General features: G+C 38.3%; 1 protein-coding gene across 1 annotated transcript; it reads left to right on the top strand.

The window, feature by feature from the left end:
* Positions 1 to 2,789: 2,789 nt before the first annotated feature.
* On the top strand, positions 2,790 to 48,911 carry CARNMT1 (carnosine N-methyltransferase 1). Its single transcript, XM_053923706.2, has 8 exons — positions 2,790 to 3,299; positions 10,322 to 10,517; positions 11,302 to 11,465; positions 28,075 to 28,215; positions 29,153 to 29,331; positions 31,215 to 31,328; positions 45,408 to 45,511; positions 46,256 to 48,911. The coding sequence occupies exons 1-8, from the start codon at positions 3,031 to 3,033 to the stop codon at positions 46,355 to 46,357; spliced, it is 1,269 nt and encodes a 422-aa protein (XP_053779681.1). The 5' UTR covers positions 2,790 to 3,030; the 3' UTR covers positions 46,358 to 48,911.
* Positions 48,912 to 60,461: the final 11,550 nt, after the last annotated feature.

Genomic DNA, 60,461 nt, shown 5'->3' on the forward strand with positions numbered 1-60,461 from the left:
GTTCAGGGGACTTGGTTGCTCTCTCTAGAAATTAGCCAGCCCTGGAAGGGTTAGTCTCTCCCTAGTCAGAGAAGCCCCAGATGGTAGAGCATCAAGAATACAGAAAATAAGAAAATGTAGTTAATACACTTCTCTGTTTCCAAACTAGATTCAGAACAAATTGAGCAATTAGACAAAGAGAGACAGATAGTGGCCAAAATATCCCTTTTTACTGATAAAGCCTATCTTAAAGAGTGGACCCTAATGTAGGAGCAGCCTCCTAACTTCATCTGGAATTAGTCAGACTTAATCACATAGCCACAGGCAGGACTGGACCAGGACAACTATTTCAACTGGGAAGGATTTCATGGCATAATGAACAGAGAAGAAGTTGTGCTTACTGCAACAAGTTTACTCCCACGAGGAAAAAAAAAAGGTCAGCAGTAGAGTCAAGCATTTGTAGTTTATTCTTACCAATCAAATGAGACACCCCATCTTCTCCGGGCAGAGTGAGTAGAGAAAGTCAAGGGGTGTTGCTTGACCGGACTCCCTTTCCATGGATGGAAACATCCAGAGTGGGCAAGAAACATTACCAACTGCCAAACCCCTCCCCACCCCCCAAATAAAACTGATTTTTCTAGAGATGTTAGAAAGATAGTGAAATTCTGGCACTTCCTTAGACACGATTCCATCTTCGAGTTTTACATTTTAAATCCACATTTTCAGCGAATAGATACACACGAATTAATAGATTTGAGGAATAGTATGAAGAAATAAAATGGAGTGCCTGCTTTGGCAGCACATACGTGGTGAGGCAAACGTAGCTTTACCGTTGTTAGTATGGAGAAAAATAGAATAATTAATAATAACACAAGATAAAGTCTGTGTTTCATGTACTCACAACAGTAAACCTACTTTTGCCCCACCCTGTACACTAAAATTGGAACAATACATAGAGGATTAGCATGGTGTTCCATATTTTCATTATCCTTTAGATATGAAGGGGAAATAAAAGCTTTCCCAGACAAACAAAAGCTGAGGGAATTTATCACCACAAGACCTGCATTACAAGAAATGAAAGGAGTTCTTTTACATGGAACAAAAAGATAAAAGTATACAAAATTTTGAATAAGATAAACAGACAGAAGCAGGAAGTTGCAACTCTGTTTCAGAATAGGGTATTAAACACTTAATTATAACACAAAGGTTAAAGGCGGGGGAAAGCATTTTTTGAAAAAGTCCTTTGTGCTCTGGAGTCTCCCTGACTGATGGCTCTGGGATTCCAGTGGTGAGTGTTCTCTGTTCCAAACCGCCCTCCTTGTATATAAAAACAGTGTTGCTAACAGTTAATATTACGAGAATTTCACATAACTTCCAAACACCAGTCTCAATGAAAAATGGGCACCGGATAAACAATCTGCAAAAGTAGGCAAGGAATTGGTATCTTGTGTCTGGGGAGGGGATATGGGTAGTTAGAGACAGGAGTAAAGAAACTTCACATTTGTAACCTTTTTCACCCTCTTTTTGAATTTTGAACCATGCATTATTGCATTAGTATTAAAAATACATCAATAATTAGACTTTAAAATACAGGGGTGGGCAAAAGTAGGTAAGAACTCTATGCCAAAGTGTGTCTGAATACAGCGAGTAGACTACCAGAATGTGTAAAGAATGAAGGCCAGCAATTTGAATGCTTATGAGATTGTACTTACCTGCACTGTGCCATTGTGGCATTCTTCTGAGTTAAGAAAGCTATTGTAATAATCATAACCTGCATGTCTTTTCCACATGAACACCTGTAAACCTACTTTTGCCCACCTCAATATTATAAAAATTTGTATAAAAATGTAATATTAACAAAGAAAAACCACAGTACTTGTTTTAGCATTGCCTTTTATTTCAGTTATTAATTTAAATGATGAAAATAAGAATTCACTTCATTTTCAATATAATTACATCATATAATTACATCTTTTAAATGAAATGTGTGGTCCTGGGGCATGTTTAACTCTTCTGCATAAAACAATCTTTTCCTTTCACTATTATTTTGAAAGACTGATTTGCTGGGTGGTAGATTAAATTAAATGGAGTAAGTTATTCCCTAAGAATAACATTAAATGCAGGTAGGGCAGCTGGTTTAGCTATTAGCCCAGAGAGGAATGGGTGGGGGGTGGGGAGAGTGAACGCAGGTAAAGAGAGGTCTGGCATTGTTAAGAGCCGCCATTAGATGCTAGTGCTGCGCCAATGGTGAGGCATTAGGGCCCCCGTGCACTTCGGTGATCTTCCAAAGGCAAGTACCCACACAAGTGTAGGTGCCGTGAAAATCCTCATCAGGCCCTGCCTGACTGGTGATGGCAACAAATGAGGAAAATGCAGGAACCTAACTCTATCCTGTACTTACTTGCTCCCCCGTCCCATTTCTCTCTGGGCTAATTGCTAAAACAGCTGCCCTACCTGCATTTAATGCTATTCTTAGGACATAACTTATTCCATTTAATTTAATCTTAGGAAATGAATCAAAACTTAAATTAGGGTGAATGGAAGACCTTCCTTCTAGACTTTGCGAAGTAAAAACTCCGAATAAATTCATCAAACCTTAACTTTTTTTCCTGCTATTTTCCTCGACCAGTACTTTAGTTGACTGTTCCACAACCCAGCACTTTGCAAGCTCTTGAACCCCACCCACGAGGCCATTCGCAGGTGTACGGACGGAAACCCCAAGGTTCTCCTCTATCGCTCCTCCCACCCGTCCCTTTTCCCCGCCCACTGTACGTGTCCTAGTGATGTCAGCGCGCTGTCGCTGAAGGTCGGCAGCAAATGAGCTCGGGCGGCCTGGCGCTCCGTCGTCCCCTCGTACCCTCGCAGGGACATGCGCGCTAGGTCTGGGTGCTGAGAAGACCCTGCGGAGCCCCGCGCGGAGGGAGGCCTGAGGGCGGCGGAGGCGGAGCGCGCCGCGAGCTGGGGGCGTGTCTAGAGGAAGGCCGAACAGCCGCCACCACGCTTTCCTTCGCGGCCAGACGCAGGCGAGCCAGGCTGAGGGCCGTGGCAGCTATGCAGCGACGGCGGCGCCTTTCGCCGCCTGCTTCTCAGCTGCCAGAGGACTGCGGGGGAGGTGGCGGCGGCCGCAGGGGCCGCGCCGGCCGCGGCGGGAGCGAGGAGGTGGAAGTGCAGTTCTCCGCCGGGCGTTTGGGCTCGGTCGCCGTGGATTCGGTGGCAGCGGCGGCGACGGCGGCGGTAGCCGCGCGCAGCACGGAGGAGGAGGAAGAGAGGCTCGAGCGCGAGCACTTCTGGAAGATCATTAATGCCTTCCGCTACTACGGGTAAGGAGCCCGTGGCAGAGCCCCGCTCAGCCCGTCAGGGCGTCCGCGGCGTGCGGCGTGCGGGCCGGCGGCGCTGGGGCGCCCCCTGCTCTCGCTCGCTGGCCGCCACGCCTCCGGGACTCCCGGACCGGCCGCCCGAGCTGACCTCGGGATCCCCGAGTCACCTCGCCCCTCCACAGCCCCTCCTGGCCCTGCACACCCGGCGGTCTGCCTCGCCGTCCGCTGCTCACCCCCTCGTCTTCTGACCTCACCATTCAGGTTAGGTCTCCTGCTTCCCAGCCCTCGTTAACGATTGGGCTCTGAGGTCGGTCTTGGGTGACCGGAAAAATGCTGTGACAGTTTTTAGATTTTTACACAGAAGGTGATTCAGTCCTGAGCTTGATTTGTTTGCGTTGTCAGTGGTCTCCAAACTGAACGCGCGGAGAGCCCAAGTTCACCTCCACGTGGGATGCGGCGGGACGTATTTTCCCAAACCGGTGCCAATTCTTGGGAGAATAGCCTAAGGTTTCCAACCCACCCCCAAGGGCGCGGGGGAAGTACGGGCACGTTGGCGGTGAGCTAGTGAATGCTGCGGCTCATTGTCTTTATCTCGTGGCTAAAATTGAGCTGGGAGCTGGTCCGGATGTTTTAACATTTGCTAATGAAGGAGGGACCTGGGCGTAGGCGTAGGGAGGGCCACCTTTGTGATCTTTTATTTTGCAAATGTAAATCCCAATTCTCCCGGTGAGCCGGGCGCAGTGGCAGGACTTTTAAACTTTCTAAATTCTACTTCTAGATAGATGTTAAAATAGTTTAGCCACAAAATTTTAATTCCAAGATCTGGAAGGGACTTAACTCAATAGATTTTCAGGTAAAGGTAGTATTTTATTCGTGTTAAGAGATGAGTCCGCCGAGGGACATGTTCTGAGTCTGCACTGATAATCAGGTACGACATTCCACCAAGAAAATTGTTCCCCTAGATGGACTTCTGCTGTACTTTATGCAGACTTTTTTTTAGATTGCTTGGCTGTGACCTCCTCAAGGGCAGGGACTGAGCCTCATTTATTTTTATGTCACCAGTGTTTGCCGTAGGTTATTGAAGCTCTATTTTAAACAAATAAGACAGGTAGTAGCAAAGAAATACATTTGTCATTCCCAAATAATCTGTCAATTTGTGACCAGTTGGTAAGCTAGTTTGTTACTATTCTGAATTTAGAAACTTGCTTAATAAAAGTTTAAAGTTGTATAGAATCTGATTACATTTGTGACATGAATTTTTGAAGTTCAGAGACCTTGATGAAATAAATTACTAATTAAACACAGGGATAGGAACCATGGACTGCATTAATTATGGAGCTCGAAAGAAAATTAATAGTACGGGGCCTTTATTTAGTATCAACAGAGGAAGGCAGGCAGACAGCCAGAGAATTGAATTTGATCTAAGTATTGTACCTGAAAGAGCCGTACAGGCAGGGGAAGCAGCTGGCATTCGGTAGGTAAGAGTGGAAGATGCAAAAAAGTCTGGTGCGTTTTACTATTCAAAAATCTAGAAAATATTGGGAAATGTCTTGGGAATATCATGGACATAATTAATTAAAATGTGTGTAGACCCAGTTGTGAAGTATTAGGACTAATTTAGAATTGATATTTATGATTAGGTATCAGATGGACCTCTTCAGTGTGAAAGCAGAGGGACTTACTTGGACCTCGATCAAGGACCCACGTGTGGCGTGTAAAAAAGGGCGATTGTGTGCATGTTCTAGTGGTTGCAATACAGTTTCCTATATTCTCACCCCTTTTCTTTACCAGTTTAATGTGGCGGTGAGGAAAATTTCATGTTTTAAAAAACAATCCTCTTTTTTTTTTTTTTTTTTTTAATGTACTCTCTGATGAAGCACTTTAAATCTCTAGACTGAAAATAGTGTATGATTAAAAATACACTTTTTTAAATTAGGGACTAGGGTTACAGAAAGCATTATGTAGCAGAAAACACTGGATTGTTACATTCCAACGTTTTATGATCTTCTAGACCTGCACCGTCCAATACTGTGGCCGCTAATCACAACTGGCTAAATTAAAACTTAATAAAATTAAAAATTCACTTCCTCAGTCTCAGAAGCTACAGAATTTGGTTTTACTGCTAAATGTCTCTTAGTCAATATATAGGAGATTTAGATTAAAGTCACAGGGCAAGAAATGCTCTTTGATTAATGTTTTTTCTTTCCAGTGCTTCCAATTTTGCGCTTTCTGTAGATTTGGCTTAGATGACATATTCTAAGGTAAAAATGATGACAGCATTGTAATGAATAGCAAAACATGTCATTAGCCTTAAAATGCCACTCTTGTTATGTATGAATGAAGATACCTAGTCAGGTAGAAAATACTACAGTTGAAAAATCAAAGATCTTGTCAGAATTGTTTGACTTGTAGAAATAGCGGTTAGGCGAGATTTTTAAAACTGAGGCGTAGAACTCATTTGTACCAGGGGAGGGGTAGTCATGTAAAGAGCTGAGTAACTTGCCCAGGCCTACACAACCACATTGTGCTAGCGTCCGGCCTGAAATCCAAAATCATTTACTAAAATCGTATCTTGCATTAGTAAGCAGTAATACTGGTATGACAGTTTTAACCTTGGCTGTTTAATAACTATTTCAAATGGACAAAGGCAGGCTTTCCTTCTGAAAAAGTATGCTTTCCTGTTTGGAATTCTAGAGTAGTTTAACAGGTGCAGAGGGATGATGGGGTCAGTGACCTTGGCCTTTGGTTCATATCTAGCACCAGACCAGCCTTATGGAGAGAGCACTGCAGGTAGAAATACCCTTTTAAGGAAAGATAGCTGCCTGACTACTTTCTCTCCTAAGCTTCCAGAAGATGAAGTTTCATTATTAGAACCAAGATAGTTTGAACCACTGAGTTCAGAACCAAGGAGAGTTTGAAGGTTGTAAGACATTCCTTTAAAGCTGGGTAGGCAAACTTTTTTAAAAAGAGCCAGGCAATGAATATTTTAAGCTCAGGGCTAGGTGGTCTCTGCCCTTGTCGTGGAGGTAAAGGCTGTGGGCAGTATGTGAACAAGTGGGCATGGCTATGTTCTAGTAAAACCCTTTTTACAAAAACAGACCAAGTAGCCAGGCGTCGGGGTGGGGGTCGTAGTTTGCCACCCCTGTCTTAAAGCACACCGTTATCAAACAGTCAAAAAGAGCTTAGAAGCTTTGGCTAGAAATAAATGATACTTATTCAAGGGTCTTAGGGTTTGCAAACTGGAAAAATAACTAGGTAAAAACTCAGGTGTGTTTCAAAGAAGGAGAAAGTTAGGAGTTCTTAACAGTAAAATGTTCATTCTTGAGAATAATCAGTCCTGTATTCTTAGCACTAGGATTGGTCTAGGATGGTTATCAGTCAGATGTTAGGCTGTCTGGATGATGGATGCTGGGTGGTCTGGATATGTGAGTCCTTTAGAGGGGATAAGAGGGTTATTTGGAGGTCTCATCTATATCCAGGCATTACCACAGAACTGGGAAGTTAAAAAATTTAAGTTCCCAGGCTAGTTAAAACAAGAATAAAGTCATTTCCTCATACCTTGGCCTAGTTTAGTAATTTAGCAACTTGACTCTAGTGACTTCATTTTATTTCTTTACTCTGTTCCTCATAATGTAAGCATTTCCAGAATAATGAAGGCATTGCCAATTACAATGGTGATTAAGGATGGGACTCTTTTCTCAACTTTGGTAAGATCTCACTTACTTAAAGAGTCACTGTGTCTGTATGTTATGGATAGCTTGGCATACCATTAAGTAACCAAGGGCTAAGGGATATCTACATCTCATGCTGCTCTGTGTAGTTGTATTACTTCTGTAGCAGGAATTGACAGCAGTCCAGAACTTAACTCCCCTGCTATCATGGAAATAAGAAATCTTCATGGGGAACATTTATTGATTGCTTTTTACATATGCTGAAATATGGAGGTTAAACAGTGACAAAAATGAGACTTGTATTTTAGAGGAATTTATCTGATGGAGAGGTTAGGTTGAGGACAGGATTCCTAGGTAGCAGACCTGTCGATAATCTTCGGGACACATGAGGTAGAATCAAAGGACCTCGGGCTTACTGATCATGTGAGCTGTGAGAAGAGGCATTTTAGGATGATTTGTTAATTTCTGACTAGAGTGGATGTATGGTGTACCATTTATTGATACCTGCCATGTAGAAAGAAATGCAGGTTTTTATGGTGGGGCATCATGTGCTAAATTCAGTCTGGATGTGTTGAGTTCTGAGGCATCGTGAGAGGTCCTTTGTGAGGCATCCAGTGCCCAGGAATACTAGGAATGGAGTATTAAAGACTGTTTAACCTGTTGACACTAAATTGTAAATGCTGCAACTCTGCTGTTCACCTAACAAACACACTGTGGCCACTTTAAATAGTTCCTTTAGCGTCATACTCTACTGCTAGGAATGTAAGTTGCTACATTGTTTCTGAAAATCAGTTTGTATCAAGAACTTAAAAATACTGTCCTTTCTGACATGGTAATTCTTTGGGGAGTTTGTGTTATTTTTCCTCCCAAAATATAGACACATATGAACACCAAAAATTCATCATCTATACAACTGACAGTATCTAGATGCTTAGTGTTTGGAAAATAGGTAAGATGAGCTGATGGACAGTCATTGTAGTCATTTCCCGTATAGTCACTTGAGAACTTTTTTTCTGACCTGGGAAGATTCCTCTAATAAGGAAAAATTACCGATGCTTCTAAAACGTGAATGTGCTTATGGATCATTTGGAGATCTTGTTAAAAGGTGGATTACATTTCAGTAGGTCTTGGGTAGGGCCTGAGATTCTCTATTGCTAACCACTTCCAAGTGATATGCTGTTCTTAGTACTACTGCATTTTAAACACCAAGGAGGGCAAGAGAAAAACTAAAACAACTGTAATAGAATAATAATAATAAATTATTTAAAAAAAGATTTTATTATTTATTGTTAGAGGGAAAGGGAGGGGAGAGAAGGAGAGAAACATCGATGTGTGAGAGAAACAAATGGGTCGCCCCTTCACGTACCCTGACCAGGGACCACCCCACAACCCAGGCATATACCCTGACTGGGATCCAGCCAACCTTTGCAAGACGATGCCCAGACAACTGAGCCACACTGGTCAGGGCTTTACCACATTTTTACTAGAAAGGTGCCAAATGGGATTTCATGTCTTAATACATGATAGCTTCTTAAATCATCATCATCATTGTTTTTGTGTTTTTGTATACAAGACAGTTGAGGCACAGATTATGGAAGTAACTTGCCAAGGGTCACATAGCAAATACGTGACATAAGCCAGGATTTCAGTCCAGATCTGTTTGATTCCAGAGCCCACTGTTACACTGTCTCAAGGGGTTGGGGGTGGGGGGCAAAGGAGCAAACATCAATGTAGCCAGTCAGTGCCAACTTAATTGTTTTACATTGCCTCTGACCCCCCCCACCTACCAAATAGCACCAACCCAGGCTTCTAAAAACATGTCCAGGTTTTTGCTTAAGTTTTGTCCAGAGCTTATATCAGAACTTCTTTAAATGTTGCTATTCAGAAATTAGTTATTTGGCATAAGGTAAAAATGAGAGAGTTATTTAGATGAATGGAGAGATTGAGACAATCAAATGAAAAAAGAAAATTTTTTATTTTCATTTACTACTGAATAAATGCCAAAAAACTTTTAAAAGAAACATACATTTATTTGTTTGTGTATGTAAAAGGTAAAGAATGACACACTGAACACCCTTGAACCTACCACTCAGTTTTTAAAAAGAACAGTATCGTATCCCTTTCCCCTTAAAAAACATCACTTTCCTGAATTTTTGTTTCCTTGTTTTCCTTGTAGTTTTTTCTACATTTGTGCAGTTCCTACAATATAGCGTTGATTTTTCATATAAAATAGAATTATACATTATATATTTTTCTACAACTCGACATTTCAACAAATATTTGTTCCCAAATTTTATCCATATTATTTTGTGTAGCTATAATCTATTAATTCAACTGCAGTTCATTGTGTAACTATACTGTACTTTCTTTGTTCTTTCTACTAGTGATAGATAGACCTTGGGGTTGTTTCCAGACTTTTTGTTTATTTCTAACACTGCTGTGATGACGATTGTTCATGTTTCGCGGTGATAATTTGCAGGAGTTTCTTGAGTATGTGTCTAGGATTATAATTGCTAGGTCCTGGGGAATATGCATATGAAGCTTTACTAGACAATGCTAAGTTATTTTCCAAAGTAGTTGTACTAATTTATGCACTTACCATCAATCAGTATAAAAATATTCTAATTATTCCACTTTTTTTACCAGCATTTCAAATATACAGGCTTTTAAATTTTGCCCATATGGGTGAAGTAAAATGGAATTTCATTGTTAGTGTAATATTTAGCTTTTAAAAATATATTGTTTCCAAACTTTATAGATAGTCCCCAAAGTGACCTTTAGAGTTATTTGGAAACTTTTGGAATGCCAAGTGTGAATATTGTCATGTAAAAAGGCTATAGAATTTCAATTTTTAATTCATTTACTATTTTTATAGTATATAAAATCTTTTATGCTATTTTGAAAAATTCAACTTGTTTGGCTCTTAGTTAATTTCAAAACACATTTTGTATCAAGTCTAAGGTAATTTGAGAGCAACATTGTCTTACTTGATGGAGAAATCTAAAGCATTCAACTAGTTTTGCTGAAAATTTTAAGTTTGGAAATTGAAGTCATGAAAATAAACTTATTGAACACTAATCCTCTTTAATTTTTCCCCTCCTAGTTGGTGCAGATGTTTGCTTTTACTAGTTATAAACAATTTGTCTTTTGTTTGGTTGCTTAGAGAATTTCTGCTAAGGTGAAAACATAAAACTTTCTAAGTGGATATCCTTTAAGAAAGCAAAAGATTGTAAGTGATAGGACAGCATCCATCATTATAAAAGGGAATAATTGTACAAAAAGACAATCTTAAAATAAGATTGGTCTCTGCAGAGAATTCTTTTGCCATTTTAAAAAACACCTTTTATGTTTTAGCACCAGTATGCATGAGCGAGTGAACCGAACAGAAAGACAATTTCGATCACTTCCAGCTAATCAACAGAAACTACTTCCTCAATTTCTTCTTCACTTGGACAAGATCCGGAAATGCATTGATCATAATCAAGAAATACTACTGACCATTGTGAATGATTGCATACATATGTTTGAAAATAAAGAATATGGAGAAAATGTATGTGAAATTTGTTCCACTTGTTACCAAGTTTACTGTCAATATATTGTGGTCTTATCTTTCTGGATTTCATTTTTACAACCTTGCACAGGTCATTTGATCTGAGAATGTTCTCGCTTCTATATTCAGTCATTTGATTAGGCTTAATAGAACCGTGTAACAGAAACTGAATTTGTTCACTGATTTTTTTCTGTAAATACTGAGTTAATTGTTGGCATTTTGATACACTTTCACACGGTGTTCTGGCATATAGAGTTAGTGACGTAAATTTTTATAAATGTCCCTTGCTATACTCATTGTTTCCAGTATGTTGTATCTATTGATAGTCATCTTTTAAGAAGTTATTTTCACTTATAAATCTCAAGGGACTGGCAGTAATAGAAACTGAAGTCATCTTTTTGTATCCACAGGATAGATACATTTGGGCCACTCCACTGTAAGCCTCTCCATGCTGCCCCATCAATGACCTGGAGGGACTTTCCTTCTCTCTCTCTTAGAGAATGTTCAGTTTCCATAGCAGCTCAGTGCTGGTCCTCTCCTGAGTAAAGACTGCTTAATTATATGGTGGTTTCATGATTAATGGACCATAATCTATTGAGGGTAAAAGTGAGACCACCAAACTTTTCATTTAGGATCTGAAGCTGCACTTGAAACCTGTTGAGGTGAGAGGCCAGTGATTTATCCACTAATCCCTCTATATAGTCCCTTCGTAGCATGTCTGTTTAACCGTATTCAGGACTGATTACTTTTCTCAGAAACTAATTGATTTCTTGTTTTTAAACAGGGGAATGGAAAGATTATGCCAGCATCTACATTTGACATGGATAAGTTAAAATCCACAATGAAACAGTTTGTACGAGACTGGTGTGAAACTGGGAAAGCAGAAAGGGATGCCTGTTACCAGCCAATCATTAAAGAAATTTTAAAAAATTTTCCAAAAGAGAGATGGTAAATAGTATCTTGTTTTTAACCAATTTCTTTACGATATGTACGTAAGCACTGAGTTTCTCTATGAGGCATTTCAGTCTTGATTAATTTTTATAGTTACTGTGTGCCTATATATTTTTTCATGTGTGGGTGTATGATGGTGTATGTGTTCTTGGATGCTTTGTGTGAGGCTGCAGTTAATGTGGATAGTTACTGCTCTAGCACATCTGGGAAATTAGAAATTAAATAATGAGAGGGTTAGATTGAATGTTCATTACCAATGATGTCTTTATAGTTTGCTTTGTGACAGAATAAAAAGCTGCAAACTGTTTTAATTTTCCTCATTATGACATACTTGTAAGCAAATGAGGGATCAATAGCTTAGAGCAGAGTTTCTTCACTGTTTTTTGTCACGACAACCTTGAACAGCCTGGAGCCCATAAGAATAACATTTGTAAATGTTTAAGATAGCCCTGGCCTGTGTGGCTCGCTTGGGTAGAGGTCACTGGTTTGAATCGGGTCAGGGCACATACCAGGGTTGCCTGTTTGGTCCCTGGTTGGGGAGTGTGTGAGAGGCAGCCAATCTATGTTGCTCTCTCACATCGGTGTTCCCCCACCTTCTCTCACTCAATTCAATAAGCATGAACTCAGATGAGGATAAAAATATTTATAGCCCTGGCTGGTTTGACTCAATGGATTTGAGTGCTGGCCTGTGAACCAAAGGATTGCTGGTTTGATTCCCAGTCAGGGCACATGCCTGGGTTGCAGGCCAGGTCCCCAGTTGGGGACGCATGAGAGGCAACCAACCACACATTGATGTTTCTCTCCCTCCCCCTCTCTAAAAATAAATAAAATCTAAAAGAAAAAGTCATTAAAAAATTATAAATGTGTAAGATAAAAATACATAGGATTATCAAGAAACCAGTTATTTTGAAATACAGTTATCAAAAACTTAAAAAAAGCTGATTTGTGATATGACCTTTTTAAAAAATCATTTATCTCATTAAAATCTCGCAGCAAGAGTTAACTTTTAAAATACTGAACAGTACATAGTTATTTTGAGAATTTTAATAACTAATATGAAGTGAAAACATACGTGATTTCTATTGTTGATTAAGTCACAAACTACTACTGTTTGTTGCCTGCATTTATAATTGGGGGGTGGGGAGTATCAGGTAAAGGTTAATGAAGCAAAAATGTAGTTTTTTTCCTATCCCCTTCATAGATCTAATGAATTGTCTCCATACATACCCCTTGGGGTGCATGGATGTCAGGTTAGGAACCCTTGAGTTAGACACTGTATGTTTAAGGGGAATCACTGGATGACATTCAGTCTGTCATTTAAATGTCTTTGTAGATAGGTTCCTTTCCTTATCTTCTTCCCCTCCTCAATGATTGACCTCTTTAGGTTAGATATATTTTTCCAGAAATTTCAATACATGTGTGTGTCTTCTTTCTTTTTAAAAAAAAAAACTTTTTATTTTGAAATAACTTTAAAATTTCAGATGAGATGAACTGTACAATGTGCTCCCATACACTCTTTATCTGAATTGATCAATTCTTAACCTTTCACGTTTGCTTTATTATTTCTTTTTTCTACTTCCCTCCTTCCTACCTTCCCCAACTTTATGTGTATGTTTTTAAGAACGGTGATATTTATTCTCTTATGTAAACACAGTAGAGTTACCATGGTAAAAGAAATTTAACCTTGAATACTATTTTCTAATTCATAGTCTATATTCAAGTGTCATAAATTATCCTGATAATGTCCTTTGTAACCCTTACTTTTCTGCCCAGTCTAGAGTCTAATCCAGGATATTGTAGTACATTTGATTGTAATGTCGTAGTCTTTTTCTTTGTTATTTTTTGTGGTTTAAAACAACATATTTTATTCTCTTAGCGTTCTAGAGATCAGAAGTCTGAAGTCAGTTTTCCCGGGCTAAAATCAAAGTATCAGCAGGGCTGAGCTCTTTCCAGAAACCTTGGGTTAGAATATGTTTCCTTGCTTTTCCCAGCTTGGAGTTGCATTCCTGTATTCCCTTGACTGAGGGCCGCTTCCCACAACTTCAAAACCAGCAGCAGCATAGAGAGCGTCTTGCTTCAGTGTCACATTGCCTTCTTACCTAATGTCTTGGTCTTTAATCTGGAACAGTTCCTTGGCCCCCCCCCCCTTTTTTTTTTGACTTCATGTCATTGGCATTTTTGAAGAATACAAGGAAGTTATTTTGTAGAATATTCCTCATTTTGACATTGACTAATGTTTCTTCATGATTACATCTAGAGTATATGTCCTTTTTCAAAATAATACATAATTAATGTATCCTTTTCAGGATTCCACATTCAGAGAATATAGTGTTTATCAGCTTATCATTGATGATTTTAATTTTGATCACCCAATCAAGATGTTATTTGGTTTCACCACTGTTTAATTGCTGCTTTTCTTCTTGCAACTTACAAGCAGTTTCTGGGGAGACACTTTGAGATAATGCAGTTAATATCCTGCTACTTCTCAGACTTTCTTCCCCTTAGAATTATCATCCGTTTATGATTCTTTCGTGAACTAACCTGTGCTATGATGGTTGTGGAATGGTGACTTTCTACCACTGCAGTTATCAGTCAGCATTCTACTATATCTGTGTATCTTAACGATTATCAGGAAGGACTCATGGTTCTTATTTTACTCAGTTATATTAGATGGTTATAATCTATTACTGTTGGTTTTTAAATTTCAGATTGCCTCAGATTTGGCCAGGAGGAGTCCCTTCAGTTGGCTGCTATGTCCTTTTTTGGCATGGTATGCCCTAATCTTTTTCTTTTTTATTTCCTTCCTTCTTTCCTTTTTCTTTTCTTTCTTTTTTTTTTTTTTTAGTACTTTCTTACTTTTCTGGCACAGTAAGATACTTCAGTCCCATCTTGTGTCTTCTCTAGTTCAATCCTGGAATTGGGTACTTTTTTTAAGGACCTGGTTCCTTTTAATGTGGAGTGGTCTATAGAAACCAAGATCTGGCACTTGGCATGTTCATTGTTAATGAGGTGTCATTGCTCCTGAGCCTTTCAGTAGACAGAACACACACACACACACACACACACGAAATCATGAGTTCATACTGATAACTCCCAAGATGGAACGTACACACACACATACATACGTTTTAAATCATGCAGTCATAGCAATACCTCCAATTCCAGTCCAGCCCCTTTGGGTTACTTCTTGGCTTCTCTTCTCTATCTGCTTTTTTCCCTAGTGAGGTCTCTGACTTCTGACAACATCAATACATTTTACTCAGTCCTGTAATACAAACAATCGTTTCAGAATTGCTACCTCCATACAACTATGGAAAACGAAACTACCAAAAAGGAGTTCAGGATTTGCTAGCCATTGTTTTTCTTCCTAAACCAAGAGTACTTAAAAAAATATTTTTCACTATTTATATTAGCTTCCCTTCAGCCCCCTCATCCTCAAAGTGTGGTTATGTTTTTCTTTTTTTTTTTTAATTTGAAATTGAGTAAATTTAGTTGATTTGTTTCTGTTTACTTTCAGTTCTAGGGTTGTCTGTCCTCATCTCCTACCTCATTCTTGTTGATTTATTTCATTTTTCAATTTGTGGACTATCAACTAGATAAAACTAGAAAAAAAAGATACTCAGAAAAACTCATTTCCTCCTCTAGTCTTTTCCTATACTTCATTTCACCTCCTACCCCCAGTCCACACCCTATGTAGGGAATCAGTATCACTGATTTCTTGTTTATCCTTCTTGTTTTTTATGAAAGTAAGCAGATATGTTTAAGTACCCTTTTCATACACAAAATGTAGCATAGTATACATTTTATTTTATACTTTGCTTTTTTTCCACTTAGTGATGTACCCTAGAAATAGCTATACATCATCAGTTCATGGAGATCTTCCTCAGGTCCTCAGTCATTTTTTTAAAAACAGCTTTAGAGTACTTCAACCAGTCTGTCATATTTGGTTATTTAAGTAGTTGGCAGTATCTTACAATTATAAATAATGTTACAATTAACAACCTATGTATATGTATTTTTGCATTGCTGGAGGTTGTCTGCAACCTCCAGCAATTAAGTTCTTAGGTGTGGGATTGCTACTTCTGAGAGGTAAAGGTATGTAACTTGATTCCTGTGTTAGTTATCCACTGCTGTGTAAGAGGTTACCACAATCTTAAACCAACACACATTTATTATTTTAGTTTCTGTGGGTCAGAAGTCTGGGCAGGGCCTGACTGAGTTCTCTGTGTAAGGTCTTACATGGCTGTAGTCAAGTTGTCTGCTGGGCTGTGTTCTCATCTGGAGGCTTGTCTGTGGAAGTGTACTTCCACACCCACACATGGTGGCAGAATTCATTCCATTGTGGTTGTAGGTCCTGGCTTCTTGTTGACTGGGCTAAAAACTTGCTTCCTCTCTTAGAGGCCTCACAGTTCTGTATATGTGGATTTTTCTAAATGGCCAATTTATCAAGCCAGTGTGGAAAGTCTGGAGCTAGCAGTCTCCAAATGGAGTATTACGTAATGTAACATAATCACAGGAGTGACATATGTTGGTTAGAAGCAGCTCATAGGCCCTGCACACATTCAAAAGGAGGGAATTATAAAAAGGCGTGAACACCAGGAAGTGGGCGCTACTTTAGTGTCTTTTTGCCACAATTATAGCCACATACTTTTATATGGGTTTTGTCTTTCTCACAGTGTATGAAAGTGCCTATTTTCTCACAGCCTTCCCAAACATACTATATTACTAAGCATTTGAACTTTTCGCCAGTCTAATTAATGGGTGGGAAATTGTATATTGGCATAATTTTATTTTGTACTTGTCTTATGAGATAAGTTGAGCATTTTCATATGTTTAAGGGACATTTTGTATCTTTATTTTGAGAAATATACATTTATATATTTTTCTTCTTATTTTAAAATATTGAGGTGAGATGCACATAACAGAAGTAACTGTTTTAGACTTCACAGTTCAGTGGCAGGCACATGTTGTGTACGCATCCATCACCTCTCTTAACATTCTCAAACATTTCCATCAGCCCCAAATAAACCCTGTACCTATCAAGCAGTTACTTCCCATTCCTTTCACCCCGCCTCCACCTTTGTCAGCCGTTTGAATATGCATTTTTTTGTGTGTTTATCCTGCTTGGGGTTTGCTTTGCTTTTGAGAGTTTGAGTGGATATGTATCACTAAATTATTTTTTGCTCTTATCTCCACATATTTTTCCTACTCTTTCCTCTATTTCTTTCTCTTCTGGGAATCTGGTTACATATATGTATATTAAACTGACATTGTCGCTCAGGTTTTGTATGGCTTTTCCATACTGCCCCTGCCCCCTAACTTTCTCTGTTTTAGTTTGGATAATTTCTACTAACCTTGCATGAACTTTGCTGGTTCTTTATTTTGTTGGTCTGTCAATAAGCCCATTGAAAGAGTTCTTTATTTTTGATACCACGTTAAAAAAACAATTGTAGCACTTCAGTATATAGGTATATTTTCTTGTGTGTGTATTCTGTCTGCGCTGAAATTTCTTATTTGTACATGCTTTCTACCTTTTCCACTTGATTCTTTGACATTTTTAAATGGTTATTTTAAAATCCCTGTTGGATACTTCTAACATGCTATTTGTGGGTCAGCAATGTTGAAGGCTTTCTGTTACAACAACAGGTAACCTTTTTTTGCCTCTTTGAACGTCTCATAATTTTTTTAATTTATGAGATGTTCATAAATAAAGATTTTTTAAATTTATTTTTAGAGAGAGGGGAAGGAGGGAAAAGGGAGGAGAGACACATCAATGAGAGAGAGAAACATCAATCGGCTGCCTCTCACACATGCCCTGGCTGAGAATCGAACCGGTGATCTTTTTGCCTTGCGGGATGATGCTCTACCAACTAAGCTAAAGAAATAGTAGAAACAGAAGTAAATAATATCGACAATCAGAAAAAAACATATTATTAGCTGCTTAAATTACTTAAGAAAATTTTGTCCATAAACCTTGCATGTAGATATATGACAGTGTAAGCAATATTGTTGCTTTCTAGAAAAGGAGATAGGCTCTAAGTTTTCATCTGCATCGGTACCGTTTACTTCATGCACATTGATTATAGCATCTTTCCTGCAGTAGGTTAATAGGAAATCTTTGCCATATTAAGAAATACTGAGCCCTGGCTGGTGTGGCTCAGTGGATTGAGCACCAGCCTGTGAAACAAACGGTCTTCGGTTCGATTCCTAGTCAGGGCACATGCCCAGTTGGTAGAGTGCAGGAGGCAACTGGTCAGTGTGTCTCACACATTGATGTTTCTCTCCCTCTCTTTATCGTTCCCTTCTCATTTCCCTGAAAAGAAAGAAAGAAAATCTTTTTTAAAAGCAAGTACTGCGACTCTCAAGGAACAAATACATAGTTACTTCTTCAGCAGTAAATGTACTACATACTGTGTTTACAGGAAACCATTGGTATGTTGGTATTGTAATTTGCAAAGGATGGGATTGAGATTCTGTTGTTTTATAGCCAGCCTTTAACACGTAACGGCTGCTAATCCACCTTGTTTGAATACCTGTATGTCTGTATGCCAGGTAGATTCTCTTTAGCCTAATAAGTACCATAAAAATCACCCACTGTATTTCTGCTTATTGCTAGTAATTTTTTGATATTCTATGCTATAATTACCTTCTAAGCACATAGTTGAAAGGGTAATAGATTTATTTCATACTTTTGATTCCTGTATCACTTAAACCTTTCATTACTTTTATTCCCTTGTTGATGACAGTTACAGCACTTTACTGATTTTCAATTCTGTAAATATTTCTTTATCAGATGTTGAGTGTTCTGGGTATAAGACCCAGAAATAACTTAGTAAGTGAGTAATGTTGGAAGCACAGTTCAATTTATTATTATTATAGTCATGTTCAGATGTAAAAACAACAACAAAAAGACTACTGCTTATTTCTGTGTGTCCAAATGTCTAATGTACAAAATTCAGAAGTAATATAAGGAATAATTTATTGCCCTTTTTTTGCTGTGCTCTGCAGATACAATTTAGGAAGATGTTCAGTGACGTGTTTTACTAGAAAGAATTATATTCATAGGTTTCAAAGCTACATAGATTTCAAATACTTCAGCTACTAGAACTGCTTGACATACATAGTACTCATTTGACAGCTTTTAATTTATATTTTCAGTGACTGCGGACTTGTTAATGCATTTACACTCAAGTTTTATTAGTGAGGACACAGTATGTTGGGGTTTCTGATGTTTGTATAACACTGTCTCTGCTTCAACCTTTGTGTATTATGTCTGGATTTAAGATGATTTACCATGAGATTGTGTGATCTTTGCATGTATTAATTCCTTGCAGACATATGGTGTGTAAATATTTTCTCCCATGCTATAGGTTGTTTTTTCATTTTTTTTTGATAGTGTACTTTAATTACAATGTTTTACAATTTTGGTGAAGTCTGGCTTATTTTTTTGTTATGCCTTTCATGTCACATCTATGAATTCATTGCCAAATTAATGTCTTGAAGATTTTTCCCAAAATTTTCTTCTAAGAGTTTTATAGTTTTAGGTCTTAAGTTTAGGTCTTTGATTCATTTTGAGCTAATTTTTGTGTATGGTATAAGATAAGAGTCTTAACTTCATTTTTTTTTAAAGATTTTATTTATATTTAGAAAAGGGGAGGGAGAAAGAGAGGGAGAGAAACATCAGTGTGTGATTGCCCCTCAAGTGCCCCCTACTGGGGACCTGGCCTGCAACCCAGGCATGTGTCCTAGACTGGGAACCAACCAGTGACCTTTCGGTATGCAGTCCGGCACTCAGTTCATTGAGCCACACCAGCCAGGGCCTAACTTCATTCTTTTAAAAGTGGCTATCCAGTTTTCCCAGCACCATTGGTTAAAAAGACTATCCATTCCTCATTTAATTGTCTTGACACTGTTGAAAATCAATTGAGTATATAGGCAAGGGTTTATTTCCGAGCTCTCTATTCTATTCCATTGGTCTTTCTGCCCTTATGCCGGTACCACACTACTTCCATTTCTGTTGTTTGATAAGTTTGAAGTCAGGAAGTGTGAGTCCTACAACTTCGCGTATGAATTTCAGAATCAACTTTTTCCATTTCTGTGAAAAAGGCTGCTGGAATTTTGTTTGGGGTTATGTTGACTGTGTAGATTATTTGAGGTAGTAGTGACATCTTAACAATGTTAAATCTTTTTATCCACCAGTATAGGATGTCTTTCCATTTATTTAGATCTTCAGTATCTTTCAGCAGTGTTTATGTTTTCAGTAAACAAGTCTTTCACCTCCTTGGTTAAATTTATTCCTAAGTATTTAGCTCTTTTAAATGCTATTACAAATGATTGCTCATAGATAATGTATAGAAACACAACTAATTTTTGTGTTGATCTTGGACCCTGCAGTTTTAGTTAATTTGTTTGTTGGCTGTACTAGCTTTCTTGTGGATTCTTTGGGATTTTCTACATATAGACTCTATCATCTGTAAATAGAGATAGTTTTTAACCTCTTCCTTTCCTATTAGAGGAATGGCTCTGGCTAGAACTTCCAGTACAGTGTTGAATAGCAGTGGTAAATGGGGTTCCTTATGTTGTTCTTGATCTTAGAGGGAAAGCTTTCCATCTTTCACCATGGAGTGGGAGGTTAACTCTGGGTTTTCATAATGTCCTTTATCATACTGAAGAGTTTTTCCTTGTTTCCTACATCCTGAGAGTTTTTATCTGAAAGGTGTTGCATTTTGTCAAATGCTTCTATGTCAAATGAAATTCTAAATATTTTCTTTGTTCTATTAATGGGCTGTATATTACGTTAATTTTCTTATATGGAAACACCCTTGCATTACTGAGATAAATCCCACTTTGTCCTGGTGAATAATTCTTTTAATATATTGTTGAGTTTAATTTGCTAATATTTTTGTGGAGTATTTTTACATCTATATGTATAGGTGATACTGATCTTTTTTTCTTTTCCAAGTTTTTTTTCTCATGATGTCTTTATCTGACTTTGGTATCGGAATAATTCTGGCCTCATGGAATGAATTAGGAAGTAAGTGTTCCCCCTTCAATTTTTTTGGAAGAATTCACCAGTGAAACCATCTGGTCCAGAACTTTTCTTTGTTGGGAGGGGTCTTTGCCTCTTTACCCATGGAACATTGAGGTGGCAGCAATGAGGTCTGCTTTTAATCCTTTAAAAAATTATTTAGAAATTTTTATAGTTGACACTATTACAGATCTTGTCTCCCTAAATCTTCTTTATAAAATATGAAATCTTCGTAATTCTTCTTTATAATATGTGAAATCTTCCTCAATATGTCTTGATTCAAAGACTCTTGGCTTAGGTTGGAATAAATAGCTCAATATTACATAGCTTCTAAGGGCTACCTTTGTTTACTTTAATAAAAGTACAGGTTATTTTGTTAATGTTTAATTCAATGGTCCTACATTATATATTTTACAGCTATTACAATTATGATCTAATATCTTTAATTTCCTTATTTTCCTGTTTTTTTTTTGTTTTAAGTTATACAAACTTTTATAAACATTGCTGCTTCAGAAGGGTATTATATTCTTAAAGTTACCAGTTGGTGCTCTCAATGTATATATTCAGTACTCTGCTCTATAAAATAATAGAGAAGAGTTTAAATAGGTTCTGTAAACACAAAGTCTAGGTATTTCTCAAAATTCAGAATATCTTTGTTTCTGAAAAGTAGGTTTTGAGGTGTAAGAAAATTAATTAAACATTTGAATAGTTAAAACATTTCACAGGGTTCAAAATTTTAACGGTTTCAAAGGATATAGTCTCTTTCCTATAACTGTTCCCTAGCCACCCTTCCCTGGAAGTAATTGATGTTATACAAGTGGACAGGAATTTCTAAACGTAAATGAAGTGTGCCAAAATACCTATCAAACTTTTTTTCCATTCTTGAAACTAATGGAAAAAGTATACATTTCTTCCTATGTATTTGTTTTACATGTTTAATTTAGATTGGTTGCTTATAGTAGATAAGATGAGGTATCTGAAAAACTTTAAAAAGCCTCGACCGGTGTGTGTCTCAGCTGGTTGGACGTCGTCCTGCATAGTGAAAGGTAGCTGGTTCAGTTCCTGGTCAGGGCACATGCCTAGGTTGCAGGTTCAGGCCCTGGTTGAGTTATGTGCAAAAGGCAGCCCATGAATGTTTCTCACATCCATGTTTCTTCTCTCTTTCTCCCTTCCCTTTCTCTAAAAGGGGGTATAGGGTGAAGAAATGCTTAAAAAAAAAGCTAATAAAACAGTAAAGCCCATATCCATATTAAGTCATAACTTTTCCATGAAAAGTAAACCCCAGATCCTGGAGAAGGGACATAATTATAGCCCTTCAGAACCCAGGTTGATTCTAGGTAAATCCTGGTCAAGTTTGGTCTTGGATAAATTTCTGGGATCCTGTATGTGCTACAGCAAGCATTTGATGTCTTTACGCTCAGGCTGGATTGACTCAAATTTCTGTCAGCTAGCCCTTTCGACTGTGTCCTCGTCCTCTTGAAATTTCAATAAAGGCTTTTCTAACTGAGCTGTCTGTAAAAGATAATTTACTTAAATATGTATAGAATTAACTATACTTGTATCATTAAAATATTTTTCCTACAAAAACACATTTGTCTTATCAGTTTGTCCAATTTGTTCCTGTTTAGATTTTTTAATTGCCCAGGTCTGCAAGTCCAAGCAGCTTTGAAGTCACAAATTGATGTTTCTACTGGGGGGCGGGGGGGGGGGGGGTCCTGTTTGTTATATAAGTAAATGCTATTTTAACTGTGCTGAATGCCAGACACTTCACTAGTTATTCACTTAAGAATTTAGTGCTATAAAGTTTATGGTTGCTGAGAAAAGATTCTTAAATTGAGTCCTATCTGAAATGACAAATCACAGCCGTGTTAACTCATGTTCTCTTACGAATCATAAAAAGCTGCTGGATGAACATCCTGAAAGCTGAAAATCTTAATTTCATTAACTCATCCTATTGTAGAAGGATCTGAAGCGACGTTTTGTTTGGGGGGGCAGAAATTGGTTATGTTTTTGCCTTTCAGTACATGTCTAACACTCTGAGAAGATACTGGTATGCTATTGTCTCTATTGAATTTATTATTTTTATATAGTTGGGCATTAGGAAAAATATGCTGAGCTTTATAAAAGCATTTTCCACTTAGATTAAAATAAGAAATATAAGCTATTTGTGAAAGTATTATTTTAGTTTAAAGAAAGCATTTTAAAAGAGAAAATGGAGAAAGTATCGAATGCCAATATAATATGAGTAGCATAGAGACTGAAAATAGATATCTCCATCCTGACTGTCCTTGTAGACCAAGGACAGATATATATTTCAGATTTCTCTCAAATCTAGATCTGTAGCTCTTACAGTTGAAGAATTCAAGTGCTTACAAATCTAGGGTAAACAATTCAAGGCTAGTATCTTAGTAGGAAAGTGGTGTAAGTAGACAGCGGGAAAAGTACAAGATGCTCAGTTGCATAAGAAAATGAAAATGTAAAAATTACACGAAGTTGCCATTTTTCACATATTACATTACAGAGATTTAGAAGTTGCGTAACTACTAATGAAAGTACGAGGAAACACATGTTGCTGATGGAATAAATTAGTAAAATTTTGTGGAAGCAACTTTGTAATATTTAAGGAAAATCAGATGCATATCTTTTGACTCCTGAAATTCAATTTTGGAGAAGCTTTCTACAGATATACTCCTGCATGTGGGAATTATTTATGTCAAGGATTTAATGTTATAGTAATAAATAACTGGAAACAAAGTGCCAGCTGGTAAATATTGTAGGCTTTGCAGGCAGTGTGATGTTGGGGGCTACTCAGCTCTGTTGTGGGAATGTAGCCATTTACAATACATAAGTGAATGGATGTGGCTGTGTTCCAGTCAAACCTTATTTACAAAAACAGATGACTAGCCTGTGGGTCACAGTTGCTAACCCCTGTATTAAAAGAAGCAAAGTGAAGAACTTGAAATACGAACTATAATAGAGGTATGAACGAAGTACTGAAAGTGTTATGAAACACATTCAAGCTTTTCCTGGGATATTTGGAAAAGACTTCATAGATAAGGTGATAATTTAAACTGAGTTTCTGTCGGTGTGTAGGAGCTCTAAAGATTAAGGTGAAAAAGTGTTTTATGGCATTGGTGAGAAGTTGTTTGGCTGATAGGTGGAGTATTGTTGGGAGTAAGAGGTAAGTTGGGACCATGTTTTTGAAGGGGCTAGATACTAATCCTGATTCTAACTCGTTTTCTACTTTGAATAAAAAACATTTCGACACCTAGCTCTGTTAAACTTGATATTTTGTTATATTTACTTCAGAACTTTTTATATTTTTTAAAAGAAACATTGCCGATACAGTTCAAATTGTCGAACCATGTATAGAGCACATTCTCTCTAGAGATAACAGTATGAAATTGTTACTCTAATCTCATGTCCTTACATTAACTATATCACCCCTAAATCAGCAGTTTTCAACCTTGTTCATCTCATGGCACATATAAATTACCCAAATTCTGTAGTGTACCAAAATGTTTTTTGCCTAGCTGACAAAAAAAAAAAAAAGGTATAATTTTGATTCATTCATACCAGACAGATATTACTGTGTTGGCTGTTGTCGTTGTTTTATTTGACAGTCTAAGGGAAAAGAGGTTGGTGCCCCTGACTAAATAGTAAGGTATTGGATGTTTTAAACATTTTGGGGGTCCTGGCTGGTGTGGCTCAATGGGTTGAGGGCGGGCCCCAAAGGGTCACTGGTTCGATCCCCAGTCAGGGCACATGCCTGGGTTGCAGGTCCCCAGTAGGGGGGCATGAGAGGCTACCACACTTTGGTGTTTCATTCCCTCTCTTTCTCCTTCCCTTCCCCTCTCTCTAAAAATAAGTTTTTATGGCACACTACTTTAGAATTCCTGCCCTAAACAGTACAAACATTGTATTTCTCTGGGTGTTTATGATATCCTTTCACAATTGTTTTTTGCTCAGAATTGTGTTTTTGTGGTTTCTTAGTATGGATCAACTCTGGTCAGTAGAATTATAATGCAAGCCATGGAAGTTCTTTTAAATTTTCTAGTAGCGACATAAAAATTTAAATAGAAATAGGTGAATTAATAATATAATTTAATAACCTAGGATATCAAAAATACTTCAGTTTATAATGAGTATACAGGATTATTAATGAGATAGCTTATATTCCTTTTTTTAAACTAAGTCTTTGAAATCTGGCATTATTTTACACTTTGAGCACATCTCAGTTGGAACTAGCCACATTTTAAGTGTTGAGTAGCCAGCCGCAAGTGGTTAGTGGCTTTTACTCTATTGGATCATGATTAAATTGCTCTGAACAGAGCTGAACCCCTTTGATGCTTGAAGGTAGTACATACTCCTACCACTAGGTGTCAGATAAGTGTCACATTCACAAAACAAGAGGAAATATTTTGGTGTTGGAATTTGCTTACCTGCAACCCCATTGCAAAAATTATTATGTGGCCAGTAAAGGAAAACTTTTGAAAGAACATATACTGCTGGTAAAATGTTTGGAGCACAAAGGGTGTTGCAAACATGATCCATGGGCCTTACACACAGCGTGCTCTGTTCTGTCCTTACAAATGGACCAGTCTCAATTCTTGCTTGTGTTGAATAAACTTAAACTTTTCCCACTATTATGCAGGGGTGTTACATTTGTACTAAACATACTTCACCATATTTGGATCTTAATGAGGTAAATTTGTTTGCTTGCCTGTTGTTCCTAAGAATCTCCAGCAGGCAACATTTGATGATTGAGTCACATATTATATGCCTCTTCCTGTTTTTTTTTTAAGTCAGCTTATCATGAAGGTCTGTACTTAGGTTTATATTTCTCTTACTCTCCACAGAAATGCATTCATAGAAATGTCCTAGATTTTATAAGGATCCATAGCAGAAACTGCTTTTCTAGAGTGCCCTAGTTTCCTATAATTGTAATTAGAGAGACGTTTAATATACTGTTACAAAGACTCAATGAAAAACAATGTAGCTAAGAACAAGGAATTAGGGAAAATGTTTTCCCATTTCCCATTCATTGCTTGATTGATGATCATTTTTCAATTCTAGAGAATTTGTTTTAATGTGTATCCTTTTATATGCCCACTGAAATTTTTTTTTTTCCCATAATACAATTGATGAATCTGTAATCTCTGCTAGGGCTTAAGATGGGGTGTGTATGTATACGTGTGTATATATGTGTATATGTACATGTGTATACATATGTATATATGTACATTATATATATTGCATTCCATGGCTTGATGGCAGTCTGTTAATATCAGTTTTATACAGAAACCTTCTGCCACAAGGTGGAGGTAGAGAGTTCTGTGGCCCTGATTGGTTAGGGTGAATTTCATAATAGCCATAAGTTAACTTTTCCTTCATTTAACAAAATAATTCTTGGTACTCTTATTAACAGAAATTTCACTTCTGGTTAACATGGTTTATAATTTCTGCATTTTCTATTTTAATACACAGTAAAATATACTTTTCTTGGTGTATAAGTCTGTGAAATTTAGCCTGTGTAGATTTGTGTAATCGCCACTACCAACAGGATACAGAACCGTTTCATTACCCCACAAAAATCCCTTATGTTTCCCTTTGTAGAGACACACTTTCCCCACCCATGACCTGTGGTAAATGCTTATCAGCCACTACAGTTTTGTCTTCTTGAGAATGTCCTATACATGAAATCATACAGTATATTTTGTCACCTTTGAAATTGTCTTTTTCACCCATAGTAATACTGTTGAGACTCCCATATGTTCTGCATGGTAACTTTTTATGCAGATCATTAGCTATTCAGAAATTGATTATTAGTGATTATTTTTATAAAGATTTAAGTACTCAATTTCCTTTCAAATCTCTTTACTTTCTGTTGCATTACTTTGATTTTTTAAAAGTTCTAAGCTGAAAACAACCACTTGGAAAAAGATGCATATTTTGATTGGGCAACTAGGAACTGAAAAGAGGTGATTCTGGAAAGTAAGGGTTTGGGTGGGTCTGGTAGGGTGTGAAAAATGGGGGGTGTGGCCGGCAGGGGTCTGGGTGGGGTGCCAGAGTGGCAGGTCCTTTATACAAGGGGTAGTGCAGAGTTCTACAGCTAGGAGTTTTTCACATTCTAATATTAAAATTTTGTATATTTTTGTTTGGTAACTGGTACAGGTAGGACTGAAGATATGCCCTTAAAGTGTTCACACACACACACACATTGTGTATAATCTGGAATGAGAAGAAAGCATTCTATTTTATTATAGCAAGAACTTATATGGCACCTTGGAATTAGTTTGTCCATAACAAGGACTAAAGGATATCAAGGATTATTGCTAAACACAATAGGCGTATTTGTCAAAAATCATTTTTAACAAATTTTGTTTTATGCCATATTGTATATGTAAAATTCAACAGGGAAACAAACTAAATAAACTTTCTTAAGGTTTTTATACAAATAGATGTTTCATATGTAAAAATTTAAGACTGAATGACCCTGGGCAAATTTCCATGTTACTGTATTTGTAGACTGAATTTTCGAAAACCCCACAGTTTTGTTTTTTATTTCAAAGCAGGAGATTCAAAGATTATCCTATGGGGCTGCTAGTAAACAGCCTACTGCTGTTTGGACCACACCAAACGTAAACACCATGTAGTTTAAAGATAAAAAGAAACTATACATGGGACTAGATTTGGAAATTTGGTTTGATTTATGAACTAAACTTGGGGACTACAGACAATAGAGAAATTCCTTTTTAATTGACATGACAGCTGATTATACACATTTTTCTTTGGTTTTCTGTAAAAATACCTTTTCAGTTTCCCTAGGGTTAAAGCTATTTGCCAGAAGTCCTGAGAAAGGCCTTTGCTTTGTTAAGGCTAATTTTTAGTGGCTTAGAGTGGAGTGGTGAATTTTATAGCAAAGGAAATTGGTGGTAGAGTGATGCAAATAAGTGGGGAATAGTTTGGTTGTGTTTTTCTGGTTTGGTGTGGTGCCTTTGCCATTGTATATGCAGATTTACTCAGAGGCTTTTCCTCATGAGAATATCCCCCCTCCAAAATCTTTTGCCGATTGAAATATAAGATTATAAAGATATACATGACACATTAAAATTTATATGTATTTAATCTATTTAGTTACATAAACCATTGTATCAGATATAGAATATAGATAAAAATTGTTACCGTCTTATATGATAAAATAATTTTGTTCAATGTCTTTGTATGTATTGGGATCCCTTTGGGATAATTTGTCTTCCTAAGACAGTTGTTCAGGTGACAGCTGCTAGGAATATGAGTGTTTTCGTAAGTCTCCAGATAAAAGGTGACTACATTTTTCTCTGAAAAGTAGTATTTGGGGGATTAAACCCTCATCTGATATCCAAACATATGATAGATAATTCCTTATGCCTTTATTTTTCATTGATATTTAGAAGTATTCTCAATTTTAAGTAGTCAGAGTCCTGAGTGACCTTATTATTAAATATCAAAGTTTTTAGTCGTTAATGTGGATTTTGTCCTTTTTCTTTTTTTTTTTTTCTTTAAGGGGTTGGACATAATTGCCTTATTTCATTTCAGGGATCCTTCTAAAGTAAATATTCTGGTACCTGGTGCTGGACTAGGAAGACTGGCCTGGGAAATAGCTATGCTAGGTTATGCTTGTCAAGGAAATGAATGGAGTTTTTTTATGCTCTTTTCTTCCAACTTTGTACTCAACAGGTATTTAATTTACTTTTTGCTAGAAATAGTAATTTCTCAGAATCAGATTGACTTACCTATTTTTGAACAGTTCTGAATTTGAAGATGAGCACATAGTATTATGATACATACCATAAATATTTCTTACATTAAATTGCTTATTACAATTATCACTTCAATCAGTTGCCGAGTTAACAGAAATTTGATCAGGATGGGTTAGTGACTTTAGAAAGTGACTTGGTATCCCATGGAACGGAAATGTTTTCTGTGTGAATTTCAGGACTAAGTATGATCCGGGAAGGAGTATTTTCTCATTGTTCCTTAAACTACTTCACCCCTTTATTTCTTTGTGGAGTAAGAGTACAGTGTAGCAATCACATCTTTTTTCCCCTAATCAAATTCTTATTAAATGGCCAAGTAAGCTCACATCACGCAGTTGGAAAGATCTCTCAGAACTTCTGTGGCCTCTTTTAGTAAGTAGTGAAGAAGAGTTGTTATTTTTAAAGTCAGGATAGGTGTGTTAGAGAAAGAATAAATAGCTGCCTGTTTAAATAATACTTTGTCTTGGTGGCCGTGTGAGTTAGGGGATGATAAGAAGGTAAAAGAGGAGAGAGTTGTACAAAATAATTAAAATAGGTATTGAACAAAACCCATACCATTTTTTTGAAAAACATTTGAACTGGCTTTTACTTAATTTTGAAGTTTGGAAATACCTTTTTAATATTTGAACAACACATTTATATATCAGAATTCAATTTTTTCTGTCTTTTAGTTCATGATTGGTTACTCATCTGCATACATGTGTACATTTTCAGGTAATTAGGGTGCAATAGTAACACTTTTTAAGTATTGATTGTATATAAGTAAATCTTTAATGAAAAATATATTTTAGTGTTTAAAGTAGATTTTCTCAGTAAAATATTTAGTTAACACTGAATTTTATGCTCATATTTTGCAGATGTTCTGAAATTAATAAATATAAGCTTTATCCCTGGATCCATCAGTTTAGCAATAACCGGAGGTCAGCTGATCAGATTCGACCCATCTTTTTCCCTGATGTTGACCCCCACAGTCTTCCTCCCGGTTCTAACTTTTCTATGACAGCAGGAGATTTTCAGGAGATATACTCAGAATGCAGTAAGTCTAAAGCAAGCATTTTAAACATCTTATCTTTTATTCCAAGTTTAATGAGCTAATTTTATACTAAACCAAAGATTTGGTCATTTATTTTGATGGCAGAATGTAAGGTATACTTCAGTGACAATTTAGACTCTTTTAAAGGTCATGTATACGGCAGTGATGGAAAACACAAAGAAGTACAAGATCCCACAATTAAGAAATTTAGAATCTGTTGGGTCTGTTAATACAAGACATATGTAAACAAAGTTCAAATGAGTAATGAATGCAATAAAAATGGAAAGTGGGAGAAGAGAGGTCGCTCTCTGTGGAGAGTCTGTGACTTGAAGGATAAGGAGGAGTGGCATTCCAGGTAGGTGGAGGTAGATAGCAATGAATGAGGTAACTGGGGATGATAGAACAGCCTGACTGGAAGGGGAATGGAGGTGTGTTTGGAAATTTAATGGGAAATATAGCTAGAGAAGTAGGTTAGCTCCCAATCGTGGAGGACCCTTGTATCAGTCTATGAAGTTTGGACTTCAGCCTGGCAAACTAGTGAAGAAATAATGTGCTAGGCATTAAAGGGATGTGCGTGGTAAGAGGGAGAGTGGGGAGGGGTGTTGGCAGTGAAAGGAAGAATAAAAAGCTGAGGGGTCAGCAAATCATTCATTTAACAGATATTTGCTGAATACTTGCTGAGTAGCAGACATGTTCTAGTCATTGGAAAGAACACAGTGAGCAAAACATTCCCTGTACACAGGAAACTTACATATTCTTGTAGGGGGAGAGAGGCAATGACAAATTAGTACTGTGAGGAAGAAAAGTAAAGCAGGGCAAAGGGGGTGACGAGGGTCTGGGAGGGGCTGCTGTTTTATATGGGGGGACCCTCCAAAAAAACCCAAATTCATTTATAAAAAGTTGGGTATTCTTACATGTTTAAACTTCAGTCACCCTCAAAGTACTCTCCGTTCAATGCAGTACCGCTGTTGACACGTTTTTTTCCACTGATTGAAACAGTTTCGACCTTGTTGATTTTGATGTCTTTTAATCCTGCTTCTACTGTTTTTTGTTTCACCTCATCCACATCTGCAAAATGTTTAACTTTGAGGACTTATTTCATCCTGGGAAACAAAAGTTGCTTGTGGCTAGATTGGTGAATAGGGAGGATGGGGCATGGGGGTCATGCCAGTTTTGGGCAAAAACTGCCAAAGAGTGAGGTATGAGCAGGTGTGCTCCTAAATCACCCGCCGTGACATTGGCAAACGTGTTGCTTCAAAAAACATTCACTGAAGCTGAATGCAGCCTGTCACAGTAACACCACCTGGCACACTGATATAGATGGGTTCCTAGGACCCTCACCTAGCAGGGGAAACTTGTTACTATAAGAGTCCTGCCCTCCAGAGGATAATTCTGGTTTTTGGGGGGTCCTCCCTCGTATAGTTCCCAGGGAAGATCTTTCTAAGAATAGAACTTACAAAGAAAGTATAGGCATGCAGTCATTCTGAAACATTTTTAAATTGGTAGTTAACATTGGTTGAAATCACAATTTAAAATTCAAATGACTTATTTCATCTTTACTGATTTTAAATGAAGGCAGTTGAATAAATTATAAACAAGACAGTAGTAATCATTTGGTAAAGATAATATATTGTGATACAGATAATGAAAAATGATTTCCAAATTGATTACCAAATTATTAATAAAAACTTTCATGAATTGCCAAGGATCTCATAAAAGATTATTTTGTTACCTTGATTATAGTAGTTGATTGGAGGAGTTTAGCTTTTATATCCCTGCAGTAAATGTAATAATAATATTCTGTGAAAGGTAGCTGGTGTGTTTATGGGATTAATTAAAAGTCAGGATAACATTACAAACGTGGTAATTTGATTTTCCTTGAATAGATACCTGGGACTGTATTGCTACCTGTTTCTTCATAGACACAGCTCACAATGTAATTGATTATATTGACACAATATGGAAAATACTCAAGCCAGGTGGAATTTGGATAAATCTAGGTAAGTTCCTCAGAGTTTATTAAGATTTTACACATTAACTAGTAGTTATAAGTATCCTGCATTTGGTAACTTCATAGTTACCAGATCTTCACAAGTTGTAATTATGTTGAATGTGTTTTAAAGCCTCTTCATTTTCCTTTAAACTGCATCCTGCTTACCGGTGCAGTTCCTCCAGTTCTGGCTAGTTCCTCCATAAGTAGTGGAAGCCCCCAAGTTGTACGTTTACACGAGGTCAGTCTCACAGCATTCACAATTTCCAAAAGTACTCATTATTAATCTTGATCATAATCATTACCTCATCTGCCCCACCCCACACTTTATGGAGACAGCAGTCCTGTTAACAAGAGTGTTCTTCTTTCCACAATGAAACGTTTGAAGGAAAGCGCTTGTCTCTTGCATGGAAACCTCCTCCCAGTACATGTATTGTACATAGTAGGAAAAGAGTAGGTATGATAACTTGTGACTACCTTTATATATATAGAAAAATTACTGCGTTCTGCTGCCAAGTGTTGGAAATAAAATGATGAGTGTGACGTGGTCCCTCCCATGCAGATTTTAAGGGAAACTGTCAATTTTATCCTTTTTAAAGAAAATAAAGGGAGGCCCTGGCCAGGTGGCTCAGTTGGTTGGAGCATCGTCCCGTGAACATAAGATCGTAGGTTCGATTCCCTGTCAGGGCACATACCTAGGTTACAAGTTCAATATCCAGTCAGGGCATGTGTGAGAAGCAACCCATTAATGTTTTTGTCTTTCACATGGATGTTTCTCCCTCCCTCCTTCTCTCTCCTTCTCCCTGTCCCTGCCTCCTCCTTTCTCACTAAAAAAACAATTTAAAAAATCCTGAGGATTAAACAAAATTTTTTAAATAAAATAAAGGGAGAGAAATGATACTATGAAAGTGAATATAATTGTCTTTTTTAGTGAAATAATCCATGTTAAATAAATCCATGTTAACATGGTAAATCCATGTTAAGAGAGACATGTGAGTTCATATACTATGTAAAAATCAGATACACATTGTTTGAGTCCTCAGCCTTCGGGATTGGTTTGGTTTTGTTGGTGGATTCTGTCAGCTGCTCTTTTTAAATGATTTGACTTTACCAGAGATTCTGCCGGTAGGACTAAGCCTACAGGTAGTAATAGGCCTTTTTCAAACTTCTCTTTAGAGGTCCGTAGGACAGATGAGAACAGCCAACTGTACAAAGTAATCATAATATGAAACAGGTATCACAAACCTTTGGTCTTCAAAAGCAAAGTATTTTCACAACAAATGACTGAAAGATAACATTTCGTACTGGGTATCTGTTCACTGTGGTTAGGCATTGTTAGCCACTTGCCTAAACAAGGTATTTACCTTGTTTAATCTCAGAATAATCCTACCTTGAAATGGCACTGGTGCTATTTTATAGTTGAAGAAACTGAGTCTTGGGTTAAGTAGCTAGAAAAAAGGTCTTGGAGAGTTGGGCTTACAGCCTAGATCCAACTCCTTGAGTGCCTAACTAGCTATTTCTGCAGGCTTGCACTGGGTCAGTTTATATTTAGCATTAATCTATGTATTTATGTGGTTAAAATTTTTGATCCCAGTTACTGAGATATGGTAAGGTTTTGTGTATTTCCAAAGCATTTGACTTATAGAAACAGCTTTCTTTTTGAACATTTATTTTATTGGTTCATTAATATTTTTTATAATAACAATAATTATAACTGCTGGAATAACTACAGTTGGCCCTTGGTAAGCATACTGCTCGATAAGAGTAGGGGCAAAACCTGTGATTTGTTGTGAGCATCAGAGATAATAGGGCATGTTGGGTAACGGGAGGTCGATTAGCAGAGCTTCCACTATTCTTTCTACAGTTTCTAAAACAATTTTGAGAATTGGAGTAACAGAGAATCATGGTCCTTAAATACAGTTATATGGAAGGTTAATACTTTCCAAATAAAATTCTTTCCATGTGTAAGTTAAAGAACTTAAAAGAATAATATTGGAGTCAGTTTTTCCTTAAGTCTCAGGGTGCTCTGTGTTTCTATTCAGTGTTTTTCATGCCACGTACTCATTCCTTACTTTGTATTACTCCTACCTAATCCCGTGGTTTCTCTTACTGTTTGAATTCCCAGTCTGAATCTTTGGTCCAAATAGCTCTCTTGTTGCTCTAAGCCACTGTGTCCAAATTGGATGTGCCACAAATACTTTGAAATCTGTGTGTGTCAAGAAAATGGTGCCCATGCTTTCTTTCTCCATGACTTTTCTCCCAACATCTCAGATTCCCATAATCAGAAAATGAGAACTCCTTTACCCCTTTTCATACTTAATATCTGTACCCATTTACGGGGTAGGGAGCATTGTTCTCAACAATGTAGGATGGTTAGCAGCATCTCTGGCTTCTAACTACTAGATTCCAGCAGTACTTTCCCAGTTTTGAAATCTGGACATACCATTTGAGAACCATTGCTCTAACCTCATGCTGGTACCTTAGTCCAGGCCCTCATCATTGCTTGCTCAGATTATTGCAGTAGCTTCCTTCAGGATTTTCCTGCCTGCAACTTATTGCCAACCCTGTACGCCTCTTTCACTTCTCCATGTTACCAGGAGACTGATCTTTACAACATGTAAATCTGTTCCTGTCAGACTCCCTCTGTGAAAGCCTGGCTTTCTCTGTAACCCAGACTCTTCAGGGTATGTACAGTGCCCTTTGTGATCTCTCTTCTGTCTTGTGTCTTGGCTTCATTTTTTTTTTAATTGAGGTATAATTGGCACAACATTATATTAATTTCAGGTATACAATTCAATGTTGGTGTATATTTTGAAATGATCACCGCAATAAATCTTGTTAACATCCATCACCACATACAGGTATAATTTTTTTCTTGTGATGAGGACTTTTAAGATTTATTCTCTTAGCAACTTTCAAATGTGCATATTAACTATGGTCACCCTGCTGTACATTATATCCCCATGACTTAACTTTATAACTGGAAGTTTTTACCTTTTGACTTCCTATATCCATTTTGCTTACCCTCTCCTCTGGCAACCACCAATCTGTTCTCTGTGTGTGTGAGCTTGTTTTGGTGGTGGTGGTGGTGGTTTTTGTTTCTAAGATTCCACAGATAAGCAAGATCCCGTGATATTTGTCTTTCTCTGATTTACTTCAGTTAGCACAGGGGTGTCAAACTCATTTTCACCAGGAGCCACATCAGCCTGCAGTTGCCTTCAAAGGGCCGAATGTAATTTTAGGACTGTATAAATGTAACCACTCCTTAACTAGGGGCAAGGGGCAAGGAGCTCCGGGCTGCTGCTGGATAAAACAAGGTGGAGGGCCGGATTCAGCCCACAGGTCTTATGTTTGCCACATGTGAACAATACTCACAAAGTCCATCCATATTGTCACACGTGGCAAGATTTCATTGGCTGAGGAATATTCTGTTGTATATACAGCATATACCATAACTTTTATCCATTCATCCGGGCAGTGAACACTTAGATTGTTTTCATATCTGAGCTTTTGTAAATAATGCTGTAATGAACATGAGGATGTATATATCTTTTCAAGTTAGTATTTTTATTTTTTTCAGATAAATACCCAGAAGTGGAATTGCTGGATATGGTAGTTGTATTTTTAATTTGGGGGGGAAACTTCATACTGTTTTCCATAGTGTCTGCACCAATTTACATTCCCACCAACAGTGCACAAGGGTTTTCTTTTCTCCACGTCCTTGACAACACGTATTTCTTGTATTTGGTAATAGCCATTCTTCACAGGCATATCTCATTGTGGTTTCGACTTGTATTTCCCTGATGATTAGTGATATGCAGCATTTTTTCATGTGTCAGCTTCCTTTTTTTTCTTACACCCATGTCCTAATCTCAAGTGCCACTCCTGACCCAGAAAGCCCTCTTTCCCCTCTATTTTCATTTAGTATATGTGCTCTTTAGTATATGTGCTCTCGAACTCTCGGCTCAAGTGATCCTTCAGGTTGAGTGAAATATTCTGCATTCCTCTTTCACATTCTCAGTAGCATTTAACCCATTATGGTGGTGTCACCCATGTATTTTGATTTCCCCTACTATTTTCTGAGCTTGGTAAGGGTAGGAATCTAGTGCTTCCTCCTCATCTGGTAGAGAGCCGAACTAATAGATATTTAGTGATTTAATGTGTGTAAATGAATGTATTGTTTTGAAATTTGAAAGAGGGAACAAAATAATATTAAGATGTCACAGAAGATTGACTTTGAAGAAATGTGATCAGGTGGCATTTATATTGGTAAATTCAGAACATTCCTGCGGTTTTGGCTTTGGTCATGTAGACCTGGAACACTAACTCTCTCTGTGGACCAGAGATCATTAGACTCATTCATAATGAGAAATGTAACTGCTGTTAAGTTATAATGAAAATATTGCTTAGATTGTATGGAAGTGTAGTTGGAAATATTAACATAAAGTACTTTGAGGGAAATTTGAGGTACTCTTTAATTCTCCCAGGTTCAAGAAAACCAGTGAGCTTTTTAAGGGGACTGTTATGCGTATGTCCTTTTGGCAAAGGTTATAATTTGGCAAAATGCAAAAGAATGCCTGTGCATCTTGGTTTTCAGTTTTTCATGATGACCGATACCTCTTAAAAGAATTTATAAGTAATTTATCTTTAAAAAGGAGGTTTTCGCAGGGGGATTGTGTGTGCACGTGCTGATACATTTATAGTTGGGCAGTGGAGAGTAGGCAGTTAGCAAAGTGAATCTAACTTCATCTGAAAGAATAAACAGGTTAAAGTACTAAAGGAGGTTTTTGTAAAGTATGAGAAATGGGTTTTGTCAGATTTTAAAGAATTATAAAGCTCAGTGTTTTTTAAAATATGAGAAATTTCCTATAAAAGGTGGATGGTGGAACACATGTTATCTCTTAAGATTTTGTTCTATTGGTAGTAAAAATATTAAAAAGTATAAAACACATGGACAAAGAATGGCAGGGATGTCATCAGAGGACAAAAGAATGAGGTAGGAAAATAAGTTTTGCAAAGAAACTGTCATGAGTGGAGCCAGTAGACCTGGAATCACCCTGGAAAATTAGGCACTGAATGGAAAAGCATGTTGAAAATCCACGTGTAGGGCAGAGCTTACCCCCATGTAACCAAGTAATCGAGACACCTACCTTATGCCCATTGTCAGTCCGTGATCAGGCAGAAGACCAGAAGTTTAATTCACAGGAAAAGAGCAGAATTTATGAAAGCATGGCCTCACAGAGAGTGACAGGAAATGTGGGACAGAAAAGGGGATTAATTGAAAGTCTGCTTTGGAAAATGACTAGACAGTGACCCCCAGCCCTATCACCTCCCTGCCCTGCCTGTAAAACGTCGCTGGGGCTTGAGTGCAGCTCTGTTTTGCACAGATCCAAGTCGTGTTTCTTCAAGTGGACATGTCAGTACAGCTACATGAGTTTTCTTTTAGTTAATTGTATAATGTACTTTTTCTCTCTGTTAAATCCTTACTGTCTGTGTGTTGTAGATGTGTCTCCTGTGTATAGAATATGGTTAAAATGTGTTTTATGACTATTATCCAGTCTAATAATCTCTTCCTTAACTGGAACTTTTAGAACTTTAAATCCACTTGTCCTATATTTGGTAGAAGGGACCCCCTTTGAGCTGTCCCGAGTGTCCTTTTTACTTATCCCTGTGTGAGCACCTCCTTTCTGGCACAGCCACATGTTCCAAGCTCATTTTGTCCTTTGTCTGCCCAGCCCTGAGATCAACCTTCTTTCCCAACAATTCCTGGTTGCTTTTTGTGGGGAATGATATATGGAAAAGAAGATCTAGATTCCACTACTATGATAGTATTGCTTCTAGGTTTTCTCAGCAGATAGGGGTAGGAAATATATGTATGAGTTCATGTATGTCTGTAAAGATCATGAGTTCTTACTGATTTAGTCCCAAAGCAGCAGCAGGTGTACAGTGCAAGATTGACAGGTAGCTTCAATACATGAAAGAGATCATTACGGTGTCTTAGTTTCTGTTTTGCTGTTGAAAATTCAGCTATCTTAACTGTAGCTTCTTTAAAGGTAATCCTTTTTTACAAAACTTTTTCTTATAACCACTGAGGTTTTTTTGTTTTGATTATTGTATATCTTATTTCTATTTGTGTGGGTTTTTTTTTTTAAGATTTTATTTATCTATTTCTAGAGAGAGAAGAAGGGAGGGAGAGAAACGCGTTGTGTGGTTGCCTCTCACACGCCCCCGACTTGGGTCCTGGCCCTGCAACCCAGGCGTGTGCGCTGACTGGGAATCGAACCAGGACCCTTTGGTTTGTAGGCTGGCACTCAACCCACTGAGCCACACCAGCCAGGGCTATTTGTGTTTTGTTTTGGTTTTTTTTAGTCAGAAATGGCATTTAAAACATTTCTATTTTCTGTATTTTCAAAATAAGCCTTTTGTTTCTTTGAAAATGCTGAATATATTGTTTCTGATAATTCTGATATCTCAGGTCTATGCAGGTCAGTTTCTGTTTTCTCCTTGTTTTGTTTCTCTGGACTATTGACCTTAACTGTCTGTTACTCATTGCATTGCCCTTGAGAAATCACTTTTGAGGATTTCCTGAGGCTTAGGTTGAAGATGTTTTTCTCCAGGGGAATTGCATTCGCTTCTGCTAGAAGATTGGAACATTGTCAGAACAAAGGAATATTGAATTCTAAACTAAATTTAATTTAAATTAAATATTAAATTAAAATCAGGACTGGAGGCTTTTTTGCCTACCCATGTTATGTCTGTAAAATTTATCCTAGGGTTAAAGCATGATTTACAGCCTTTCTGAAATGGTTCTCTTTATCTTTTTTCTCCTTATTGAAAAAGCAATGGGTCAGGTTTTCCTGCAATCTCCTTGGGTTAGAAGTAAACGGACCTATTTCTTATTCTGACCTTAAAGATAGCCCTCAAGATTCCATCCATTGTGTCAGGAGGTCTGTCAGACTCCCTGTCCTGGGCAGTCTCAGGGCTGTGTCTTTTGTCCCCTTCATCCAGAGAGTTTGCCAAACTCCAGGTCAGTCTCATCTGGATGGTCAGATGCTGTCAGGGTAAAAATGGCATCTAGGTTTACCTCTAGTTAATTCTCCGGGTTCCTGGTAATTTCTAACTTTTCAGGTGTTCTATATTTTTAAGATTTTAGAGTAAATTTCATACACCAATTTTAGTTGTTTTCAACAGGAGCATTGGTGTGAATAAAACTTAACCTACCTTTAGAGGAAGCAAAAATTCCTTTATATGTTTGTTTGTTTGTTTATTTTACAATGAGCTCTATTTTTTTATTTTTAAAAAAATTGGAAAGGGGCCCTTGCTAATGTGGCTCAGCTGGTTGGAGCATTGTCCAGTGGACCTAAAGGTCGCAGGTTCTATTCCAGGCAGCACACATACCCAGGTTGCAGGTTTGATCCCCTGTTGGGGCATGTACGCGAAGGCAACCAGTCGATGTTTCTCTCTCACATTGATGTCTGTCTGCCTGCCTGTCTCTCTCTCTCTCTCTGTGTCTCTAAAAAGCAATGAAAAAATGACCTGGGTGAGGATTAAAACAAAATTAGGGAAGAAAAGCAAAAGTCTTTAAGAGAACACTACCCAGAGGTGGCTCAGGTGGTTGGAACGTTGCCCCACAACTGAAAGGTTGCAGGTTTGATTCCCTGTTAGGGCAGGTGCCTAGGTTGCAGGTTGGATCCCCAGTCTGTTGAATACGAGTCCTAGTCCAGCACGTACAGGAGACAACCAGTTGATGCTTCTCTCTCACATCGATGTTTCTCTCTCTCCCACTCTCCCTTCCTCTCTCTACAAAAAGCAGTTTAAAAATGTCCTTGGGTGAGGATGAAACTTTTTTTTAAATATAAATGAGATGCCATTTTTCACCTATTGGGTAGGTTTTTAAATTTTTTTACTTAAAGTTTAGATAAGGTGCAGTGAGATAGGAAATACCCAGCGACTATGTATATTGCTGGTAGGAATATAGTCACAAAGCTTTCTTCAGGAAAAACAATTTGATAATACATGGGAAAATCTTAACGATCCATACATTTGGACAGAGTTAGGATTTGGCAAACCAGAGTCCCCAGGCCAAGTCTGGCCTTCAGCTTCTTTTGTGTATGGCACACCAACTAAGAATATTTTTCACATTTTAAAGGGTTGGGAATATATAAGATAAAAATCAGAATATGTAGTGGAGACTGTATGTGGTTCACAAGCCTAAAATATTTGCCATCCAGCCTATTGCATAATTGTGTTCACTATTACATACCTTTGTTAGATTAATTATACTTGTGGAAGTCTGTTAGAGGAAATTAAGATACGGGCAAAGACTAAAAACTGATGAATGGACGCACATACTTGGCAAAAACTTAGACTGAGCCTATATTTCTAACAGTAATCAATGAGTAAATAGTCATAGGACAGCCATATAATAAACTCATATGAGATAGGACATGTTCCTAATGAAGCATAAGATGAAAAACAAAATATATTAATATTTCATATTAATGTATCAAGGAAAGACTACAAGGATATACAGTAAGTTTTCAAGTGATTGTCAGTGTTAGGATTAGAGACAGGTTTTTTATGCTTTTTTCATGTTAGTTTTTATCATGAGCTTGCTTTATACTTATGGTCAAGGAAAAAAAGTGTCATTTTCTTGTGTTAAGTCTACTAAAAGAATGTGAAGAGACACGACAGTTGAGAAAATTTCTTAAAACTCCTTAGGGATATGTCCGTGATTTATTCTTCGTTATATAGCCACTGCCAGGCATTTGCTAGGTGCTTGGTAAACGTTCATTTAAAGAATGAGTGAGTAGCGCTGACCAGTGCAGCTCAGTTGGTGGGGCGTCGTTCTGTGAAGTGAAGGTTGCCCGTGGATTCCTGGTCAGGGCACATGCCTGGGTTGCGGTTTCAATTGCCCGTTGGGGACTAAGGAAAGGCAACCAATCGATGTTTCTCACCCTCTCTTTCTTCCTCCCTTCCACTTTCTCTAAAAACAAATAAATAAAATCTTTTTTTTTAGAAAAGAAAAAAGAATGAGTGACTCACCCTGGCTGGGTGCTCAGTTAGTTGAAGCATCATCCTGTGTACCAAAGGTTGTGGGTTAGATTCCCGTAGGGGACATACCTAGGTTGTTGGTTCACATAGTCTGGATGTGTCTGGGAGGCAAGCCATCAATGTGTGTGTGTGTGTCTCTCTCTCTCTCTCTCTCTCTCTCTCTCTCTCTCTCTCTCTCTCGTGCACACATGCTCTCTCCCTCTCCCCCCACCCCTTCCCTTCCTCTCCCTCTAGAATCAAAGGAAATATTCTCAGATGAGGATTAAATAAATAAGTAAATAAATAAATAGGAATAAAGAATGAGTGACTAGGTAGTAAGTATGAAAAACTGCTCAGTCTCAAGGAAACACAGATAAAACTGTGTGTGGCCGATCATTTTCCCCTTGCCAAATTAGCAAATACTTTGTTTAATAAAAATGCTTACTGTCTTTTTTAAAGTCAGATATTTTGGAAGGGATAATGGACATGAAATTCACCCCCTTTTTAAATGTACAGTTTGCTGTAATTTAGAAGCTGGATTATGTGACCATTACATCTGTCAAGACAGTGAACATTTCAACCACTTCAAAAAGTTCCCCTGTGCTCCTCTGTAATCAGTTCTCTCTTCTCACCCCGTGCATGGCAGTCACTAGTCAGTTGTTGTTTCTGTAGTTTTTCCTTTTCCAGAATATCATGTAAGTCTGACTCCCTTCACTTAGCATAGTTTTTGAAATTCATCCATTTTTGTTGCATGTAACAGCATTTTGTTTCTCTCTATTGCTGAGAAATACTACATTATATACTTTATTTTGTTTATTCATTCACTGTTTTATGAACATTTGGGTTGTCCCCAAATTATTATAATTAAGTACTTAGTGGTGGAATTGCTGGGTCATGTGTGATGTGTGTATGTAAAGTTTTACAGCTGCCAGCCTGTTATCCAAAGTGACTGTACTGTTGCCTTCCCAGCACTTGCCAAGTGTTGAAACAAGTACTGAACATTGCAATTGTGAGTGAAAACTGTTACATCTCTTTTGGAAAGCATAGTGGCAGTTTGAATCAAATCAGTAAAAATCTTTATTCTCTTTGACTTAGACATTCCACTTCAAGGAATGTCTTTGTAAAGAAACGCTGAAGTGTGCACAGATATTAAAGGACCATTTGTAGTAGAAGAGTGGACGCCTAACTATACATTCAGTGTTATGCCGGGCATTACCGTGGACTCAAAAGAAACTCGACATGTTCTTTTTACTCACGTAGCTTGTGGTTTTAAAAAGTGCCTCTTGTATGAAAAGTAATCAGTGAGCATTGCAACGTTGCATTAAATAAGTTTTAAAGCACCTTATATTAAGGGAATAAGCAGTAGAGCTGGAAACTGGGGTGGATTATATTAAAACTCGATTTCAGTAAAGTTTTGGATCATGGCTAAAGATTGAGTTGGAGCTTTCTAGGTGGAACACAGCATGAATAGAGGTTAAATGTGGTCTGAGTATGTAAGAATCGTTGGAATGTTTTCATGTTGATACTATAAAACAGTATTGTTGGAGGCTTTTAAAATAATAGAGCAGCAACAGCATGTGCTTTAGAGCTGGAAAGACTGCCGCGAGGGTCTGCATCCTTACAAAAAGGCTTTCCGGTGGCGTAGGGTTCGGTTCAGCAGCTGCTTAGTGGCCACTACTGTCATTTTTACTAGTACTAATAAAACTAACAGGAATTTAAGCTTGATGGAGTAGTTTGATAGGGAACATTGTTGTATTTTGAAAAGAGCACTAATATATAAATTATATTTAGTCATATTTGTCAAGTGGTTTATTTAGGATAAAAAAATGAGAAGAATAAAAACTTTTAAACCCTAAATATGTTCCACATAGCTGTAAGCCTTTGGGGAGCAGAAACTTTGTCCTGTTTGTTACATTTATCTTCTGTGATTAGTATATTTTATGAGGAATGAGAATGGGGTGGGGTTTTTAAGTTGGTCACGGATTTATAATTACCCCATTTTTGCCACATATAATGCACTCCTGTGTATGGTGCGCACCCAAGTTTTTGGCTCAAACTTTCAGGGAAAAAATCTTTCATTTTAATTTTTAATTCAATTTTTTTTTAAATACATTTATTGATTATGCTATTACAGTTGTCCCATTTCCCCCCCCACTCCACTCCATCCTGCCCACCCCCCTCCCTCCCACAATCCCCCCCTATAGTTCATGTCCATAGGTCATACTTATAAGTTCTTTGGCTTCTACATTTCCTACACTATTTTTACCCTCCCCCTGTCTATTTTCCACCTATCATCTATGCTACTTATTCTCTGTACCTTTCCCCCCCTCCCCCTCCCACTCCCTTAATGACAACCCTCATGTTCTAGTTGTTTGCCTAGTTTGCTCTCGTTTTTGTTTTATGTGTGGCCGTTAATAACTGTGAGTTTGCTGTCATTTTTACTGTTCCAATTTTTGATCTTCTTTTTCTTAGGTAACTCCCTTTAACATTTCATATAATAAGGGCTTGGTGATGATGAACTTCTTTAACTTGACCTTATCTGAGAAGCACTTTATCTTCCCTTCCATTCTAAGTGATAGCTTTGCTGGATACAGTAATCTTGGATGTAGGTCCTTGCATTTAATCTTGGGTAATGTAATTATGATGTGCCTTGGCGTGTTCCTCCTTGGGTCCAGCTTCTTTGGGACTCTCTGAGCTTCCTGGACTTCCCGGAAGTCTATTTCCTTTGCCAGATGAGGGAAGTTCTCCTTCATTATTTGTTCAAATAAGTTTTCAATTTTTTGTTCTTCCTCTTCTCCTTCTGGCACCCCTATAATTCGGATGTTGGAACATTTCAAGGCGTCTGGGAGGTTCCTAAGCCTCTCCTCATTTTTCCAAGTTCTTGTTTCTTCATTCTTTTCTGGATGGATGTTTGTTTCTTCCTTCTGGTCCACACCATTGATTTGAGTCCCAGTTTCCTTCTCATCACTATTGGTTCCCTGTACATTTTCCTTTGTTTCTCTTAGCATAGGCTTCATTTTTTCATCTGTTTTTCGAATAGATTCAACCAAGTCTGTGAGTATATTGATAACCAGTGCTTTGAACTGTGCATCCGATAGGTTGGCTATCTCTTCATCGCTTAGTTGTATTTTTTCTGGAGCTTTGAAGTGTTCTGTCATTTGGGCCTTTTTTTTTTTTTTTTTTTTTGTCTTGGCGCGTCTGTTACTTTAAGGGGCGGAGCCTTAGGTGTTCACCAGGGCGGGGTAATGCTGGCGGCAGCGCTGTGACGCTGTACGTGGGGGAGGGGCCGAGCGGGAGCAATGGCGCCCGCCTCACTCTCCTCCGGATTTCAATCTTTCACTCCGATACCCACAATCAAACTGGGCCACTCTGGTGCTGGTTCCCGAGTAAATGGGCCTGTGCACACTCTAGGCCCCTGTGGGTCTCTCCAACGACCTCTCCTGTGAGGCTGGGAGTCTCTCCCGCTGCCGCCCCAACCCCCACGGGCGTTTTCAATCAGAGGTTTGAGGCTTTATTTCCCTGAGCTGGAGCCCTGGGTTACGTGGTCTGCTTCGCTGCCCGCCGGTCATCCGGTTTATCTGTGGGCGAATGTGGGGCTGCGGTGTGCTACCCGCTGCTCTGCCTGCCCGGCTCTCCACCACTCTGAGTCCGGCCCTCTGGGTTTATCTGTGCAAATGTGGGGCCGCAGGGTCTGCCAGTGCTCGGAGTGCCTGCGCCATTTGTCCCACACTCCGCCAGTCTCAGTCCAGCCACAGCCACGCGAGTCCTCTCCACCCCGGTGCCCGTCTCCGCCCCTCCTACCAGTCTGGATGAATGGTTATTTTCTATTTTCTTGGTGTTGGTCCCCCTTGCTGTTCGATTCTCTGTCAGTTCTGGTTGTGCGAGGAGGCGCAGTGTGTCTACCTACGCCGCCATCTTGGTTCCTAATTCAATTTTTTATATTTAGAAACAAAACTGATTACTATATGCTAGGGTATTAAATTGCATATGGATATCGTTAATGCTTTCTAAAGTTTTCTAAAGTAACATTTTTAATGTATAAGCATAAATAAAAGAATTAAAAACATTTATATAGATGTAGAATTAGTACTACCCATGTATAATCTGCATCTTTATTTTCCAAAAAAAATTTGGGCAAAAAAGTACTCATTATATATGACAAAATATGGTAACTCATTGAAAGGTAAGGAGAAGAGTGTCTCCATTAGTGCTGAAGTATAACTGTGGGGTGATAATGTTGTCTGGATAAGTCAGATGCATTGGGGGAAGTGTGACAGATTAAAAGACTGGAAAATCTGTTTTCAGTCAAATGATAGTTTCTTTTTCACTTACAGTTTCTTGGATATGTACAATGAGAGAATAGAAAAGGGGGCTGCCATTTAAAAATATTTGTAAAAGCTATCATTTTAGTGCCTTCTGTATGCTTGATGTGTTACAATTATCTCACATTATATATCTCACACTAATGTCATGTTACAGATGGGGCAGAATTAGTGACTTGCCAATGGGAACATAATTAGTAGGTGGGAGAGCTAGGATATGAGCTGTGCATTTGAGAAACCGGCTCAGTGTCATCTCTTCATTCCAGGCAGCCTTGTCTTTAACTCTCCCCACCACCTCCTACCTCCAGTCACCTGCTAGCTTGAGTACTCCTGTTTTCACGTGATAGCCAGTTTGTAGCTACAGTTTTGCATTTACTTATGGAATTATCGTTACAGTATACCTTTGGGGTTTGGGGACTTAGCATTCTCTGATTCAGCTAATCTTTCAGTAATTTAAGAATTACCTGTGTAAGTTCCATGATATGGAGAATCACAATACAAGCTGGTATACCAAAGGTATTCACTCCTGTGACTATAGGTCCAGCGCTCGAATATCAGTTACTGGGCCAAAATTTCAGAGATCTGGATAAATGTCTTTGGCAAATGTAAATGTTCTTTACTTTTCCTTTTTTATCTACTACCCAACTTACTATTCACCTTGGAGTTATGTCTAACACAGCTATTAGTACATGCTTATATTCAGGTAATTCATCCATCGTATTTTTTAACCATAGGTCCTTTGCTGTACCACTTTGAAAATTTGGCCAATGAACTTTCCATAGAATTGAGCTATGAGGATCTAAAAAATGTTGTTCTGCAGTATGGATTCCAGCTAGAGGTAAGGAGGGAATAAAGTATTGCCAAAATTTAACTTCCAACGCACTTAGCTAGGAATGGTGATGTGGCATTTACTGGCTTTACCTCTTAACCTCTCTGTTTTCTCATCCATAAATGAATAGTTTTTAGAATTATAAGGATTTGTGATAATGTGTATGCAAATGGAAAACTATATCCTTGGTATAATCACCTTTCAAAAGTGGTAGCTGACCATTATCATAATACTGGCCTTTGTAGACTGATAGTTACCAACCATGTAGATGGAGCTCTGGGGAAGCAAGCTGGGGTGGGCGGGCAGGTGTAAGAGGGATATTGTTTACTATATGAATTTCTGTACTGTTCAGCCTTTTTTATTGTGTTACTATAAGATTGTATGATACTTTGACTCGTATTTTAGCTGTATGTTAATTTAGCTGTATGTAGGCATTCCATTCATTTTAAAAGTAAACAACAAGTTAGTTCTGAAAGATAAAGAGAAGCAGATATATTATAGTAGCTTAGAGTTCAAGCTCTGGAGTTAGACTGCTTGAGTATGAACCCCAGATCTACCACTAATTAGCAGTGTGACCTTGAATAACCTGTTCTTTGTGAGGTAGTACCAATCTTTTGGTAGTACTGGTAGGTAAGAAGTGAATTAGTATCTAGAATATGTGTAAAATAGCACCTGCCACTTACGAGTGCTCAGTGTTTGTTAACATTGTCATCATGGCGGTCATGGTCATTGTTATGATTGTTTGCATTGCAGGTGGAAAAGGAATCTGTCTTGTCAACATATACTGTGAATGACCTCTCCATGATGAAATACTACTATGAATGTGTCTTGTTTGTGGTTCGTAAGCCACAATAATAGTCTCAAGTGATATCACCAGGAAAAAAGTTTAATAAGAGCAAATCCTGAAATAAACAACTCAGAAACAACTATCAAATGACAGGACACAACCTCAAATCAGTGGTGCCTTCTTATTCCTAACAAAGTTTAGAAATAGTGTCTATTTTCTTATGTCTATCGCTTTTTCAGAAATATACTATGCCATGCATATTTGTATTACACAAGTAAAAACTGAGGAAATATCTTCAAGTTTACCTTTTGCTTGAAACCCAGAATTGTCTTTCAGTAGAAAAAACGTGAGTGTCTTCATGAAGCTGTCCGTTCCAGGTCTGCCGTACTACCAACTAATAGTATTGAAATCCGTAATAATCTCCTTCTTTGTTTGTTTTGTATGTATTGCACATGTTACTTTTAGAAGAGTCTAAGGATCCTCTCATATTCAACATCTGGAATTGAGACTTTCATTCACTTAGACCTAAGCAATCTCTACATAAAATGTGTTTATTCTTTTCTTATTCAAATAATTTTATTTTTTTCTAACTCAGCTGAACTTACAAAAGTATCAAACTTTCATTTTTATGAAATATTAAATTTAATAGTATCACAGGCCAGTAAAAATACATTCAAGTAACCAAGAAATTAGTAAGTCTTTTGGTCACTAAACTGAATACTTTTTGAAAGTATACTCATCATGGATCACTCTGAAATGTATGAAAATTTCAACAATCTTAAGTGAGGCACAAAAGCCTTTATTTAAAGGTACTGTTAGGAAACTGGGGAAATAAGAATAAAATCTGCCCATCTGAAATGTATGATTTCAAACTATAAATGAATACAGTCTATCAGTGAGATGTTTACAGTAATGTCTTTTCTTTAGATTACCTGGATACAAAAGCAAGCACTTTTTTTTTCATTAAAACAACTATATACCAGTAAAAACTGTCATGATAGTATTAATGTGGGGAAATTTTGAGTATGAAATTCAGGGATAAATTACTGCCCATGATCTGTGTCTTCAATATTGTAAGCAGCAGCCATTGATATAATTTCAGATCAACACCAATTTTGTTCCCTGATAGCTGGGGCTAAAACAGTATATGCTGTTTTAAATTTCTACCTCTAGCAGGTCTTCATTGAAGGGAGTTTATCTTTGTATTTTTTATGTTAATTATTCTATTTCCTGTAGCTTGGAAAGTAGGGATAACAAATATGTTTTAACCTTTTCTTGGAGAAAAGGAAGTACTCTGGAATATTTTCACAGGTTATTGTGATGGGATTAAGTGACCTCTCTATGGCCATTTGGATTAGATAAACTTAATTTCAATAATGTGCTGATAGCATAAATGTCATGTTTCAACAGGAAATTTTACTCATAAGTCTTTAAACTTTTATGGCCAGTTGGGTTTGGGGAGTCAGTACACAATTTGGCATCTCACTAATAGGGGCCTTTCTGCCTGTAGTAGAGGGGGGCTCTTTGCCCTTTAAGCCCATTATGCAGTAAAAGAATCTGTGAAGCTAATTTGACGTGTCGGTTTATGCAAGCCTATAACCTGCTGAGGGTATTTTTCTTTTTTTAATGATTTCTCTTTTTCTGTGTGTCCCTTAGTACTTGGCAGATGTTCTTTTAGTGGAAATTCTCATTTTTTACATGAATAAACTTGAAAAACTTGCTCCCCAAAATTATGTATTATTATTATTTTTAAGAAAGAAAAGAGACTTAAAAGGAACCTAGGTATTTTTTTAAAATCTACTGAAAGAAATCCATACTGTTTTGAGTAATTTAGAAGAGGTTTTTAATTCACTGACTAGTATTCACTTTTTTAGAATGCGTATCAAAACAGATAATCTTGTTCTTTGAGAGGCAAAAGCAGGTTGAAACTGGTGGGTTGGCTTTATTATGTAAACTTTCTGCTATCAGGTTTTATTCTTTAATAATGTTACTTACATTTACAAATTATAGCTTACATTTTAGTTAATTCTGAAATCAGTTTTGTTTTTAATTTCTCCCTTATATAATGAACACTTAAATGTTTTACACAAATTTGCATTGCTTTTTTTCCTCTTGGAGCTTTCACAGTTAATATATTCTAAACTTGAAAACAGTGGTATTAATCAACAGAAGAAGTGTCATTGGAAGATTTAATTTTCTATTTCTTATATGTAATACTACTAAAATGTGTGAGCCTTAACAGTTTTTTACTTTTTTCTTAAGTTCACTTTATACACAAATGTTTTCATTCATTTTCATAAAACAGGAGGAGGTAGGTCATTGTGCTTGCTGTTTATTCCGCCCCCCCCCCCCCAATGAAGTGGCACAGGTTAGGGTATGTTAATCAAGTGAGCAAGGTAGGATATGTAAAATGTAAAGAGAAGCTGTATAAATCACAGTATAAAATTATGAAGTTTTGGAATTGTAAAATGTACTGTATTTATATGTAATTCTCATTCTAAAAGTTGCCACAAAGGCTGAATTGGAAGCTTCATGTCTGCATGAAATTTCCTGTATTTTTAATGTGTATGATGGGCTTGATTTTTCTTGAATATTAAAGTCTGCCAATTGCTATGAACAATATTTGCTTGGTTGTTTCCATCTAATTCTGTGATAACCATATGGGAATTTAAATTAATTGAGTGCATATAGTTTTTAACCCTTGGATTAGCTGCTGTATGCTTCTAGAAAGTCAATAATATGAGTACTTGGTCTTTGAGTATGCTAGGCCTTATCCTAATTGTCCTGACCTTTCCTTTTGTTAAATAATAGAAAAAAAAAAAAACTCTAAAGGAAGCCAGTAGAAGGTTCCACGACCAGTCATTACTAGGATGAGCACTGGACTTGGCCCTTAGATGCTCTGGGCTCATCTTCCTAAACTGCTGTTTGTGATCTTGGGCAAGGTGCTCTGAGTTTGTTTCCTCATGTGTAAGGAGGATTGATACCATCTATTTCAAAGGGTTTTTAATGAAGTCATGTGAGTTATATATAAAACATTATATGTGAATATGTGAAAGCACAAGGTAGAAATTAAATGTAAATTCAGTCTGCGTTGACTGCTCTATACAAAAAGATGATTGGTGACAGGACATTAGTTTTAATAATATTACTGTGACCTTTTGAAAAAAGTTTCAGTGGGATCCTGGGCAGATGGGGGGAGTCAAGGTTGACATGCACAGTTGATAGATTCCAAAAGTTTGGTGGCAATTATAAAGAAATATAATAGTAGGTAATGGGAGGGTACAGTTTAATAAAGGGCTGCTCTCACTTTATAAACACGTGAGTACGTGCCTCTTAGCTGTTTCTCTTCAGCAGTTATTTAGACGTGGAGTCATCAGTCGATGTGCATACGCATTTTCAGTCAAGTTGCTTTTCAAAAAGAGTACCCATTTACAGGCCATCAGCAGTGCTTGAGAATAAGTTTGCATCCGTTCCCTGGCTAATACTGGACATTGCTAATCTTTTCGATTTTTGTCATTATGAAAGGAAAAAGTGGTATCTGTTTCTTTAACCATCAGGGAAGTTGATCACTTACGTAAGATTAATGCCCAAAGAGAGGTACCGTTAATCTGCCAGTCTGTTGTTTTCCACATGGCTGACCACACAAGCCATTGGCGACAACGAAAAGTTAGAGAACATGTAGTGAGGTTCACCAAGGGGAGGGTTAACCATGACTACTTTGAGTTCTCTGCACTGAGAGGAGTGCCCACATCTGCTTTTGGTTTTACATAGCTGGTACCGAGGCTGAACAGTGCTAGCAGCCCATTAGTCCCCATTAGGTTTCAACTTGGCCAATCAGTGATGTAGGCCCAGGAGTTTAGGGGAGTGTCTGTGAGTCAACAGCCCTATTGAGCCAGCAGATTTGCTTTAGGTGGCAGAGAGGGACATCAAGTTTACCCTCAAAGGAATAGTTGCTACTTATTGGTAGCACCAAAAAGCTGCTAGGGTTAGGTCAACAACACTCTTAAATAATGCTATTTCTGTTTGTCTTGCAAGACTTGTTCACTCTTTTTCACCTTGTTCAGCACTAATTCCAAGTTGGCCCACTCCCATATGGGATGTCAAACTAGAGTCACAAGGCCTCCATGAGTCATGTCTCAACAAAAGGTTAATAGCTGCCTTCTTCTGTACAAAGGTGTATTTGGTGAGTGTCAGGCGGTTGGTGCTATTGTAGTATCTGGCCATGGCCCCTCTCTGTATTTCTGCAGCTGTTAAGTCTTTGAACCTGTGGTTTCCCTTTTCCCTTTTGGGATTTTATATTATTTCTACTGGGCCACCCAGGAGGGAACAGTTTGTGCAGTAGTTCTTGAATGTGACACTCACAGGAAGGAGAAGTGTAGGCCTATATCAATTCCATTATTCATGCATAATTTATAATTTCTGGTGCGTGGTGCTTTAAAGTGTCCACAAATTCTTTGATACGCACCCCTATGGGATAGTCAATTTCATTTCCTCTTGAAGTGCAGGTGGTAGTGACTCCCTTGTAATGAACAGATTCTGGTAGAAATGTGTGATTTCTAATGCTGGTCATGAAGACAGTGCAGCTTCTGTTTTTCTCTCAGATCACTGCACTAGAAGCCAGATGAGAACATTCAGAAACCCCTATGGAGAACCCACATGGTGAGCAACTGAGGCCTCCTCCAAGTAGTCACAGAAACTAAATGAGCTTGGAAGTGGGTCCTCCAGCCCCAGACGAGCCTTCAGGTGACTGCAGCCACGTGGGCAACTCTGAACCACCCAGCTACACTGATGAGTTCCTGATCCACAGACTCCGAGAAATGTTTTAAGCCACTGACTTTTGGGGGTTGTTACACAACACTTTTTTTATGTGCATCCAAGTTTCCATCTGTTTTCATACTTGCACCTGAAGAACTTTCTTTAATAGTTCTTGTATTATGGGTCTTCCAGCAATGGATTCTCCCAGCTTGGGTTTATCTGAAAAAAAAAAAAAAATCTTTATTTTGAAAGACTTAGCACAGAATGCTGGGTTGACTTTTTTATTTCTTTAAAGATGTCACTCTATTGTTTTGGTTGAGTACTCTGCTGTCTTATTTTTGTCCTTAATGTTTTTTTCTCTGGCTGCTCTCAAAATTTTAAATGTGACTTTCAGTAGTTTGATCTTGATGTATCTGGGTATGTGTGGTTGGTTTGGGGAATTTATCCTGTTGGATCTATGGCTTGAAATTTTGTTATTTCTAGAAAGTTCTTTGCCATTACCTCTTCAAATATTTCTTCTGCCCTGTTCTCTCCTGCGTCTCCTTTTGGGACTTTCATCACAGACACATTAGATTACCTATTATAGTCCTACTACTACAATGCTCTGTTCCGGTGGTTTCTGGTTGCTCGGTTTTGATTTTCATTCATTCCCGCCCCCAGCCGCGCCCCCTTTGTGTTTCTGACCGAATGGTTCCGTTGTACCTATCTTCAGGTTCCTTGAAACTTTCCTCATCTGTGTCCGTTCTGATGAACCTGTTGAAAACATTGTCATTTTTGATATCATGCTTTTTATTCCTAGTATTCCCATTTATCTTTTATAGTTTTAATCTGTCCACTGAAATTCTCTGTCAATGCATACTGCTCACTTTTTCTGTTATGTCCTTTAATATAGGGATTTTAGTCTCCAACAAAATCCCAATATCTGGGTCACCTCAGAGTCTAGTTCTGTTTTTCACTTTATCTCTTGACAGGTCCACCCTCTGCCCCCCACATCTTGTTCTTTTTCCCTGAGTCATTGAATTCCCTTTACTGTGTAGAAAAAAAAAAAAAAATCCAAGGAAAATAACATTTATGCCTGGGAATGAATGTGTGCCTCCTAGGCCAGTATGGGAGGCTGAATCAGTCTTGCAAGAACTTGAGTCAGGTTTGTGTTTTGTTTGCAGAGCACCAGTCTTCAAATTTCACTGGCAGTGAGCTGTGGTTAACTTGTGCTTATAGGGGAGAACAGGATGGCAGTGGGGTTTTCCCTCCATGGTGTTCCTGCTTCATCTCCAGCATTCATATGTGTCTGCATGGCTTGGCCACCGAGGAATTCCTGCTCTGTGGCCCTGCCTTCCCTGCGGGGAAAACTGTTTCTCATTAGTCTGTGCTAGGTTCATGATAGGGCACTGGGAGTTGTCTTAGTCCAGCTGTGTGCCTCCTACGGGGGCCTTTTGTCAGCATTCCCATCCTCCTCTTCGTGTTTGTGTTTGGCCTTAAGCAGGAATTTGCTGCTCCTCCAGTGGCAGTAGCAGATACTAGGTGCCAAATTATCTTCTGTTCCTCTCCCCACAGGGCAGACTTTGCTTCAGTTTTCCTTCAAGATCTTGTCCGGGGGTGACAGGGTTTCCTACCCCAGCCCTGAAACAGGGTGGGTTTGCTTTACTCCTCCCCGACAAGCAGTGCCTGCCCCTGGGAGAATGTTTGCTGACCGTCTACAGCAGCCTGTGGCTTTGCTTACAGCAGAGAATGACCCAGGGGAACGGGTGGGCTTGTATGCCTGTCCCTGGGAGCAGCACCTGTACTGTACATCTGTCTTCCAGTGGTGGGGGGCTCTCTCTATGCTCTTCTCCTGCCCCAGATCTTTCTCCTGAGCACCCAGTGGAAGATAATGAAAAAAGCTTATGAGTGAGTGCAGATATCCCTTGTGTCTTGGACTCCAGCTATCAGTACATCCAAACTGAGGTGCTAACTCACAATTACCAAGAACATAAAATTTTTTAAGATTTCGTTGCAGCTTATAAAGCAGCCACTTCTCTGTGTTCTGTGAAAAAGTCATGTGTCCCATCTCTCCTTGGAGCTGCAGGTCCATCTTTAGAATTCAGTTTACTGAATTGCTTTGCAACATCAGTTCTGATAGACTTAAGGAAAAAAATGAGTTTTAGATGACCACGAATCACAGAACAAGAAAGAAAATAGTTGTTACCAAGCCAGCTACTACATTCACAAAAAGAAATAACTCACGTGGATACATGGGGACATCTCTGGACAGTCTAGAAAGAACAGTCTGTTTAAAAATAGCTCATTGGGCCTTGGCTTTTGGGGCTCAGTAGACTGAGCACCAGCCTGCAGACCGAAAGATCGCTAGTTCGATTCCCAGTCAGGGCACAAGTCTGGGTTGCAGGCCAGGTCCTCAGTTAGGGGTGTGGGAGAGGCAACCACATTGATGTTTCTCACACATCATGTTTCCCTCCCTCTCTTTATCCTTCCTTTCCCCCTCTCTAAAAATATATAAAACCTTAAAAAATAAATAAATAAAAGTAGCCCATCAGAAGGAGAGAGAGTGCGAACGTTTATCTACTTGTCACAGTTTGCTCCAGGAGAGATAACTCCCTTTGCTTCATGATCGTGCCATCGGGCTCAGGCTGCTGGAGGGGGGCCAGGTCCTATGTCTGCGTGGCATTTGAGGCATTAGTCTGCCAGTTTCAGGAGTAGTAGCAGGAGACACAAACTCCGATAGGAAAGTTAAAGGACAGTTTATTACTCACAGCAATAGCTAGAGTATTAATTTTGAACGGGTTCCCTGAGGCCCAACTCACAGAGTGGCAGAGTGCTAGTGATACCTACACATGCACTGCATTGTGTGGAGAAGGCCCTTGACTTTAGGAAACTAATCTTTTATGACAGACAAACAGTACGTGTGCCTGACTTGCTGCCCCAGGAGAAGGTATACTGGACAGCAAACCAAACTGCCCTTAGCTCCAGACGTTGGCAGTGTCTGTCTTCCAAGCCTGTGCTCCGTACACACAGTCCTTGAGAAGGTAATCTGGAATAAAGGCAGCCAGGGCCTCTGTTCACAAGATACACTGGAATGCAAAGACCCATGGAAAACCGTCTCCCAAAAGAAGCCAGACATTCTAAGTGTTGGCCTGTCATAATAAAGTAATGTCATTCACACGGGACACCAGGGACACCAAGATAGTGTGAAGTAGCCCAGAGTTGTGTCTCATACGCTCTCCACCCATATTCCTCAGTGTCCCACCCGACCGACCACTGATAACGGCATCCTCCCAGAAACATCTGTGCAGTACCCGCCTTCAGAAACCACACACGTACATGTATACAGTATACACGTGCATCCTCTCCTTTTTTATTTTTGGCTTGTATATATTACTGTATATATACGTTGATTACCGTATATATACCTTGATTTTTTGACTCACTGTTTCCCTGATCTATATCCGTACACGTAAATTTACTTCATTTAGTAAAATCTGTACAGCATTTCATTATATACCTATACACACACGTCCTACTTTACCAGTAAGTAACATTTAGGTTGTTTTCAACCTTCTGCTATTCAGCTTATATACAATGACTAATCCTGAACACCGCTCTCTGTATCCATTGTCGGTACTATACCTGGGGTACAGATCCTAGAAGTAGACTTGCTGAACGTGCGTGTTCAAGTCTGAAATTAAAATTTCACAAGTGGTGCCACAAGGCTCAAAAGGCTATAAGAAGAGAATCTGTTTATATCTTCACCAACATAACCTTTAAACATTTTAGTGATAGCCAATATGTATGTTGAAAATTGTACTAAAACCTTTTGAAAAATTCAATGTTTGTCCTCTTGGTAGTGGGTTGGGGAGCTGGGCACTTGACCATCCCAGACAGCCTGGGGAAGGATGGAATGAAACGGAGGTAGACAGACCTGGCCAGTATCCCAGCCTCATTTCTTACTGTGAGGTCTTCACTTCTATATTCCTTCCACAAATATTTATTGAGACCCTGCATTGTGTCAGGCAGCAAGACTTGGCCTTGGAGATTCAGAGGTCAACAAGACATACTGTTTCCCCTGCCACACAGCTCATACAACAGAGAAAAGGCATCAAGTAATTACTTAGTTGTAAAAACTGAGGTCACAGTTAGAAAGGACAGGTACAGAGTGCCCTGAGCATATACAATAGTGAGTAAAAGAATGTGGGGAAAAGCAAGTCCTGACTACATTGTGAATGTTGTCTCCAAGAGATAACTGTAAAGATAGGTTGAAAGTAAACACGTGGGAAGATACACTATGCAAATGTTAAGCGGGAGAGGGCTGGAATGGCTATTTAAATATCAAACCAAGACAACTTCAAAATGAATAGCATTAGCAGAGAGATTTCACAAGGACAAAGAGTTAACCCATTAAAATGGAACAGTCATGACATGTGACTAAACGCTGCAAAATACATAAACAAAACTTGGTGGAACTAAAGGAAGAAACGGGAAAATCCACCATTGTGAGTCGGTGATTTTAACAGCTTTTTAAGTGTACATGGTACATGCACCATGAAATTCATATGCTGGATTACAAAACGTCTCACTACATTTGGAAGGATTAAAATCACAGAGTGAATTAAATGATGTAATTAAACTACAAGTCATTAACAAAGATATCTAGGAAAACCTCAGCTATGTGCAAAATTAGCACAAACAATCCACAGATCAAAACATCAAGGAAATTAGTATTTGAAACTGAAAGACAATGAAATACAACATCAAAATTGGTGGGATGCCGCTAAAGCAGTGCTACAGGGGAATCACAGCTTTAAATGTTTATATTTGAAAAGAAGAAAGGCTGGGGAGGTGGGGGAGGGTATAGGGGAATTAAATGGTGATAAATGGAGACGTCACTTGGGGTGATGAACACACGACGTACTGTACAGATGATGTAGAATTGTGCACCCGAAACCTGTATAACTTTGTTTACCAGTGTCACCTCAATAAATTCAACAAAAAGGAAGAAAAAAAAGTTGAAACAATAACAAGAAAAAAGACCTGGCCAGGTGGCTCAGTTTGTTAGAGCATCATCCCGGGCACCAAAAAGCTGAAGGTTGGATCCCCCTGCTCCTCAGGGAACGTACCTAGGATGCAGATTCAGTCCCAGGTGGGGCACTTACAAGAGGCAACCAATCTCTGTTTCTCTTTCACATCGATGTTTCCCTCCCCCTCTCTCTCTCCCCCCCACCACCTTCCTCCCTCTCCCTCTCTCTCTTCTTTTCCTCTCTAAAATCAATTTTTTAAAAATCCTTGGGTAAGGGCGAAAAAAAAAAAAAAGAGGCTAAAATCAATGACTTTAGGTTCTACCAGAAAGTGTTAGAGAAAGAACAAAGTAAACCCAAATTAAGTAGAAATCAAGCAGAAAATAGAGAAACTCAGAAAATATTATGCCAATAAACTTGGTAACTTGAATAAAATGGACACATGCCTTGAAGAAGTAGATCTGGTAATATTTACAACTTGGGGTAAACTAATTTCAAGTTGTACTGACCGATTTTTTAAAATTTATTTTTATTTTTTTATTTTTTTATCCTCAGCTAAGGACATTTTTTTCATTTCTTTTTGAGAGAGAGGAAGGGAAAGGGAAACATCAATGTAAGGAAGAAACATTGACCTGCTCCCTTCTGTATGCACCCGACTAGGGAAACAAACCCACAACCCAGGTGGGTGCCCTGCCTGACTGAACTCATAACCTTCTGGACGACGATGATGCTGAAACCACCTGAGCCACATGGGCCAGGGCCTAACAGGGCTTTTTAAAGAGAGCCCAGAACAGCAACAGTAGCTCAGAAAATGTCAAAAAAGAAGGGAGGGCAGTTACTATTTGCAAAAACTATAAAAGTTCCAAGGAATAAATTTGACAAGAGATATGTAAACTCCTTGACATTAACATAATAATGAATGTTAATTGTAACTGAAAAAATTTTAAAAATACTATACAAATAAATTTAGAATACATATAAACTATATTAAGAATTATAAAACTTTTTTGAGAGATATTTTAAAAGATGTAAATAGTCAGCTGTATAACATTCTTTAATATGAAGTAGGCTCCATATTGTAAAGATGACACTTCTCCCTAAACTGATCTATATAGTTCAAGGAAGTTCCCATCAAAATTCCAAAAGGATAACTTAATGTTACAAGATGACTCCATATGGAAGAGCCAAGGGCCAACAAGAGTCAAAACACTACTGAACCGACCCTGTTCCCCCTGTTCTGTGAAGTTTGCACATTGTGGAAAAGACTATGGACTGCAGCCAGCCTGGGCTGCTCTACAGTCTCTTCAGAAGGCTCTGGAGGGAGACCAGGCAACCTCCGGGAGTGGCGGGATAGCCTACAGGTGGAGGCAGACCTCAAAAATCCTTGGACCTTTTATTGACTTGCCCCCAGGCTCAAAGCTGAAGGAAGCTGACCCCACACAAAGCTTGGTCCCTCCCACACACACCCCAGGCCAAGCAGGTGCAGCCACAGACAGTGAAATAGCGAGGTAGCTGCAGATAGGTAACCCAAGGCCAATTACACATGCAGACAGGTAACCCAAGGCCAGTTACAGAGCGTCTGACATGGATCTGCACTGGAGCCCCACTCAAGTGGACCCAAAACCAATTCAACCAGTGGATGGATGGCTTCAGACCACACCAGAGCTCAACCCAACTATCCCAAGTGGCACACCCGAAGGGGCATTCTGGCAGTCACCAGACCCTGCTGGCAACAACTGCACCTCAGGGGCAGCCCCTGAGTTGTGACTGGTACACAATGAGTGAGGTCTATCCTTATAGGCAGCTAGACTGAGGGTTAACTCCACCCATGAATAGGCCAACATCATTCAATATTCAACTACAGCAGGAGGGCACACGTAACTCACACAAGAAACTTTCCTGGAGCATCTAACTCAGGTGATCTGAAAGATTGTGCCACAGAACCCCACAAGATACCTACATCGTAAAGCTATCGTAACAAGTTTGAGTCATAGCAGATCTACTTAATACGCAGAGACAAACACAAAAAGGCAGACAAAAGGGGGAGACAAAGAAATATGCCCCAAATGGAAGAACAAGAAAAATCCACCCCCCACCAAAAAATTAAATGAAATAGAAGCAACCAAGATACCAGATGCAAAATTTAAAACAATGGTTATAAGGATGCTCACGGGCTTTAGGGGAAGAACAGACTATCTCAGCAAGAACTTACACAAAGAGACAGTGAGCATTAAAAAGGACATAGAAACCATAAAGAAAGAATCAGTTGGAGATGAAGAATATCAAATGAAGAATACACTAGAAGAAATCAACAGCAGGTTAGATGAAGCAGAGGAACAAACCAGCATTTAGAGACCAAGATGACAGAATACACCCAACCAGAGCAACAACAGAAAAAACAAAACAGAATTTTTAAATAATGAGGAAAGTCTAAGGAACTTTTGGGGCCAAATTAAGTGTAACAACATCTGCATAATAAGGGTACCAGAAAGAGAAGAGAGTGAGCAAGGGATTGAGAACTAGCTTAAAGAAATAATGGCTGGAAACTTCCCTTGGTAAAGGAAAAAGACACACAAGTCCAGAAAGCAAAGACAGTCCCAAACAAGATGAACCCAGAGAAGCCTACACCACATCACATCATAATTAAAATGGCAAAGGCTAAACAAAAAGAGAGAATCTTAAGAGCAGCAAGAGAAAGACAGTTTGTTATCTTACAAGGGAGCTCCCATAAGACTGTCAGCTGATTTTTGAACAGAAACACTTCAGGCCAGAAGGGATAGGCATGAAATATTCAAAGTGATGAAAAGCAGGGACCTACAACCAAGACTATTTACCCAGCAAGGCTATAATTTAAAATTGAAAGCAAAATAAACAGCTTCCCAGACCAAAAAAAAAAAAGCTAAAGGAGTTCATTACCACCAGACCAGTACTGCAAGAAATGTAAAGGGCCTAGTTTAAGAAGAAAGAAAAAATGAAATAGAGGAATATAGGTATAAAGAATAAAATGGCAACAAGTACCTATCAATAGTAACAATAATTGAAAATGGAGTAAATGCTCCAATTGAAAGACAAAGGATAGCTGAACTGGTAAGAAAACATGACCCATATATATGTTATCTACAAGAGACCCACCTCAGAACAAAAGATACACACAGACTGAATGTGAAGGGCTGGAAAAAGATATTCCATGCAAATGGAAAAGAAAAAAAGCTGGTGTGGCAATGCTTATATCAGATAAATTAGACTTGAAAACAAAGCCATAACAAGAGACAAAGAAGGACATGATGTAATACTAAAGGGACTGATCTACTAAGAGGATATAACCCTTGTGAACATTTGCATCCAACATAGGAGCACCCCCACAGATTTTTACATCCAGAGGTTTTGAAGCTTTATTTCCTGGCGCTGGAACCTTGGGTTGCTGGGTCTGTCTTGATCCCCAGTTGTTCCTCCCAATTTATCTGCATGCAGATGTGGGACCACCTGGTCCTGCACCTGCTGCCTTGCCACGCATCCTCTCCAACCCAGCTGCCCGTCTCCGCCCCTCTCCCCAGTCTGAATGACTGTTTCTTCTTTAACTCCTTGGTTGTCGGACTTCCCTACAGTTCAACTTTCTGGGAGTTCTGGTTATTTTTTGTTTTTAAATTTGTTGTCTTTTTGGTTGTGTGAGGAGGCCAAGTGTATCTACTGATGCCTCCATCTTGGCTGGAAGTGGCAGTTAAAAAATTAAGCATACAGCTATCATATGATCCAGTCATTCCACTCCCAGATATTTATCCAAGAGAAAAGAAAGCCTAGATCCATACAAAGCCTTACACAAAAATGTTGTCAGGAGCTTTATCTGTAATAGCCCCAAAATGCAAGTAACCTACACGTCCATCAACAGGTGAATGGATAAACAAATTGTGATATATCCATAATATCGAATAGGATTAGGTAAAAAAAAAAGGAATAAACATGTAATAACAAGGATAAATTTCAAAATAATTGTGCTGAAAGAAGCCACACAAGAAGAGTATATATACAGTAGGATTCAATTTATATAAAACTCTAGGAAATTCAAACGTATTTACAGCAACAAAAAGTAAAGCTGGTTACATCGCCCAGAAAGAGGTGGGGCATTACAAACGAGCAAGAGGAACATTTTGGGGTGATGGATACTTATGTTATCTTAATTGTGGTTTTGGTTTCTCTCTCTCTCTCTCTCTCTCACACACACACACACACAATCAGCAAGTTAGATTCTTTTATATCTAAAGTATATTTTATATCAACTGGGCGTCAATAAAACTGTTTTTAAAAATCCCAGCAAAACTACAATTGTTATTTACAAATACATACACAGATGGGTAAATTAAAAAGAAAAGCAATAAATGACTAAGTCAAAACTCAAAACAGTAATTACCTAGAA

The sequence above is a fragment of the Desmodus rotundus genome, chromosome 1 (assembly GCF_022682495.2).
Source record: "Desmodus rotundus isolate HL8 chromosome 1, HLdesRot8A.1, whole genome shotgun sequence".
NCBI classification, from domain to species: Eukaryota; Metazoa; Chordata; class Mammalia; order Chiroptera; family Phyllostomidae; genus Desmodus; species Desmodus rotundus.

Excerpts from the sequence above, each read along its gene's own strand:
- CARNMT1 (XM_053923706.2), top strand. The coding sequence starts at position 3,031 with ATGCAGCGACGGCGGCGCCTTTCGCCGCCTGCTTCTCAGCTGCCAGAG. Across the intron at positions 3,300-10,321 it reads AATGCCTTCCGCTACTACGG|CACCAGTATGCATGAGCGAG; the intron begins GTAAGGAGCCCG and ends TTTATGTTTTAG. Across the intron at positions 29,332-31,214 it reads GGAGATATACTCAGAATGCA|ATACCTGGGACTGTATTGCT; the intron begins GTAAGTCTAAAG and ends TTCCTTGAATAG.